Source organism: Juglans regia, chromosome 1 (assembly GCF_001411555.2).
Source record: "Juglans regia cultivar Chandler chromosome 1, Walnut 2.0, whole genome shotgun sequence".
Classification (NCBI taxonomy): Eukaryota; Viridiplantae; Streptophyta; class Magnoliopsida; order Fagales; family Juglandaceae; genus Juglans; species Juglans regia.
This window is the reverse complement of record NC_049901.1, coordinates 32,512,631-32,575,015: the sequence shown is the minus strand read 5'-3', so window position 1 is coordinate 32,575,015 and position 62,385 is coordinate 32,512,631. Positions and strand designations below refer to the sequence as shown.

Sequence of the window (62,385 nt, the reverse complement as noted above, 5' to 3'; positions counted from 1 at the left end):
AATTCTGTTTTGAACTTAGAAGAAAAACCAAAAAGTTTAAGTATGGTTTTAGTGATTTTGATGACTTTTGTTCATGATTCAAAACACGCTTATTCTTAGGAATATGTTATGAGTATAGTAGAAGAAAAATTTTGGTTTAATCATGAGTTTTGAAATTTGAAAGAATTACAACAAAATCAAGGGAAATATAGCCTTGTAAGTTTCGGACCTATAGAGTTTTAATGGTTGTGTTTAGTTTTAAATTTTTTTGAATTGATATTTGAGCTTAGGACAAATTTACATAAGGTATGTAAATTTTGGTGATTTTTAGAGTTAGGATGCAAAATCCTTAAGTTAGGGGTAAAATGGTCATTTTCCCACATGTAGAGGGTAAAATGGTAATTTTACTCTAAGTTGATATTTATCCATATTCTTAATTGTTAGTGATTAAGTTCTAATTTTTAAAAATCACTACTTTCAATTTCTCATGATCGCATTGAGTTTTGTCTCGAAGCGTGAAGATCGAGGTAAGTTAGTTTTTAACTTACTAACAGTTTAATGTGTATGAGTGTTAAGTAAGGGAACTAAAGTGTATGTATGCATGTTATCATATGTGTCATGTCAAGTCATTACATATTTATCTGTTACACAGAATTTATTCTGTCATGAATTATTCATCTGTTACACGAGATATTCCATCACGTATTGCTTATACATTGCAAGTATGTTATATTAAGTTAAGTATGTCATCTGTTACATGTATTTCATGTCACGTAATATTCATTGTCACATGTTATGCCATGTTAAGAAATGCTATCTGTTATATGGTATGCCATGTTATGAAATGTTCTCTGTTACATTTATGTCTCGAAGTATGTCATGTCTGTCATTTTACGTTCATGTCATGTTATGCTACGTTAGGACTTCTGTCTTTTATGTCACGTTCATGTTACGTCACGTTACGAAATGTCATGTATGACAGTTAAGTTGTTCATGTCAATCACGACCCTAAGCGCTAGGATGGGGTAATATTCTAGTGGAACTCCTTTGTTCACGCTGGAGTGTCTAAATAGGTGTGAAATTCCCTAGGTTGACGAAGTACAGTCAACAGGTTGCGAATGAGGCCTAATTAGCTGGTCATCAGAGCGCGCCAGGCACTAATGCCGATGGTGCTACACATTATGTTACGTGTGTCCACAGCAAGTATGGCACAAATAAATAAGTCATGAGGTCACAACAATTGTGGAGTATGAAGTATGGGGCCACAACAACTGTGGAGCATACACTACGTGAGACACAGCAATTGTGATACGTAGAATACGTGGGGCCACAATAACTATGGAGTACGTATTAACGCACTCACAGCTGGTATAGAAATATGTGATGTGATGCGGTAATCGGCAGGGACATACAGCTCAAGAGGACCTGTGTAGCACCCATATGGTCACGTTAATGATTAAGTCTATTGAATAAGATTCCAAGTTCAAGTCATGTTTCACGTTATTTTATGTTCAATAGGGGCTGAATATGGTTGTGAAATAGGGGCTGAATATGGTTGTATAATTGATGATGTGAGGAGAGTTATGTATGGGAGAATGAATTGGGATGTACGGTTTGTGTATAAAGAGGCAAACAACATTGCACACAAACTTGCAAGATTAGCCTTCAATGTTGGAGAGGAGAAGGTTTGGATGGAGGACTGTCCTGTGGTAATAGCTAGCGATATTATGATGGAAAAATTATGTAATGACTGACTCTTGTTGTTAATGAAAGTTGTATTATGTTCAAAAAAAAAAAAAAACGTTCAAGTCATGTTTCACGTTATGTTATGTTCAAATTTACGTTCACGCAATCATGGTAATCCCATGAGACAAGAATATGTTTCAAGTTCATGTTATGTTATGTTCACGTTCACGTTATGTTCCAAGTTCACATTTATGTTATGTCATGCTCAGGTTCAAGTTATGTTCAAGTTCATGTTCAAATTATATATGTTCACGTTCATGTTATGTTTCAAGTCCATATTATGTTTCAAGTTCACGCTCATGTTATGTTTCAAGTCCATGTTATGTTTCAAGTTCACGCTCATGCTATGTTTCAAGTCCATGTTATGTTTTAAATCACGTTCATGCTAAGCTTCAATTTCAACTTAATTTATGCCAATTATGTTATGTTGTATGTCAAGTTATGCTATGATTACTTATAATTTGATTATGCATTTATGCTTTTACTGCCATGCATGCATCATTAACCTGTGTGGAAGTTTCCTGTTAACTTGCTGAAATTTGTAATCAAATCTCACTGTGGTAGTCCCAACTACCATTTCCCCCGAATGGTAGATTTTGTTACAGGATCTGAAGGAGAATCGAGAATCGACCAATTGGAAATGATCGACTAAACAATGGTGTGACGTAGATGGTAGTACAGTAGTTACCTCATTACTACTTGTATTTGTGGTGTTCAATCTCCAACACTCTTTTGATCACAACCATTTTGGACTAGTGTTGTGATCTCAGTTGTTTAGTACATAATTATGTATGAAGTATGTTTTAAGTATTTGGGATATTTCGGTTTAGTGCATAGTATTGCTGAAGAAAAAAATTATCCGCTGCGAATATTGTATAATGCTAGATGCATGTTAGAAATATTGCATCTTATATGTCATGAACGGGGGCAGGTAACCTTGTGTTGCATGTCTCGACGCTTCAAATGTCCGTCCGATTCCAAGCGGAATTTAAGGGCGTCACATGTAACATCTATGTTATATATAGTTTTGCTTCTTTCTTAAGCAAGATCTAACAGGGTTAAATTTTTCATATGTCGTATATATGTTGAGATATTCTCTATCAACCGGCACTACAAGGGGAAATACCTTTACTGGCAATTCAATTTCGCTAACAAAACCAACAAAATAGCCGCCTATCACATTTCCCAGCTATTCATAAATCGCTGGACGGCGATTTTATCGTTGTCGTAATTGAGGTATTACCAGCGATGTTCTGATCGCTGCAAATGTGTTCCCCAAGCAATAACTCAATTGCAGCGATGTGAAAATCGCTGGCATTAAGCTACATCGGCGGAATTTTATCGTTGCAATTGTTATTTCAAAACCATTATTTCTATTGTGGCGATTTTTGCTCTTTTAGCGACAAAAATGAATCTCTGGAATTAATCTTTGCCAACAATTAACAGCTAAATCGTATCTTGAAATTGCAGCGATTAAAGGCACTATTTGCGGCGAATTTAATTCGTCGGGAAAAAAATCTTTGTCGGCGATTTTTGGCTTTCGTTGGAGTAGATCAAAAGTGGAGTTTTAATACCGGCGAATGTCCAGCGATTTATAAATTGCTGGGAAAGGTGATAGGCGGCGATTTTGTTGGTTTTGCCAGCGAAATTGAATTGCCGGTAAAGGTATTTCCCCTTGTAGTGTGTGGACTACATACACTGCATAATGTTGATGTTGCAACATTTAATTTGTAAGAAAAATTTAGAAATTTGAATCTCACAAATCAAATCATGCCTTTTTGGTTTCTATATTTTGTTTTCCTAGATTTTCGATATAGATCTTGTCGTTTGCAAAACGTTGTGTTACTTCAAAACTAATTAAAATCACGTGTTTGTTAAGAGTAGAGGTGTAACCGGTCCGGTCCGGTCCGGTTTTAGATAAAATCTAGGATCGAACCGATATGTACCGGTTTTGTATTTTTCAAAACCGATTACGCACCGGTTACCCTCCCAAACCGATACTTCCGGTTTTACTAGTTTCCAGTCCGGTCCGATCCGGTTTTCCAATTTTTTTTAAATGTAAGTTTCACAATTTGTCATTAAAAATTTGTTTATAAAAAAAAATGATTTAAAAAAAATTGTTTTATACTTTTATTAATATATTAGCCTATATAATAGTATTAATATTAGACTATTGGTATAGTTATAAGTTATATATTAATATTAATTATAAACTTTTAGTGATTTAGTATTAACATTTTATGTAATAATTTATAAATTATAATAAGAAATTATTTCATATATGAATATATATAATTATATATATTATATATAAAAATTTCACATAAAAATTTATAATTATACATTATATATAAAACTTATATATATTAATATTTAATATATATAAAATATTTTGTATAAAAATTATATATAAAAATATTATTATTATTTTTTTTAATCAACCGGTCCGGTCCAGTCCAAAAAATTCCAGACCGGAACCAGTCGGTTTTTACATTTTAAAAACCGGTTCCGAACCGGACCAATTCAAAACCGGTAAAACCAGTCCGGTTTGGTCCGGTCCGGACCGGTTTTCCAGTTTTCCGATTTGAGTTTACACCCCTAGTTAAGAGGCTTACATGTGACTACCTCAAATTGTCTCTCACTCCTACTAATTCATTCTTATCGTTTCGGACTCTGATATGTTTTGTTTTTAAATTGAGACTGTAATATTTTATTTTTATTAAGAAACAACCTTATACTATCTAAGAACAAGGCAGACCAGCTTCAAAACTAATTTGTAGAATACAACTAGGATAATTCTCAACCAAAATAATAACAGACAATAACTAAAGAGTAGATTTTGCTAATGAAAAAAATTATATTTATAAGTCAGTATGGAGTAAATACGCTGTATGTTGTTAATTGTAAAATATAAACCCTATCAGAATACAAAGGACGAAAGCATAGCACGGAAAAGGATGAAACCCTAGTAGAGTAAAAGTCGAGACAGAGAAGCTTATGGAGGAAAAAGAATAAAATGCTGAAAATGAATTGTTATATTAAATCTGTGTATTGTGACTGGTATTTATAGTAGTACATGAAGAAATAAAAATATATGTGACTAACATGTGATACAAAGATGAATAAAAGAATTAAAGAATAACTTTAATTCGTGATACCCACTCCAAGATGGAGAGTATATAGAATGAAATCCCATCTTGAAAACTAAGTGATGAAATTGTTGAAAACCAAGATGTTTGGTTAACACATCAGCAAGTTGATGACTAGAAGCTAAGTGAAAAGTCTTGATAACTCCAGTTTGAATTTTTTTCCCGAATAAAATGACAATCCAGCTCAATGTGTTTTGTTCTTTCATGGAAGACTGGATGGGTAGCGATGAGTATGAGAGATACCAAAATCAGATAAGAGAGTGAGAAACCAAATGATTTCACAAGTGGTAGAAGCCATGGATCTATACTCAGCCTCTGCAGAATATCTAGAAATAGTGGTTTGTTTCTTTGTCTTCCAGAAAACCAAAGAATCCCCAAGAAAAAACACAATAACCACTTGTAGATCTTCTACTATCAAGACAAGAGGCCCAATCAGAATCAGCAAAAGCTTTGAGAGATAATGTATTGGCAACTGGGAAGAAAAGACCATGACCAGGAATGCCTTTGATATATTGTGAAGTTCTGTAGGCTGCTTTTAAATGAGCCTGTCTAGGCTGAGCTATGTATTAGCTAAGCCTATTGACAGAATAACATAAGTTTGGCTAAGTTAATGTGAGGTAAAGAAGTTGACCTACAAGTCTTCTATAAATTGTAGGGTCAAGCAACAAGTCTCCCACATCCTTACTCAACTTAATATTTTGTTCCATAGGAAATGCAACAGGTTTAGAAGCAAGTAAACTAGCATCTTGAAGAATCTTCAAAGAATATTTTCTTTGACACAAAGAGATACCAGGAGGAGACCGAGCCACTTCTAAACCAAGGAAATATTTGAACTTACTAAGGTCCTTAAGCTTAAACTTCTCATCAAGCAAGGACTTTAAAAGCTTAGCAGATTTCATATCATTATTAGCAATGAAAATATCATCAACATAGATAAGAAGGGCAATAAAAGACGAACCATCAGTTTTAGTAAAAAGAGAATAATCATCTTTTGATTGCTGAAAACTCATACTAAGTATAGAAGTTGAAAACTTGGAGAACCACTGCTGTGAGGCCTGTTTCAAACCATAGAGTGATTTATTCAACTTGCAAACTTGTGACTCCCCTTTAACTTGAAAGGTAGGAGGTAAAACCATGTACACTTCTTCGGATAAGTCCCAATGCAAAAAAAATATTATTTACATCAAGTTGTGTAAGATGCCAACCTTTCACAGCAGCAATGACTAAAAGAGTTCTAACAGTAGTCATTTTAGCAACAGGTGAAACAGTTTTAGAATAATTCAATCCTTCAGTTTGGGTATAACCCTTGGCAATCAACCTTACCTTATATCTTTTAATTGAACCATCAGCATGGTACTTAATCTTATAAACTCACTTGCAGCTTACTAGGAGGTAAAATAGTAACAGTCCATGTATTATTAATTTCCAAGGCTGCAATCTCAACTGACATGGCATCTCTCCAATGAGAGTGCTTGACAGCTTGATGATAGAACTCAGTTTTAGTATTGACACAAATGGACATGACAAATGATTTATATGAATGAGAAATATTAGCACAAGATAGAAAATTGAAAATATTGTATTTAGGAGATGAAGACAAAAGGGAAGAAGAACCTGATTAATTATAAATTATTGAAGGATCTGATGTGGAGTGTGTAGAAGAGGAATTGCAATGAAAATTCTGCAAATAACCAGGTACCTTTTTTACTCAGAAGATCTTCTAGGGAGGTCAGAAGATAATGATACAATGACAGAAATTGGGGAAGAAGACTGAACAGAAGAATCATTTGAATGTGAAGGTGAAGAGGAGTTAAGAGATGAATCAGCAGAAGGTGTTGTTGAAGGCACAGTTAAAGAATCTAAAGTTGAACATTCAACTGGAAAAACAAAAGGTACAATAGAAGAAAAATTAGTAGTGTTTTGAGAAGTAAAAGGAAAATATTTTCTTGAGATAAAAGATTGATTAGTTTTTAAATCAAGAAGTTTGTAACCTTTTATCTCAAAAGGATAACCAAGAAAAATATAAGTTCAAGCTTTAGGATCAAATTTGGTTCGAGATCTTTGTAGAGTTGAAGCAAAACAAAGACGACCAAAGGTTCTTAAATGAGCATAAGAGGGAGAAGTTTTGAACAAAATCTCAAAAAGAGAATTTTTTTGAGATTTTGTTTTAAAAGAGGAGTAGGAAGCCTATTAATGAGATAAGTTGTTGTTAAAACAACATCACTCCAAAATTTAATCGGCAGATGTGACTGAATCATCATCGTTCTAGCTATATTAAGAATGTGTTGATATTTTCTCTCTAAAACAGAGTTTTGTTGAGGAGTCTCAATACAACTATGATGATGTATGATTCCTTTAGAATGCAAAAAAGGAGCAAATGAAAATTCAATGCCATGATCAGTGCGAAGTGATTTTATTTTTAAATGGGATTGTGTTTTAACCATTTTATAAAAAAATCTAAAAATATGTGAAATTTCATATTTGTGCTTAAGAAGATAAAGCCATGTAGCACGAGTTGAATCATCAACAATAGTAAAAAAACATTTGTAACCTTCAATATTAGGTACAAAATATAGTCCCCAAACATTATGATGAACAAGATCAAAAGAAGCATCAGACAAATGAACATTATTAGGAAAATGAAATTTCATTTGTTTAGCTAAAGGACAAATCATACAAAGATTGCATGGAACAGTCAATTTAGGAACAAAATTATTCACAAATAGCATCCTAGAATTAGAAAGATAATCAAATCTATTATGTCAAAGCTCATAATTAGAGCATTTGGAAGAAATGGAGCAAACATGTGAAGATATTATTACAGGTAAACAACCAGCATATATACTAGAAAAAAAAATAGGTTTAGAAATAGAAAGGACTGATTGTTGTAGTATATAAAGGCTTCCCTGCAATCTACCCACTCCAATCAATCTCCAATGAATCAAGTCCTGTATTAGACAAATGTCAAAGGAAAACAGAAAGTAGCAAGTTAGTGATAGTGTTAACTTGCTAATGGAAATCAATTTGAATTTAAAAGTTGGAACACATAGAACATTATGTAAAACAAGATGTTCAGAAATAGAAATAGAGCCAATGTGTGTAACAAACACAGATTGACCATTAGGAAGCTTCATAGAAGTATTAACAGAATTGGAATAAATGTAAAACAATCAATAGAATGAACTATATGATTAGTGGCTCTAGTATCAAGAATCCAAGAATTTGAATTAAATGTAGTAGACTGAGTAATAGAAAAAACAGAACGAGTATTATTTCGAGAAAAAATAATACCAGAAAAATTATTTGAAACAACTGCATTAACATCAGAAGGAACTTCATCAGCAGATTTAGAAGGATGAAGCAGATTTAGAAGCTGTTGATACTGAGCCTCAGTCAAGGAAAAAGGAGAAACAATCGAGGAATTGCTATCACTGAGGACAACATTATTAGCCATAGACTGTTGCCTCTATTTCGGTTTGAAGTCTGAGGAAAAGCCATGCAACTTGTAACATTTTTCAATCACATGACCAGTAATTCCATAGTGTTTACAAACGGGTTCATCATTCTTAGAAAAGGATTTAACAGATCTAGGTGCATCATTTTGAGAAACAAAAACATGTGAATCAACAGGGGAAATAGAAACATAAGAGATTTCTCGTTGTTGTTCCTCTTGTAAAACAAGAGAAAAAACTTTATTAAGAGGAGGCAGAGGCTCCATAAGTAGAATCTATGCACGAGCAGGTGCAAAGGATTCATTCAATCCCATCAAAAATTGTAAAACACGTTCATGTTGAACATAGAAGTTCAACGTTCATACAGCTCCACAAGAACAAGTGGGAACAAATTTGTAATTAGTAAGTTCATTCCAAATGCTCTTAAGACGAGTAAAATAATTACTTACAGAAAGAGAACCTTGAGAAAGAGAGAAAATCGATTTCTGCAACTGAAAAATGCGAGGCCCATTTTTTTGAGAAAATCGTTCCTTAAGATCTAACCAGATCTTACAAGTAGTTGTAATAGACAAGATACTAAAAGAAATTTCAGGAGAAACAGAGTTTAACATTTAAGATATCGCCATATTGTTACATTGGAGCCATGGAGAAAGGAGATAATTTGTTGGATCCGAAGGTTTAGGAATAATCCATCAACGAATCCAAGCTTATTCTTCACCAAGAGGGCCATAGACATCGAATGAGACCAATCATGGTAGTTCACACCGAGAAGAGGCTGCGTGACCAAAAGAACACCAGGACTATCACTAGGATGAAGAAAATAAGGAGAAGTGACATCCTTGGTGATAGATTTGTGCAACGACGCCATGGAAGCAATAAAAAAAGGACATATAATACCATGTAAAATGTAAACCCTATCAAAATACAAATGGACGAAGGCATAGCACGGCAAGAGATGAAACCCTAGTAGAGCAAAAGTTGAGACAGAGAAGCTTTTGGAGGAAAAAGAATAAAAGGCTGAAAATGAAGTGTTATATTACATTTTTGTATAATAACCGGTATTTATAGTAGTGCATGAAGAAAGAAAATATATGTGACTAAGAGCACTCTCAACTCTCATTGGATTAGCTAAAAGCTAAATCCAATGAAAATTTAACTATTGAACTATAAAATGTATCACATTGGAATAGCTATATTCTATTTGGAATATAGTTACAATAACTTCTAAAGTTATTTCCAAATTTGAAAGATACTATTTATTCATCAAATCCATTTTCTATCATATGTTTCTCTCTCCTGAGATCTCCATCAATTTCTTTCTATTTTCTATTTTTAATCCATAATTTAATTAGAATATGATTACTAATTAAAATATAATATTATGAATAGTAAAATATAACAAAATAAAAAAAATTTCATAATTAAAAAAATTAAAATATTTTTGAAATTGATATATTAATTTGAGTTAGTGATATATTAATTTAATAAGAATATGATTATTAATTAATATATAATAGGTAGAATAGTAAAATATGATAAAATTAAAAAAATTAATAATTAAAAAAATTAAATATTTTTAAAATTATTAGTTATTCATTACTATATAATAAATAAATGTATAATTTAATGTGGAGATTTGATGTGAATAATTAAAGTGAAATTCATCTTAAATTATTTTATTATTACATAATGAAAAAATAGCTATTCCAATGTGGAGATTTATTTGAATGGAATAATTAAAAGTCAAATTTCTCTTACATTCATAAAAAATGTCTTTTAACTTTAGCTCATCCAATCAAAATGCTCTAACATGTGATACAAAGATGAATAAAAGAATAAAAGAATAAAAGAATTAAAAGAATAACTTTAATTCGTGATGTTAATGATGAAGGATTTAATTTGTAAGCGAAATTTACATATTTGAATCTTATATCTCAAACCAAAACAGAGGTGTTTCTGCTACCCTTTCTCTCACTCAAAAAAAAAAAAAAAAAAAAGCCTTCATATCTGAGTTTTGCCGGATGAGGAGGCCTCAGCTTCCTCCTCCTTCCCCCTCTCATTCCCTTATTTCTCCTTTCTCTTCCTCCTTCTCCCTCTTCTTCCCTCCTTAGTTTATTTTTCGTCCATTCAAGGACGAAAAATTCATATCTACCATTTTTCGACAACCCTCGATAGACATGTGTAGCACAAGAAGACTCCCAGACTACAAATCGTTTGGAGGATAGTGACAGTTTTGCAAAAATCCTTGTGCATATTCCTCACGCACCGCTCACAACTGTGAGTGGTCCTCACGTGCCACCCATTCCGATAGCTCTTCTCACCACATGCGCAGGATCACCGAAATCGCCACCACCAGATCTTTTCAAATCTGATTTTTGTGGCTGAAAGAGACCAACTTGTTGCCTTCACACGCTGTCAAAGTTTACCGGAGTTGGTCCAAACTATAATCCATCATTTTTTCATTCTTATTTTTCTTATTGTATAGTAAAAATAAAAAAAGGAATTTGTCTCTTGGACAGTTTGTCCTTAGAGGTTGAGTTTTCCATTTATATGAAGGGTGAGGTTGAGTCTTTGTTTAGACAGAGTGCTATTTCTTAGACATTTGTATATAGAGAATATCAACAATAACAAAGTCACCAGTCCAATAGTTCATATTGACTTTAGTCTGAACTGAGCCTCATTTGTAGCACTAGGAAACATTAGCCTAAAACTACTCATTAATAATCAAGATGCTTGGAGACATTGCTTCTCGTGTGCCTAAAGATTGATGGTTCTATAACTTTGACCCAACTGGCAGTACCACAGTTTTGGGGGCAAGTGCAATGATAATATATATAAATATATATATAATATTTATCCATAATAAAATTTTAAAGTGTCATATGTCACTTTGAGGGCATGTTTAGATAATAAAATTAAATGAAAATTGAATAATAATTAAATTGTTTATAAATTGTAATGAAATGATTTGAGTTAAGATATTTGATTAGATTTTAAAAAATAATTTAAAAAAAACTTAAATAAAAATATTGTAGAGTTAAAGAAAATTATTTGAGTATAATTTTATTTTAAAATTTGAAAAAATTTATTGTTTGTGTTAGTTTGATAGTTTAAAATATTTGTAATAATTAAATAAAAAATTTAAAAACTTAAAAACTTAAAATTAAAAAATATTTTATATTTAAATATAATTTAAAAAGAAAATTATAAACAATCTCGAAATGAGATGACGTGTTCAACTCATCTCTCTCTTCAAACCTGACCCAACTCTAAACGTGAGATGCCACATCAATTGACTGTTGACCGATCGGACATGACACCGCCACGTCTGTCAATCCACAAACAACTGCGCCTAATGGAATTCTCATTAAAAAAGAAAAAATTTATTTATAATTTCTATTTAGAGATGGTATATAAAAATTTTTTATTAAGTAAAAAAAAATATAATTTTAATAAAAATATTATTATAATTTAAAAAAAAATTAAAAATAAAATTAACTAAACTTATAATAAGTTGTCATTTAGGGACTACGTAACATTGCTCTTAAAAAGAAAAAGGTATCATTGCTCTTAAAAAAAAGTAAGGTATCGAGATGTTTAGGCTACTTATTTCAACTAATTTCATCTATTTTATTTTAATATTTAAATACCATCTAAATATATTTTTAATTTTTAATTTTTAATTTTTTTATTTAATCATTACCTAATCATTACAACTTTATCAAACTTCTGAACAAAATATAAAACATAATTCAATTTTTTTAATTTCAAAATAAAAATAATATTAAAAAATTATATCCTAATAATATTTTAATTTTATAATATTTTTATTCAAATTTTTCTCTCATTTTTTTTAAAACCACATAAAATATTTTAACTCAAATAATTTAATTACTATTCACAATTATCTCACTATCATTCACATATTTTTTGTCTCGTCTGGTCTGTGTAATTAAATAATGCCTTAGTCCGAATCCTTTGATGAATCTGAACTACCCATTATATACAACCAACATTTCAGAGTGTCTAAACTCCAATTATGAACAGAAGAAAATAAAACCTCGAGGCTAGCAAAGTAAAAGGAACTGGAAATGCTTATATGTATTCGTACAATAAAATTAAGAGTACCTACACCTTCCAAACTAGAAACGAAAATCTGCTCAGAGCTATTAATATGTGGAGATCAATTCCCCAGTCTCAAATTCTAAGCTTCTTTCCAGGTTGTGAATCATCGTCATAACTGTGGCCACCATCACCATTCATATCCTTCTCCATTTTCTTTTTAGCAAGTATCTTGTTAATCTGGTGGAGCTCATTATTGAGCTTCTGGTCCCTGTTTTGCTTCCGTGTCTTCCGACCGTCTTGCATCTTCACACCAAACTGGAATGCAGCTTTCGGCATTGCTTCTTTCTGTTCATTGTATGTAGCCCATTCTTCTTCTGTCTCAAAGTCCCACCTATGAAGACGACCCTTTGCCTGTTGAACAGTGTTTCAACAATGTAATAAGCATCAATTGTTACATCCACATACATACCAGCCACATAATAGTAACCATTTCTTAAAAAGTTTAGTTGAAAATGAATAAGGCGAAGCAGCGTTGAAACATGTTAGGTCCTCAACAAAGTTCTAGATGCACATTTTTCAGGATAGAAGCATATAATTTTGTTAATAAATTCTTTCATTCACTTAATAGGAGCAACTAAAAGAGCTGTCATTCAATTTATTCTTTCATTCACTTAATAGGAAGCAACTAAAAGGGCTGTCATTCAATTTATGCTTAAATCATAACATATGCTCATATGCAAAACCAAACAATTTCTTTTTCTTAAGAAAAATTACTTACTCGTCCACCCATATCCATTTTTGACAAGTCATCTTCATCATCACTATCTACAATCTCACGGTTATATTCTTGATATCCAGGGTAACATTCAGAATAGCTCTCAGAAATGAAGTTGGGATCCTTTTCTCGAGCATCTTTCTCCCTCAATTGTTGAAGTCTCTGATCATCCCGTTTAAACACTGATCCTAAGCCCCGATCCTTCTCTTCTTGGGTCATAAAGCGTGGATCCTGTAGATTGTTTAAACCTGCTTCTACTTCATAAGTCTGCATGTTTGCTTGGAGGTATTGCTCAGGGTAAGCCAGTTGTTCAGCATATTGGTAGTCCTGCCACTCGCCCTGGTAGCCTCCAGCCAATGCTTGTGTTTGCATTGTATCATATCCATTCTGAAACCAAAAGGTCAATATGGAGAAGATTGACATAGACGATGGGACCAAGAATTTTAAAGAAAAAGTGTAAAAACTTAAAAGGGAACCCAAGTGCAAAATTGGAAGCTCAGTTTGGTATTTCCTGTTTTCTAGGATCAACTAACCATTCCATGCCATTCTTGAGGCAGCCCAGAGGGTGGAACAGGACCATAAGCAGGTTCAGTGAAGTAGGAAAGCTTTTCCTTATTTCGAGGTGACTCTTCCATGTCTTCTGAGAGAGGGCTTTGGCTCAAGTCTTTACCCGGAATAGCATAGTCAACACCATCACCAACAAATATGTCCTCCTCTACTGCTCTAGCAACCACGGGGTTTTGTTTCTCTCTTGAATCAATATGACTTTTCCTTGGAGGAGGTGGAGGTGGTGGAACAAACTCTCTTTCAGTTTGATTCTTTGGCATGCCACCATTAGGCTTTGAAGGTTTATCCCCTTCATCATACTCGTAACCAGAAGCTGAAATCTTTCCTGCAATAACAAATGAATTGGCCAAAAACAACCTTGATCATGTATACAAACAAGAAAAATGTCCAAGCAAAAAGTACGTTTACGATAAACAATAAGACTTTTTTTTTATTATTATTAAAAAACAAAGTTTAATAATAATAACAGGCAAAAGCCCGAGTACACGGGACTGATTAACAATGAGACTTGCACATGTGAAGTACAAAAAAACGCCTATAGCTTCTGATCTCTTTACTGATCATAGAAAATCTTGGAACGCATCATATCTCCAAGCATGCATTTAGGTAGAATACCAAACAGATGTTGCTTAAAAGTACAATAATTTTGATGGATAGAAAGCCTTATCTCATTGCCGCATGTAGCAATTACCTTTTGCGTCCCTCTCTTTCTTCTTCTTCTTGAGAACCTTCCCAGAAGAACCAAGACGAAGATATGACATAATTTTAGCTATTCGATCCAGCACAGAACCATCAACACTGACGGTAACCATTTCCTGCAAAAGTACAAGCCTAATACAGATAAGCTGATGTCATAAGAGGCCAAATTCAGAAATTGGCCAAGAAAATATAGACCTCAGGTACTGGACAATCAGCTTTACTACGATGTAAGGTGGTTGGAATGTCATGAGAATATCCACCCTCCTAGCATGCAGGAAAAGAGAAATTTCTGTCAGGAGATTGAGCTTACAAACTGGTAATTAAAACATGCATAAAAGCGGCAGCTAGATCTACCAGTCCTAGCATATAATATGTCTGCCAGACCATAGATATAACACTTATACAAGCTTCCTGACAATATTACCATGCAATTCTCCAGAAGTTTCACATAACTTACGATTCAATACTTTTTGGCCCCTTACCCTCTGTGTATTTTACTACACTGTTCATTATAATCACATATTGTTGCCTATCCTAATCCCAAGCCTCTATGATGCAGGACAGCAGCTAAATGCTGCAAATTCTACATCTAGTTTGGGGAATTTGGGTTAGGGTTTGATGTAGATAGGGGCATGGTCAGTGAGGGTATGATAGTGGAACGTATTAGGAGTAAGACTATGGTTTCACTCACCAAAGAAAAGATATAGGGTTTACTAGGCTTATAGGAGCATTTGTCGATCTGATGTTTATATCAATCACAGAGAAGTAGAGGGAGAATAGAGTAGATTATATGGGCAGATAGAAGGTGCAAATCTATATATAATATTTTTACTTATTAAAAAAAAAAGATAGAAGGTGCAAATGTGGCATCGCATTTCTTTGGTTTCTTACAAACTACGGACTCTAAGATCTGTTTATTAAACAGGACCGGGCAGCAAGCTTAAACTAATTTCAATAGATACCTATAATGAATACAGTAAGCTGCACAAGCACACATGGTGGTGTCAAAAAAAGGAGCTTATATCAGGAAGAACTAACATGGGGCTTCCTAACATCCCCCATGGTAATTAAGACTGCTACAAACTAGACTAGCATATAGAAGTAACAATATTCTTACCATGTTGAAAATAAATGCCATTCGACCAGGAAGAAACATCTCATTTGACTTGACAATAGTTTGGGGCTTGACTATCCATTTATACACTGACTGAAGCACATACACAAGACATCAATACAAATGGCTTAAGTGAAAACAGATACAAGAACCTTTTCATTAAATAAGCTAAAACTGCAATTCCATAGCTGCTTTATTTGCAAGAAGTCAACAGACCTTTGCAGTTGCAGTTCGAAATGATAATTGTTGGTCTTCCTTAGAAGCTCTGTCGGTAAATAACCAGTATGTGTTAGTGCAAACAATTATGAAAGGCCATAATCACATTGATGGAGAACATGTTTTTTTTTTTGATTGGCACCAGGTGTCCAGAACAGCGTCCCAACAAAATGTGTGCTTTTTCAACAGTTATCATCTCTAGATAATAACTCATGAACGTTATAAGACTCCTAAAGAAGCTATTACTTCACAGTATTTATCCATATAAACAGCCTTAATTTGTTAACATTTCAGTTCTTTAAATTAAAAGGGCATGAAGTTACATGTTTAAGAGTGATAATCAGAATTCAAATACCTAGACTTTCCATCAACATCATCTTCATCATCTGGCTTCTTGTCAATCTCGCTTCTTACTTTGTTGAGTAAAGCATAATCCAAACCTTTAACCAAATGTGTGTGTTCCACATCGCCTGAACAAACATAGATGCAACCAAAATATGAAGCTTACAAAATTGGTTATGTTACTCATGGGGAGCATTGTCATCGATATATATCGAGAACATAGATACAATCATCAAATCGAAGACCCAGATAGAGGAACTAGTAAAAACCATATAAAACGGAGAATCTCTTTCTGATGATAAGACGAACCTCCAAGGTACTTGCTCTTCTCTATAGATAACTTGTTTGCATCAGCTGAGCGGATATCAACAGTTCCAGGAGGAGCAACAGCATGAAAAGAACCCAATTCGGTAGATTCATAGTCAGGATTTTGGTCTTCCCTACGCTCCTTTGCACGATCTCTGTACTTTGGTAGTTCCGGTTCTTCTGCTTTCTCCTCCCTGCACGGTCCCTAGCCATTATATATAGATATATATATATATATAATTGTAATTATACTTATAAAAAAATATATATATATAATTGTAATTATATGGAAATGCCTTTACCTAAAACCAAAACCAATCACAAATTACCAATAAAGTGAGTCTACTAATCGCATAAGTAAAGTAGAACAAAGACTACATACAAGGTTTTTGAAACAGATGAAAGAAGATCGAATCATATGGACTTACCTGCGACGAACAGCTTTCTCCTTGTAATGTTTCTTTGACGAAGTCATTTTGATTGCGAATTGCAAATTATTTGCTTCCTAATCCTAGCGTAATTGAAGCTAGGGCTTTAAATTCAGCATTATGGGTCAGAAGATATAGGAGTCTCGAGCTTCTCTCTGGTTAGGGTTTGCAACATTGAGAACGCAAGGCCAGCGAGGAAGAACAATGCAGGATTGGGGCGGGCCCGAACATTCTGAATCAGTTAAAAATACCCCCCAACAAAGACACCGCCGAACATAAGACTGTTGATCGGGCTGGATTTTTTTCGGCCCGGTCCGAAAAATTTACACCGTTTTCGGCCCGATCCGAAAAATTTACACCCGTTTAGGAACAGGGAAGGATTTTACAGCAATAAAAGAATTTTAATACTCCTCATGACTATACATTACATTTATTTTATTTATTTATTTATTTTTTTAGAGATCGAACAATATGAAACTCTTGCGTCAAAGTTTGCCATTCGGCATGCGCTATAACAACGGCCGAAAAATTTACACCCGTTTAGGAACAGAGACGATGCTACAAGTAGGGATGGTAATATGTGACACGACCCGTTAACTCAATACGAACACGACACGATAAAAGCTAGTTAGGATTTAGCCTTAACGGGTTCGGGTCAAAACGGGTTGACCTGTTATGACACGATTGCTTAACGGGTCACTAACGGGTCAACCCGTTATAACCCGTTAAGAAAATTAAATTTACCTTTATACCCTTAAACCTAAAGAGCAAGGAGGATGCTCCACTTTCTTCTTCAAATTCTAAATTCGTTTAGATCTGTATTTTAAATTTTTTATTATATTTGAGATTGTAATATTAATATATTAACATTATATGTTTTGTTTATTATATTTGATAATGAATATTATTATAAATTGTGTGGATCATATTTATTTGGATTGTAAATTTAGACTTGTAGTTAGTTTTTTATTTTTTATAGATATTATTTATATTTAAATATTTATATAAAATCAATTAAATCAATTAAATCAAACGGGTCGTGTCGTGTCGTATCGTATCTGTTCAACCCATTAACGTAAACGGGTTGAAACGGAACGGATCGTGTCGTGTCAACCTGTTATCTTATCGTGTCGTGTTCGGGTTTGAAATTTTGACACGAAATCCTTAACGGGTCGTGTTCGTGTTGACCCGTTAAGTGTAATGTACATGTCTTGACACGACACGAACACGATCCGTTAACACGATTTGACACCCCTAGCTACAAGTTTTTTTTCTTTTTTACAACAAATTGGAAAAAAGAAACCTCCAATTACATTGAGTTACTAAAAAATAGTAGGCCTTGTTTGTTTTTATAGGTAAAATAAGTTGAGATAAAAATTTAAAGTTAAATAAAATATTATTAGAATATCTCTTTTTAATATTATTTTTATTTTAAGATTTAAAAAAATTGAATTATTTATTTTATTTTATGTGAAAATTTGAGAAAATTGTAATGATGAGATGATAATAATTGTGAAAATAAATGAGGCCCTACACAAATAATCTCATCTCATCATTATAACTTTTTCAAATTACCACACAAAATATAATAAACAATCCAACTTTTTTAAATTTCAGAATAAAAATGATATTTTAATAATATTTTATTTAACTTTCATCTCATCTCATATAATTTCATCTGTGTAACTAAACACCTAATTCTTCAATTAAAAAAATTAAAAACCGAAAAATAAAAAGAGCTGATTGAAGGAATTACAGAAACTCCAGTGTCACACGCACCAAGAAATAGAAGAGAGAGAATATGTAATAGAAACAATTAGACAGAGAATAAGAGGGAAATTGAGAATTGATATGAATTTTCTTGTATTACTCTACATGTTGTCCATCGTCTATTTATACACTTCTTGGGTCTACTTCGTAAGCCATTATGGGCTCGATTACAATTGTGGGCTTTGTAACCCAAAAGCAATTACAATTCATTTCCAAATTTAAAGGCCAATGCATTAACCCATCACTACTTTAGCCCATCAGACCCACGATAGTCGTATGTTGCCCTAATCTTATGTCTGAATCTTCTAGTCTTGGTTGATCTTGTGTTGCCCTAGCTGCCACCTCAATACGTGACAATCCCTCCTTCCTTCAAAACACCTTGCCCACAAGGTGTGGAAAGGCCGCCGTACTAATAATTTGACCAACACTCAGTTGTGGGGCTTACAAAGTTGCCTGTTAAGAACCTCAATTGTTTCGGGTTTAATGACACCGACTGCATCAATTGGAGGTAACTGTGGTAGAACCATCATGGCAGATTCCAACTTGCATTTCAATTGAGACACATGGAAGACTGGATGGATCTGAGATGATAATAGTAGTTGGAGTCAGTAAGCAACTTCTCCAATCCTCTGGGCTGCTAGCTTGAGAGATCGACGTTGTGATACTAACGTCTAACAGTACGGCTATGATCGAAGGTAAACCCAATCACCTTATTTAAAAGTTTGCTCATTCTTTTTCAGATCTTCAAATTTTTTCATACGATCTTGTGCACGGTGCAGGTTGTCTTTCAGTAGACATCACATTTGATCTCTAGTCAACAGTTGTTGTTCTACCTCCGAAACTTGGGTGGTACCAGGCATGTAGGACACAAGCTGAGGCAGAGTGTAACATGCAGGTTTAAAATTTGGACAATAAAGTAAATTTACTAATTATTATTATTATTATTATTATTTTCAAAGTATTTATCTGTTTATTTATTTTAGTTGTTTCATAAATGTTTTTAAATCAATTATTAATTACGAATTAAGAGTCTGTCAAATTTTTTACTTCTTTGTGTTTTTAAATGTGTTTAACTCAAACTGCACTTCCCCCACGACTCAAACTGCCAAGACCACTTCCTCCACGCTTATCCCTCTAATCTCATGACCATACCGAGTCCCCCTCCCACCGGGAATTCTTCGAACCACTACAGGTTAAACACGTCAAATCCTGATCTCCATCTATATATTTTTCCATCTGTTGACTCCTCAACACATTGACACAACAAACAACACAAACTCAATTGAGAAATGAGCCTCTATTTCACATAAAAAAATAGAGCTCAGCCAATACGTGCTTCTCCACCACCCCATTCGAAGGAGACCCCAGCCGTGACTGGAGTAGATCACCATCCAACTTCGTCGCTTCCCATCTCTTTCGTGGTAAGTTCTCGTCGATTTACACACTTCCTCTCTAATTCCTTCTCCGTAACCACTATCAAGACTAAATTTATTTTTGTTATTTTCTTCTCTCGATATTTTGCCACAAACAGAGGCCTCTCAAAGTGTTTTCCACCTTCGATCTTCACCAAACCCACCACCGCACGTTGTCCCTCGGTGATTTGAATTGTCGCACATACTCTCTTCCATTTTGACCCTCTCAGATCCCACTTATCGCTCAGAGTTTCCGTCGTCGTTGATCTCCAGCCATTAGCCACCATCGTTGCACTCTGGCATCCTCTCGGTAAGACCACACTGATATCTTTGTTTTCCTTTACCGTCATTCTCTTCGATCTAACAATATTTTTCTGCTTCTGAAGCTTTGTCGTAACTAATCTCTATCTAGCCACCCAGATCCGTTATCGCACGACTTTTGCTTTTTCTCATGGTAAGCTTGAGCACCTCACTGATTCACACGATGCCTTTCTTCTCCAGTATTTGTCTCTTTATGTTTTTGTGCAGTTGTGTCAAATCTCCTTCACTTTTATTTCAAAATTTTCCAATAAAGCCCTGCACCTCTTTGCATATCACCAAATCAGCATTCACACAATATATTTTAACTTCTGTAAAAAGTCTTTAGAATCTGAAGCCTCATTGTTTGAGTAATCTCATTTTTGTCTTTTTGGTTTTGTCATGTATCACCATTTCTATCTTAGTTAGTTTTTCCATTAAGCCTTTCATGCTTTTTAGTTAATTATAAAACTATTATTTGAACTTTTGTCATATATCAACTTTCCCATAAGCCCTGCAAGCTTTTTGATTATTTCAAAATAATGTCCTTCAACCTTTTTGAATCCACTTTTCAGTTTTTGTAAAATGTCTCTTGAAATCTTTGGAGTGGTACGTTTTTAACTTTTGTGTGGGCATGACAAAATGTGTTTAAAATGAGTCTCTTTACGTCGGCCTATTTTTGCTTATAGATATAATATGTTGACATAATTTTTACTTATGGGAAAGCATGCCATTTACTCGTGAAGCTAGGACATAGAGCTTATTGGGCGATGAATATACTTAATTTTGATTTAAAGGTTGCGGGTGAGAAGAGGATGTTGCAAATTAATGAGATGGATGAGTTTCGCAATGATGCTTATGAGAATACTCAAATTTACAAGGATAAGCTAAAAGATGGCATGATAAGCATATTTTGATAAGGGAGTTCGAAATGGGGCAGAAAGTTTTACTATTCAATTCAAGACTTCAACTTTTTCCAAGAAAGTTGCGATCTAGGTGTTCGGGACCATTTGTTGTGACTCGTGTTTTACTATTCAATTCAAGACTTCAACTTTTTCCAAGAAAGTTGCGATCTAGGTGTTCGGGACCATTTGTTGTGACTCGTGTTTTACCATATAGAGCGGTTGAAGTTCATCATGAGACAAAAGGGACATTCAAGGTTAATGGATAGAGTTTAAAGCCTTATGTGGATGGAGAATTTAGCACACAAAAGTTTTCCATCAATCTCGCCAATTCTAAATAATGATTTCGATAATGTCTAGCTATAAACTTTAGACAAACCGCCTTTTTGGGAGGCAACCCAAGTTTTTTTTTGTTTTTCTCTTTAATTTTTGTTTAATCTTTTTCTTTTTGTTTTCATCTTGTAGGTTTGCATAAGTTTGGGGGCTCTCCAATGTGTTACACGGTTGCACTTTCAAGGACAACATTCAATTAGAAATCGGGGGAGCACTTCTTACCTTTTCTCATTCTTTTTCATTTTTCTTTTTCTTTCTCATTGAGGACAATGTATTATTTAAGTTTGGGGAAGGGAGTTTATATTTTAAAATTTATTTTTCTTTGTGTTTGGATTGATGAATAAAAAGCATATGATAAGAATATGGTTAAAATTGATTATAATTTTTAGGGAAAATTCTTAATGCTTGAGTCTATTTGTTAATCCTTGACTTGATTTTGCCTGATTTGAGATTTTCTATATTCAATGAATGATTATCATGATCATTAATTGTGTTGCATACCTAGAGAAATTTTATGTGAATATTGCAAATTTGTATGGTCTCAACAAACTCTAGAACTTGTTTGATGACACTCGAGGTGAAATCCTAGACAAAATATTACTTGGAAAATGATTTAAGCATTCTTTGAATCGATTGAGCCTTTCAAGCTTACCTATTTATTATTTTCATCCTTAGTCACCCCTTTGAACTTTGTTGAATTATACTTTGGCCTTACATATTTTTTGTTCCTCTTTTAAAACATCATATTCCCTACCCTATTTGAGCTTAAGCACTGATTTCCTTAACTTTCAAGAGAACTAAGTTTACACAAAGTCAGAAGAGCATGAAAGGTGAGAGGTAGAAAGTTTACCACAACCCATGTTATCAAAGTCATAAGTTTGGGTGTGAAAAGTCAACAAGGTGTTAGGAAGTTATTCAAAAAGAAAAAAAAATTAAAGAAAAATAAATAAATAAATAAAAGAAAAATATATCTTTGAAAGTACAATAAAGAGAGGTGTTTTGAGAGATTCAAAGGATTGAGAAGAAGTGTATGTGTTAGAAGTAGGTATGCTCTATTTGTTTTGTTTGTGTTCAAAATTAAGTTCTCTTGCTTTGTTTGAATCCTATATTTTCTTTATAGCCCTCACCTTAACCTTACATTAGAAGCCTAATAAAGATATATTCTTGGTAATATTTTTGTTCCACATTAGTGGAGACTGATTTGAAAAGCAAGCCTATGGATTTTGAATTATCAATTTCATAACTAGAGATCCATTATATATTTACTTGTTTGCATAAAATCATCAGTGGAGCTAATAATGAAGCGAGAATGATAGGTATGCATGAATGAGATGACTGATAATGAGGTGGAATTGAGTTTTGAATTAACTTTTGGACTTGTGTGATATTGAATAATTCCTTTAGATTATAAACTTTAGGCAATTTTTGAGGCAACAAATTTTATGAATTAAATCCATTCTTGTTTTTAGTTGTTTTTATCTTTTTCTTTGCTTGAGGGCTAGCTTATTTTAAGTTTGGGGGAATCTGATAAGTGTAATTTTTACATGATTTTTATTACTCTTTTACTTATTAAAATTGTTAGTTTTCCTTTATTTCTTTTGATTTGATTTGATTTTTATTGATTTATCTTTATTTGTTTGTGTTTGAAGGAATTAGAAGGTTTAGTGCAAAAGAATGACATTTTGGTACATTTAAGAAAGGAAACAAAGGGGTTTAACGTAATCCCGAATTGGAAGCGTCTCTGTATAGCCTTGAATATTCTCACCATATCTCTCGTGTCAGAACCTACATTGAAACTAACTTAAGTATCGGAGGTATAACGGCCCCAGAGCTATCCCATTCTTCATCTCAGCATGAACTAGGTCTGAGCCCAACAGCGTGGAGTTGCCTAGGCTGTGAAACACGACATCAACAATGGCGCCGTCTGTGGGATAAAGTTTCCTACAGTAGCGTGTCCTTTGTATGTCGGCAACAATGCGCTCTTAAGCCTCACGACGTGAAGAATAACAACCCGAAGTGATGAAAGGAAGAACCAACGAACAAGCTGAAAAGATATGAAAACTAATGGACGAAGTGGCGACTCTCCGCCAGGAAAATGGGCCAGCGGGGAACTGGAGGGAGACGAGCAGAGCCACCACTCTGAGTCCCATCGAGCCCCTAAAGTAGCGGCAGCCGAAGAAGAGCGACGCCGAAAGTGTCTCGAGCTCCTGGAGCTCGGGGACAAGTACGTCGAAATGGTCAAGCGGGCTGGCACAACGTCCACAGTGGACCAGCTGCTCACTAGTGCGGAGCTGCCATACAACACTGAATTCATGGTGGTCCCTCTCCCCCCAAGATTTAAGGTCCTGCAAATTGATGCGTATGACAATTCAAAGGACCCCCTAGAGCATTTGGAGATGTTCAAGCCCAACATGACCCTACACATGTTCTAGGGAGAGGTCGCGTGGCGGGCATTCCCTTTCACTCTAAAGGGGACAACAAGAGCATGGTTTGGGTCCCTGCCACTCGGAACCATCGACAGCTTCACCGAACTGGCCCGGCTTTTCCTAACATAATTCATGGCAAGATAGAAGAGGAGGCAACCTGCAGCCTACCTCTTGACCATGAAAGAACGAGACAACGAAAGCCTGAAGTCGTACCTCTCTCGGTTCAATAGGGATCGCATGACAACAGACAACCAGGATGAAAAAGATCCAAGTTCGCAAGGCGAGCAGCGACAGGGCCCGACCTGCTCTCTAAGTACTGCACTTATCACAAAATCGACAACCACCGAATGGATCATTGCTTCACGAGAAAACTGAAGATGGAGGAGTTGGAAGCCCTACTAGACCAGCGGGGTGATGAGAGGCGTGGTCAAATATCCAACGACTGTGTACGACTATGGAGAAGTGAAAATCCAGTAAGGAGAAGGACCAGAGGGCAACCCAGAGCAAGCCCACACCACAGAAGCCCGACTAGAGGAGACGACCCGATGGGCGAAATTCGTACAATAGCAAGGGGATATGCCGGAGGAGGGACCACCTCCTCAGCAAGGAGAGCCCACGCAAAAAAGGCCAGATACGAGGAAGTGTTCACCGCTAACTAGGCAGTCCCGAGCGCCATGAGCCTCTCGAGGGAGACTGTCATAACCTTCAACGAGAGGGATGAGGAGGGCGTGTTGCGCCTCCATGATGACGCCTTAGTCGTGACCATCCAGATCGCCAACTACTTGACAAGGAGGGTCCTGATCGACAACGACAGTTATCCTAACATCTTATTCTGGGAAGCCTTCATCTGGATGGGGATCTCAATCTTTATGCCTGGCCACGATGCCTCTCAAGGGCTTCACCAGAGATGTAATCCAACCAATTGGAGCTATCACTTTATCCATCCTGGTGGGGACGACCCCAAGAACGGTGGGTACCATGGTGGATTTTCTCGTGGTAAAGGCCCCCTCCTCCTACAACACAATCATAGGACGACCAATCCTGAACCACCTGAGAGCAGTGACTTTCACATTTCACCTAAAGATGAAGTTCCAAACTCCAGTGGGGGTAGGCGAGATTCGCGGCAAGCAAAAACTAGCATGAGAGTGCTACGTTCGGGGGCTGAAGCCTGAGGCTATTAAGGTCCGAGATCTCGAAGGAGTGCAAGAGGAGCTAGACGAGGAAGTGAGGGATTAGTGATTGAGATGAATTATTACATATTTTATACATTTAGAACCAATATATTTTATTTATTTCATTACATTATTATTGATTTTAGACTGAAAAATAGTTAAGATGAATAAATCTGAGTTGTGATTTAAATTGGTTAATAGCATAATTTATACTTAATTTTATAACTTGTGATTTAATTGGACAGTATTCATTCACATGTACAATATATTTTTGATATTTTATTATTTTTTTTACTTTATTTTATTCTTAATTTCTATTGTTTTTATAGGTGAAGAAATGAAAAGGCATGAAAAAAACAAAAAAGTTAAAAAGCAACAAAAGAAAAGGCTGGGCGACAAACAAAAAAAAGTAATAACAAAAGAAGCAAGAAAAGTAAAAAAGGCAACCAAAGGTAAGTCAAAGAGGACCAACACTTTTACATATCTGGGTGTTTAGATTTTGGACGGAAGCAACATATAGAGGGCTTTTGGATTTATTGCTCACGTATGATGCAAGGACGTTTTTCGTTTTGAAGGCTAGAAACGGACGCAACACGCAAAAATAAAAAGAAAAGAACACGTAAAAGAGGAAAGAACATAGCGCCGCACGCAATTGAAGAGTTCCTCCGGGGTCTAACTGTCACAGTCCAGCCTTTTTCTCTATTGCCTACCACCTCTATCTCTATTTATTTGATTTATTCTTTTTACTCTTTATTATTTATTTAATTTTAGTTTAAAATTTATGATATATTTTTGAGATATTTAGCTTAGACCTTTGGACATTTTATTTTATGTTTATTTACTTAGTGTTATTTATTTTTCTACCTTCTTTAAGCTTTCATTTAACAGTGATTACAATTGCTATGGATTTATTTTAAAAATTTGTGATTTGAATACAAGGATGAACTCTAGAATCTTGATTTTGGGGCTTTTCAATTATCAGTTCGTATTTTGTTAATTACTTTATAATCTAGTTTAATTCTTAGATTAGTTTTATTAATCTCTCAGTTTCATTGCATATTATATCGATTAAACCTTAATTAGGACTTAAATAATATATGTTTTATTGTTTAATTTTCAGATTAATTAAGATTGTTTAGTTTAGTTGATTTTCTTTATTGTTAATTTCAATTTGTTAGTTTTTTTTCATTTCATTTCGACACTCAAAAATCCAAAAATATGAATCTAGTCCATGACTAGTGCCCTTTTCATTCTTGTTTCACTCTTCCATTCATTGCACATACCACTATTTTTATTTTCTCTTTGTGAATATTTTCACTATTTTAAATGAGTTTGATTTTAAATAACTTTTCCTGAGGAGATGATCTAGGAATTTATTCCTAATTATTAAGCGACATCCTCCTGCACTTGTGATAGCCTTTGTGCTGCTCATTTTTTAGTGAGTCAATTAGGAGGCAAGCAAAACCCAACAAACCTCTGGAATTAGTGTCGGTGGATCCGCAGAGAACTGAACGCACTGTCTAGGTAGGAACCAAGATGGCCCCTGTACTGAGCCAGTCCATGAAGCAGCTCCTCCCCGAACACCGAAAAGTGTTCGCCTGGAGTCACGAAGAAATGCCCAGGATCGACACGTCTGTCATCGAGCATTGCCTCGGTGTGAACTTTAAGGCAAAAAGGATCAAGCAAAAGCATTGCAGCTTCAGTGCAGAGAAGTACGCTGCCATCGCCGAAAAGGTGGACTGACTCCTGGCTACGGGGTTCATCAGAGAAGTCCACTATCCCGAGTGGCTTTCCAACATGGTCTTGGTAAAGAAGGCAAGTGAAAGTAGAGGATGTGCGTAGACTTCACAGACCTGAACAAGGCATGCCCAAAAGACAGTTCCCACTACCGCGGATAGATCTAATAGTAGATTCGATGGCCGGACACCCCCTGCTCAGCTTCATGGATGCATATTTCAGATACAATCAGATCTGGATGAACGCGGATGATGAGGAGAAGATCAGTTTTTCTACTACGACAAAGCCATGTCGTTCGGTCTTAAGAATGCGAATGCAACTTATCAATAGTTGGTCAACCAAATGTTCAAAGAATAGATCAAGCGAAACATGGAGGTCTACATGGATGACCTCTTGGTCAAAAGTAGGAAGCCCGAGCAGCACCTCGCTGACCTTCGAGAAGCTTTTGCGGTACTAAGGAAGTATAAGATGAAGAGTACTACTATATGGCTGCCTACACAGCACACCTTAGGTGGATATATATATATATATATATATATATATATATATATATATATTTCCTAATTACTAAAACGTGCGTTTGGGTGAGTTTGTAAAAAGCTTTCCAGCACCCCCCTTCATTCGTCTATTCGAAATCTTCTGCACATCCCCCGCCATTAGAAATCTTCTCCAGCCTCCCTCTCCTTTCCAGTGCTCCAACTCCCTTCGTGTGTGCTCCACCGCGCCAACATACTCCTCCGTGTTCTCTCTTAACCACCAACGAAAGCTTCGACTCTATCGAAAACCTGTTCAAAGCTTTCATTTTTTACAAATTGACCAAGATCGGCCTCAGATTGTGTTGCCCAGCTTTCTCTCTCTCAAGGTAAATTTCTTTTCATTAGCTTTTGCTTCAAATATTTATTATTTTCTGAAAACTACGCCCCCAAAGATAATGTCTTTACTTTAAGCTCTCTTTCAATGGCTTCCTCTGCGTTTGTAATGGTGCTCAGTGGGTAAAGCTGAGATCTTTCATGTCTTATTTAGGATTCCCAGCAAGTCATTGTGAAAACTAGGGCTTCGTTTCAATTTCTACAAATTATAATTTTAAGTTTGGTACATATTGAAGCTTAGGGTAGTTATGAGTGTTGATGTTGTTATTTTGAATATCGAAGCTTGAAATGTTTATCCACAATTGAAGCTTATGAGGTTTTTTTGTATCACGAGATGTTATTTTGGAACATTAGGATTGATAGTTGTTCTTTTAGAATGGGGGAGAAGTTATAGATTTTTAATAGGCAGAACCATTGTCGTGGCTTGTCATTGTAAAATTTCCAATACATGAGTATGTTATGTAGATGATCTCAATGTAAGAAAATAGTGAATTAAATGGAAAGGATTACAATGAACTGTGTTGAGTGTAATATGATTTTTGTAATGAATTGCAGTTGTTTGTGAAATTAAAATTGTATTGATAAGCTACAGAGTTTCTTTTTTGGCACCAATCTAGAAGTTTTTTTTTTTTTTTTTTCTATAACAAGTATACAATTTTCATCTACAATAACTAGCTGGAACCAATTGAAAGTGGACGTTAGTTTCCTCAAAAGTTTCTAGCTAGAGCTTGAGATGTTCCACCTCCAATTTCTATCATCTCTGTTGTTTGTGTCTCTGTTTTTTTTTTTGTCTCTCTTGCCCATCTATTACTTTCCTGAATTTTTGCGTAAATGAACTGAAAGTGTTAAATGAAAATATAGACTTTCTTGTTCCTACCCTTAATTTTTTTCCTACTACATTAAAATGATATCTTTAGACTTTAATGAATGAATATTCGATTTTTATTAAGTCGTGAAAGGATATCTATTTTTTAGCAAAAGGAGAGAAAATAAATTTGTAAAAATAGGATAATAAATTTTAAGGAATAAAGATTGAATAACAATTTTTTTTAACAAACCTGTGTTTTTGCACTTACTTACGTAAATAGTTTTACATTTGGATTTACTCATTCTACACAAATCAAAGCAATGATGATTAGAACTCCAAAAAATAGACAAATTTAATTTTTTTCATCTTTAATTTTTCATCTTTCGGGTAAGAAATCATCTTGGTCTTATTTTGTATCCATATATCTTACATACTCCTTACAATTAAGAGATCTTGAATTTGTGTATGTGTCCTTCTTAGTTGTAATAGCCTGATGGGCGAAGAGGAAGATGATAGGCCATCCAAGCCTTCTACATCGATTTCACCGTCCCAAGTATGATACACATTGTTCATTTTGATATCTTAGAATGCATGGTATTTCTATTTAATTAACGTATTTTTTATTCTTGTATTATAAGGCTATCATGGTCCTAGAAATCCATACTGCCCGGCATTTTTTATGACACCAAATACATATTCAAATTCATATATGTATCATTGGAGTAGCCAGGTAGATGTCTTCTTTTATTTTTTTTAAAAAAATTTCCTATGTAAATTTGATGCTTTCTAACACAAGGCCTAATTGCAGCATCCATTGATGCCACCTATTGGACCGACTATGCCATACCCTCTGTTGAGTAATCCGGAGGAGTTGAGAATATTTCAAGAGACTGGCCAGGTAGATGTCCTTTTTAATTTGTTTTTTCAATTTTTCGTATGTGCATTTGAGACTTTCTAACACAAGGTCTAATTGCAGCATCCCGCGATGCCATACCCTCCTTTGAGTAATCTAGATGAGTTAAAAAGATTTCAAGAGACTAGCCAAGTACATGTCCTTCTATTTATTTTTTTAATTTTTCGTATTTGCATTTGAGGCATTCTAACACTGTCAAAACTTGCAGCAACCATATATGCCAACTGTTGGACCGACTATGCCATACCCTTCGTTGAGTAATCCGAAGGTGTTGAGAAGATTTCAAGAGAGTAGCCAGGTACATGTCCTTTTTATTTATATTTTAAGATTTTTTAGGGTTTCTAACAATGTGCCTAATGCCAGCATCCCCCGATGCCACTTGTTCGACCAAGTATGCCATACCCTCTCTCAAATAATCCGGAGGAATTGAGAAGATTTCAAGAAACTGGCCAGGTTGATATATTTTATTTTTAAAAATATTCCATTTCAGTGTTTCTAACACCGTGCCTACTTACAGCCTTCGACTGAAAAGACCCCCCAACCCGCAAGTGAGTCATCAACTATGCCTAATAGTGTTGACTTTGAAATTACTAACGGTATGTCATTTTGATTAGCGTGTGTTAACATTAACATCTTGTTTATATTATATAAAAATCATACTTTTTTCATTTTCAGAACCTCCATCTGAGGTAATTAAAGAGACGGAGGCTAAGGGGAGTAAGAAAGTCTCGGATGATGATGAACGAGTTGAAGTACCGAGATGTGGTATGGAGTTTACCAATGAGAAAGAGCTTATGGCATATTACAAACGATATGCCAAGCAAGCGGGGTTTGGTGTGAAAACATTTAGGACAAAGAGAGATGTAGATGGGAGTGCAACATATGTGACAATTGGGTGTGCACGTGCCGGGAAGTACGTGCCTAGCCACAGTAATGTCTCCAGGCCACGACCCACAACTAAAACAGGCTGTAATGCTAAGGTAAATGCTAAATTTGCTAATGGGGTATGGGTTTTGACAACTATTGAAAATACTCACAATCATAGTACAGTCAGCCCGAAGAAGTCTAGATTTTTTAGATCTCACAAGTGTTTAGACGAATACAGCCAAAGGATGCTCGATTTGAATGACAGGGCAGGTATTCGAATGAACAAGAACTTTGGGGCACTGGTTCAAGACGCTGGGGGGTTTGAGAATCTTGACTTTCAAGAAAAAGATTGTCGCAATTTTATTGATAAAGCCAGACATTTACGGTTAGGTAAAGGGGGTGGCCAAGCACTTGGTGAATACTTCGAAAGAATGAGGGAAATGAATGATGGTTTCGTTTCTGTCATGGATGTCGATGATGAGGGAAGATTACGAAATGTGTTCTGGGTTGACGCACGAAGTCGAGCGTCATATGAGTATTTTGGGGATGTTATCACATTCGACACGACGTACCTAACAAATAGGTATGGTATGCCTTTTGCTCCATTTGTTGGTGTAAACCATCATGGGCAGTCAATCCTGTTAGGGGCTGGCTTGATTTCCAGCGAGGACACAAGTACATTTGAATGGTTGTTTCGAGCATGGCTAAAGTCCATGAATGGTCGATCGCCCAAAGCCATCATAACCGACCAAGATCGGGCAATGAAGAATGCTATAGCCACTGTATTTCCAGACAGTCGTCATAGATATTGTCTCTGGCATATCATGCGGAAATTGCCAGAGAAATTGGGATCTCACTCTTAATTCAACTCAGGGTTGAAGTCTAGCATTCAGAGTGCATTATATGATTCACAGACATGCGCTGAGTTTGAGGACAAGTGGGGACAACTACTTCATAAGTATGATCTTCAGAATAATGCATGGCTGCAAGGGTTATACGAGGAGAGGTCTTTCTGGGTACCGATTTATTTGAAAAGTGTATTTTGGGCTGGTATGAGCACGACACAGCGTTCTGAAAGTATGAATGCTTTTTTCGATGGGTTTGTGCATTCTGGTACGACTTTGAAGGAATTTGTCGATCAATTTGACAATGCTCTTAGAAAGAAGGTGGAGGTCGAGGCAATAGCTGATTTCAATTCTCTTAACCAAACGATCCCATGTGTATCCCCATCTGACATTGAGAAACAGTTTCAAACAGTGTATACAAATGCTAAGTTTAAAGAGGTCCAAAAAGAGGTGTTGGGGATGATTATGTGTAACTGCACCCATGTCAATACGCAGGGATGTATATCCACATTCGATGCTTTAGATCAAGTTTCCATCGATGACCATGTCAAAACATTTAAATACTCAGTTTACTATAATGAAGAGGAGTGCAACATTAAATGCACGTGTCAGTTGTTTGAGACAAGGGGCATTCTCTGTAGGCATGCATTTAGGGTATGTAATATGAAGAACATTACGTTGATACCCGAAAAATATGTATTGGATCGATGGAGGAAAGACATTAAGAGGAGATATACATTGATAAAAAGTAGTTATGATGACTTGCGGAGCAATGCAGACGCACGGAGGTATGAGGTTGTGGTGAAGAGATGTTTAAAATTAGCAACTCGTGTATCTCCAAGTGATTACCATGTCGATGCATTCTTGCGCGTTTTAGATGACTTTGAGAAAAAATTTGAAAGTTTAACACTTGAATCAAAATCCAGTTCAACCAAGGTCAAAGCAAATGTCGTCGCGGATAAGGGTAAAAAAATATTAAGCCCTCACGTTGTCCGGGGGAAAGGGAGACCCCCGACAAAAAGAAAGGTTTCGGCTGTGGAGAAAGGAGCAACGAAAAAGAAGAAGAAACAGGTACCTTTCATGCCTCTTGGATTTTATTGTATATATTCCTTTCTAATATATGTCTATTTTTCTGTGTGATTTTAGACTTGCAGAAAAATATTTGATGATGAATCACAATTGCATGACCTTCCGGAATCTCAAATTAACACTAGCACACAACCAATGCCATTGGGCAATGAGGAGGTGTGAGGTTTTGCTTATTTGTAATTGTTTCTACCATCATTTTCGAAAGTTATTATGCATGTGGTATTGAATATTATTTGTGTTGTTTCAGGTGTGTGACCATACTGATGCGTTGTAATTCCATGGAGTTGCCAAATTCAGATAATGTGTGAAAATTTTACTTATTAGTGTTCTGGTCAATTATTAGTGTGCACTATTATTGACTAGACTTGCCAATATTTCTCCGCTGCATCATCTGACTAGACAGAGGCTTGAGAAGATTTTTTTGCAGCATCTAGCATGTGACTGGACTTATTATTTTTTGGGAGCTTGTGTACATGCCGCTTTTCAAGCATGTGCAGAATTTTTTGTGGAGGTCACAAGTATTGGCAGCTTGTGTGGATAAACATGGCTAGATTGTGTATATGTTGTTTGTGGCCAGTTGTGTATAGCATGGCTAAATATTGGCAGCTTGTGTAGATAAACATGGCTAAATGTTGTGGATTGTGTCCAGGTGTATGCGTGTGGATGGTTTTGTGTCCAGTTGTGTATGAATTTTGTGTATTTTGGGGGTTGGAGACAAAAAACTCATTGGAGATGTATAGATTTTGATTCAAAATCAGGAACTGGAAGTACTTGTTATAATGCTTATCATGTAATTTGTATATGAAATCAATCATAGTTCAATGTAATTTCAGCTGATTACTTTCTGTGCATGCTTGTGCATATTTATGTTCACATATAATCCTGTGTGTATAATAGATTGGAAAAAAAATATATATATATATATATCGGGTATAGATTGCTGTGTATAGGTTTTTGTTCCAATTATCATCCTAGGTATATAATAGATTAATCCAAAGTGTTATGAAGAATGTCTTAGATAAGCTCAAATGGAGCTTTAAAAATAGAGTCAAAATGTATATCGCCCCATAGATTCAGAAAAGTGACAAAAAACAGCAGACTTTTCATTACCTCCATAGTGCCATTACAATTTATTCATCCAAGAAAAATAAAAAAAATATCCACCTATTTACATGTGCCTTATAGTTTATCTGAACCAGGCAGAAACTATTACAATTGATACAATCCAATACAAATACAATAATATTCACGCATTTCTATCCTCCATAGTCCTCCTCCTTCTTCGGAACTGCATTCTCTCTTCTTTGAATGTTCTCCTATATCAATTTAAGTATATTGGCCCAATCCAAAAAATTCACATCTCGCATCTCTCTGCACACAGTACGAACATTACACATGAGGAAGTAGCTTTACCATGTTATACAGAAATTAAAAAAGCACAGCCAAAAAAATATAGCAGTTGCCTTACCTTGTTATAATTCGGGCAGGAAAAAAATTTCTTTACGGGATTTCTGTTGGTGTGTGACATCTTTAGTGGTGCTTTCAAACCACACCAACAAGTAAGTAAGTTGATGATTGAGTTAATGCCATACGTGATTCTGTTATCCTGCTTTGTTCAGAAAATAGATTTAGGCGAACATGAATAATATCCCAATTCATAAATTCATATAAAAGAAACAACATGAAAATAACATTAAAGGAAGCAGGATAACGTTTTGAAAATAAATATATGTACTGGGAGCATAATGTTTCAGCATCCAAGCATGTTAATTATTAATGAATAGATACAAACAATGATGGGTCCTATGCAAAAGTAATGTTTATCTAGTATTTTAATTTCTTACCCATCCGCAGCATCTGCATCTTTGGCCTGTCAAATTCATGAAATGATGGGTCTAATGCCAACTTACTCATAAAACTCGGATGCTTCAAGTGATTAGTTGCCTGCTTGAAGTGATGGATAATAATCTAGGCATATATTATGGGCATTCTTACTAAGAGAATATTTTTTTTTATAAGAATTCTTACTAAGAGAACTTATCAAAAAAAAAAAAAATCTTACTAAGAGAATATACCACTCACAAACTTGAGTTGCCAAAATCACAAACTTGTTCAAGCATTATGCCCATCATCCCAAGTTCCTAATTATTACTAATTATGGGTTTCATAAGGTTGATGACAGGGAAGTACCATAAACAAGTATAATTGATATCTCAGCCTATTGGTACAAAGTAGCACTTGGGGGAGTTCCAGAATTGGTGATGGACGCAACTCCATTTACATCCCATCTACATATCATATTCCAAAACCCCACCAAAAAGGAAAAACACAAAATCAATCTCCCACTCATGTTAAAAAACCATGCAGTTTCAAAGGACATTTAATATCAAATAGCAATGGATTAATACAGAGATCATTCCAAAAACAACAAAAACAAATGGAAAAAAAAATATTGAAACTTCAAAATGAGGGCTACACACATACTGCAATTTTTGGACACACAATTTCCTTTTAGTTCAGGAATTTCATCAAACAGTTGATGGGCACAAAATACATACTCAAAATTCAAGCAAAAGTTAGCACAAAACAACCTCCATACAACAAATTTAACAAACCACTATCTACAGATAAACAACAGAGTTATCCCTACTTTGCTTCACATCTCTCTCTCTCGCTCGCTAGCTTCGACGATATTGATACAGACTTGAAGAAAATGATGATCACAGAGAAGAATGCAGAGAAGAAAGAGACTACCTCCGAGGTGAGGCAAGCGCCGAAGAGACTGGAGGCGGCTTTTTCAGCTCGGATTCCACAACTCCAACTGGGTATAATTCAGATGCGCCGAAGATTTTTTTTTTTTTTGCATTTCGGATGTGATTAGAAATAAGAGTGGAGGAAGGGGTTTGGGTTGAAAGGGCTCAGGATATGTATGAGAATATTGTGAAGGAGGTTGAAGATAAAATCTAAAAGCTAAGAGGGAAGAGAGACACAGAAATGAGAAGGAACTAACAGACGAGATTGTTATGAGGGAAGAGAGAGAGGAGAAAGACCAAAGCTAAGACGGCCATTCGGGAACTCGTTGAACCGAACCGTGACTTGGATTAAACCGGGTTGGTACACGTCAGGTGTGCCGTGTAAGTCTCACGAACCGGCAGCTGAGTAGCTTTTTTCTAAGATGAAACTCAACCCACTGAAGTGTGCCTTTGGCGTCGAGTCAAGGAAGTTCTTGGACTTCATGGTCTCGGAACGTGGAATTGAGGCCAACTCTGAGAAGGTCAAGGCAATAGTGGACATGCCGCCACCTTGAACAATCAATGAGGCCCAGAGGTTGGCGAGGAGAATGGTTGCTCTGAGCCGCTTCATCATGAGGTCGACCGACCGATGCCTTCCATTTTTCAAGGTCCTCAGAAAGGCACAAGAGTGGGATGACGAGTGCAGCCGGGCCTTCGATGAACTGAAAGAGTATTTGGCCCACCCACCACCTCTCAACTAGAACGAGCCGGGGGAGGACTTGACTGTATACCTAGTGATTACCTCGAACACCGTGTCCGCTGTCCTGGTCCTATGTATTACATGAGTCATGCTTCTCGAGTAGCTGAAGCCAAGTACCCCCTAACGGAGATGCTGGCATTCACATTAGTCATCGCAACAAGACGGTTGAGGCCATATTTCCAAGCCCACTCGATAAAAGTGCTCACGGATGTCCCCCTCAGGAAAATACTGTAGAAGCCCTATGTGTCCGATCGAATGACAAATTGGGCAATTGATCTGAGCTAATTCAAGACCTAATACCTCCCCCGCACAACAATCAAAGCACAAGTGCTGGCAGACTTTGTGGCCGTGTTCTCAGACTTCCCTGAAGAAATACCCGTCGCACCCCTAGGCAAGCCCTTGAAGGTCTACATAGACGGCTCGTCCTGTCGAGCTGGAGGGTGTAGGGGTGCACATAGTCACGGAGTTTGGTGAAGAACATAACTACGCGATCAAGCTCAATTTCAAAACCACCAACAACGAGGCTGAGTAAGAGACGTTACTAGCAGGAATGACAGTATCCAGATCATTAGGAGCTATCGAGGTCGAAGTAAGGGCCGACTCGCAGGTAGTGGTCGGCCAGGTAATCAAGCAGTTTGCCACTAAAGGAGAGAAACTTAAGAAGTACCTTCAGCAGGTAGGAGTGGTGTGCAACCTCTTCAAGTACTTTCATATCCAACAAATCTTGAGGGGAGAGAACCACAAGGCAGATCGTTTGGCAAAGGCTGCCTCGAGTCAGGAAGAGGCCCCCCCTCCCAGATCATGCCATAGCTCGAACGGTCGACACACCAATCATCGGGATCGAAGTGTCATGGTCCAGCCTTCGCAGCCAGAATGGGACATCGACATCATAAAGTTCATTAACGGGGGCCTGGTCTCCAATGATAGGGAGGAAGCACGGAAGGTTAGGAACAAAGCGACACGTTTCACACTGGTGGAAGGAATCCTGTATAAGAGAGGTTTCGCCGAGCCCCTCCTGAGATGCATCTTGCCAGAAGAAGCCTAGTATGTGCTAACCAAAATACATGAAGGAGTCTGCGAAAACCACTCTGGCAGGAGAGCACTAGCCGCTTGGGTCATGCACGCGAGGTACTATTGGCCCAACTCCCTTCAAGATGCAGAAAAGTTCGGGAAGAAATGCTTCAAATGCCAAGAACATGCTGACTCGCTCAAACATAAGCAGCACAAAGGTTATCCCAAGTGCAGGAGGATTTTACATAATAATTAGGAATAAATTCCTAGATCGTCTCCTCAATGAAAGTTACTTAAAATCAAACTCGTTTAAAATGGTGAAAATATTCACAAAGAGAAAATAAAAATAATGGTATGTATAATGAATGGAACAGTGCAACAAGAATGAAAAGGGCACTAGTCATGGACTAGATTCATATTTTTGGATTTTTGAGTGTCGAAATGAAATGTAAAAAAAACTAACAAATTGAAATTAACAATAAAGAAAATCAACTAAACTAAACAATCTTAATTAATCTGAAAATTAAACAATAAAACATAAATTATTTAAGTCCTAATTAAGGTTTAATCGATATAATATGCAATGAAACTGAGAGATTAATAAAACTAATCTAAGAATTAAACTAGATTAGAAAGTAATTGAAAAAATACAAACTGAAAATTGAAAAGCCCAAAAATAAAGATTCTAGGGTTCATCCTTGTATTCAAATCACAAATTCTCAAAATTAATCCATAGCAATTGTAATCATTGTTAAATGAAAGTTTAAATAAACGAGAAAAATAAATAACACGAAGTAAATAAACAGCAAATAAAATGCCCAAAAGTCTAAGCCAAATATCTCAAAAATATTCCATAAACTTTAAGCTGAAGTTAAATAAAAAGTAGGGAATGAAAAGAGCAAGCCAAATAAATGGAGATAGAGGTGGTAGGCAATGGAGGAGGCGACTGGAGCGGCAATTGGACCCTGAAAGAGTTTTTCAAATGCGCGGCCTTGCTCTGCAAAAGTCTCCAATTTCATGCTAATGATATGCTCAAATAGGATAGGAAAGAAACTCTGATCTCTTCATATTTCCGCACACAAAATGGCTTAAATTTTAGGACTCAAATTGGCAAATACGTACACGCTTCAGGAGTTTGAATTTGGAAATCTTTATTAGAGACAAATTTTCAACGCATAAAGTATCGTATCAATCCCATGTTTGAGCGGAAAGTTATGATTAAAATATTAAAGTATGTCAATTCTGTCTCTTAACGCATTTTGGACTCTGATCCGAATTATTCTCAAACCCCATCATTATCCTTATTTGAAGAGTCCTACACTCGTTGAAAGTTCTTAAGTTGTTCAAACGTCTTGCCCACTTGAAAGTCTTTTGAATTTGAAATTTGAAATAAAATAATAGAAATTAGAAATAAAATAAAATAAGAATAATAGAATATCAAAAATTTGTTGAACATGTGAATGAACATTGTCCATTTAAATCACAAGTTATAAAATTAAATATAAATCATGCTATTAACCAATTTAAATTACAACTCGAATTTATTCATCTAAAACCAATAATAATGTAATGAAATAAATAAAATATATTGGTTCTAAATGTATAAAATATGCAATAATTCAGCTTAATCACATGCCCTGATCCCCCACTATCCGCCAGAAGAATTGACCTCCATTGTCTCCCCTGACCATTCACACAATGGGGACTCAACCTCATCGGCCCATTTCCTGGGGGCAAATGAGGAGTAAAGATTGTAGTAGTAGCAGTCAACTACTTCACAAAATGGGTGGAAGCATAGGCACTAGCAACAATCATGGTCGGAGCCATCACGAGATTCCTCTGGAAATCCATAATCTGTAGGTTCGGTGTCTCTCGGAGCTTCATATCAGATAACGGCATGCAATTTGACTGCTCGCATTATTGGGAATGGTGTTCGAAACTCAAGATCAAGGCCAAGTACTCGTCTGTGGGGCACCCACAAGCAAATGGACAAGTAGAGGCCACCGACAAGACGTTGTTAAATATTCTGAAGAAGAAGCTAGGAGATCAGAAAGGGAGATGGGCCGAAGAGCTTCCTAGTGTGCTATGGGCCTACCGATCGTCCAACAAGACCCCCATGAGAGAAACACCATTCGCACTCATCTACGGATTCAACACTTCAACCCAGACCACAACGACGAAGGATTAAAAGATAACCTGGACCTCTAGGAAGAAAGACGAGAAAAGGCAACAAGTTGGACAACAAGCAACAAGCGGAAGGTCGAACGATACTTCAACAAACAAGTCCGACCTCTGGCATTCAAGATAGGAGACAAGGTCTTGAAGCAAATAGGCATCACGACCCAGGAAGAAGGAAAGCTCGGACACCGATAGGAAGGGCCCTTTGGGGTGACGGCTAGCGGAAGACCCGGCTCGTATCGATTAAAGGACTGGGAAGGTTGTGAACTGCCCTATCCATGGAACACCGAGCACTTGAAAAAGTATTTTGCTTAAAGACCACAGGTCAACCCGATTACATAATCAACAACTTATGAATAAAAATTGTGTGATTTCGCCTCCATTTACCTCTATCTAAAAGCACTAGTGCTACAAGCCCAATCTCTAGACTGGCCACGATATATTGGCTAAGGGTCAGAGCCTCTTGAGTTTTGTCCCGTCCACAGCTAGTCGGGCACAAGTCCCTTAACTTGCCAACCTTCATGCTACAAGCCCAGTCTCTAGACTGGCCGCGATGCATTAGCTAAAGGCAGAGCCTCCTGAACTCTGCCCACAGCCAGTCGGGCATAAGTCACTTGACTTGCTGACCTTCGTGCTACAAGCCCAGTCTCTAGACTAGCCGCGATGCATTGGCTAAGGGCCAAAGCCTCCCGAGCTCTGCCCCGTCCACAGCCAATCGGACACAAGTCCCTTGATTTGCTGACCTTCGTGCTACAAGCCCAGTCTCTGGACTGGGTGCAATGCATTGGATAAGGGTCAGAGCCTCCCTAACTCTACCCCACCCACAGCTAGTCGGGCATAAGTCGCTTAACTTGCCGACCTTCGTGTGCTACAAGCACAATCTCTGGACTGGCCACGATGCATTGGCTAAGGGTCAGGGCCTCCCGAGCTCTACCCTGTCGACTGCCCGTTGGGCACATGTCCATTAACTTGCCGGCCTTCGCACTACAAGCGCCACAAAGCCAAAGCCTTGAGAAGAAGGAAGGGCTCGCCGCGCGAAAAGTGAGGTTCCAGGCAAAAAAGAAAGCAAAAGAAAGCGACAAGCACAAGTACGCGAAAGGCAACAAGGAAAGTCCGCTAAAGTATATACATATGAGTCAAGTTACAAGAAAGTCTAAATTACAAAAAGAAAAACAATACATATGAAAAGGGGCTCGGAGCCCGTACAAAGATGCTTCCCAAGTTCCTTGACAAACGCATAAGCCCGAGGATCTGGCTCCAAGGACTCCAGTCTCAAGGTGTTGAGAGCAGCCTCGGAGTTTTCCCATAGCCGCTCAAGGCCCTCCTTGTAGCCGTACCCCTATGCAACATTTTGAATGGCCCGAGTACGCTGAATCTGAGACCTGATCTCTCCTATGTACTCGGCGCTGCTCTGTACGCAACAAATCGTGTTGTTCGCATGCAGTAGCTCTGCTTCAAGACCGTGGGGTTGGGCCTCCTTCTGCTGCACCTCAACCTTGTGACGTTGGACTTCCCGGACCAAGGAATAATGTCTGAAAAAAAGTTGGGAGCGTTGCCTGACGGTCCAGGCCAGCTCCCGAGCCAGCTGGTTCTTCTCCCCCCGAAGCTCCACGACCCCATTCCAAAGATCCTCCTCTCTTCCCCGAATCTTCTGTGCGTCCAGGAGGTGTCGAATCTCCAAAGAGGCTCAGGTGAAGTTCAACTTGACATTGGCCAACTCCACCTTCAGCCAGGAGTTCTTCCTCTTCAACTCCTGGACCTTGTCCAACAGGTTCGCATGATGCTTCTTCAATGAGTCCAGATCCTCTATTAGCACGTCGTGCTCTACTGAGAGGGCCTCAACTTCCTGTTGAGCCTTGCGAACCTCCAACCGGGCAAGGACAGCTAGGGATTGGAGCGCCCGGATCTCCTCCTCAATCTCCCCGCAGTCTTCAACGATGATGCCCGCCAACTGGTCCGCGACCTGCAATGGAGGAAGGTGTTAGAAATAAAAATGGGAATTCCCCTCGAGGCAAGCTAAGAAAGAGGAGAGAGATTTGATTGCACAAAGAGAGGCCTCAACTTTTGAGCCTCCTGCTCGATCGCCTTGGCCAAGGCCAGCACGAAACCTGGACCAGTGGACTAGCTAGACCACAGACCGGCAGGCCCCAACTGCTAGTAGCAACATAGACCGTGGCACATCCTCGACAAGCTCTTGCGAAGGGCCCATGTCGGAAGCTTCTAGAATCTCAGCCTCAAATGTCCCAGGGACCCCGGCCTTTGGGGGACTTGGCAAAGGCGCCTTCTCAGGAGAAGCAAAGTAGAAGTCTACCTTCGGCTCCAATCAAGATCAAAAGAGGCAGGGGGGGCAAAGGGATTAACACAAAGTCATCACTCAGCTCCACGACAAAGGGAGAGCTAGGACCCGCTTCCTAGAGCAAGAGGGGGCCCCAACGCCTGGGAAGACTGAAAGGGCAGCACCTTCTTGAACAGTAACCTTCGGGAGAGAAGGGGAAATCGGGGACTCGGTTGCAGTCGCGGGCGGGACTGGTGGAGCTGTCTCTCGAGCAAGGCACTCCTAGAAAGAAAGTGAAGACTCTATATTCAAGGCCCTACAAGGGGCCAACTGAGTGAAGGCGTCCAGAAAGACGTCTCGAAAGGTTTCACCGTCTCCCTCCGTTTCAACAAGGAACGCCGAAACTGCGGGCGCCAGCGGGACAAACATCGAGGCAGACGTAGAATGTTTCGGTGGCAGAAAGGAAATGATTCCCCATGTGGAAGTGGTGGGGGGGCCCTGGGTGCTCATGGGGCTCACCCCGAGATCCCCCAGCCTAACCCCTAGAAGCCCCTCGAGTAGAAGGAGCCGGGACCTTGAGGCATACGGGGAAAGAAGTAGTTCCCCAAGTGGAAGGAACAGGCGCATCTAGACGACGTGCGCGTTGGGTCCCCTCGACCTCGCCCCTGGGGGACCCCCCGGAGGAAGAAACCAGGACCTCAGAGTGTTCAGGGTGAGTGCACTGGGATCCCCCCCAGCTTCGCCCCTTAAAGTCTTGTGGGGGGAGGGGGGCCTATTCCTTTGGGCCCAGCTCTAAGATGAAGCATCTTTGCTTCGGGATCCCCCGGCAGCATCTCGGGATCCCCCGACAGCATCTCAAGGGCCATGTCTTCTTCATCGCCTGCCACCTTCGAATGCTTTCCTTTGTCGTGGGCAACAAGAGAACTTGAAGGGCACTTCTAAGCCTGGGGCGATGCGGGGTCTATTAGGAAGTCCTGCCCGAGCACAAACGAGCGATCGGGAGAAGTCAGGTAGCTCCTGATGTTGACGTCAGATAGCACCGCGTCATAGGGATGGCCGATACCCAGGACATAACGGCCGCTAACCTGGCCTCCTCCCTCCGGGACAGGTTAATAATCAAGCTCTTGGACAAAGGGACGTAGGACCAGATAGCTTGAACAGTGAACTCCTAGTGATTTCTGGGACCAGTCCTTGATGTGCGAATGACGCGACTCAAGGCTGGCGATGCTCCTCCCAAGTGAACATGCCTGGAAACTGCACAAGCTCCCATCCAGGCATAGCACACGATACACCGACAGAAATTCCCGAGCTGTTAAGTTACTCCTCCTTACTGACGCTAAGCACCCTTCGGTAGATGATGTAGCTGGCCACCAGGAGATGCCAGGCATTTGGATGAAGCTGTGCGGGGGCCAACCCCAAGAAGTGGAGGATGTCATGGATTGGGCAACAGAAGGGAAGCCGGAGCCCATTTGCTAACATGAGGGGGATAGAGTGCCATGCGGCTTGCCATCCCGCCAGCGTCAACTATAAGCACCTAGCGACCAAGGACCACCAAAATGACTGACGAATGAATGTTGCACTTCACCGTAAATGCCCGGAGGTTGTCGGCTATAACCAATGACTCCCAATTTTTCCTAGCAAAATACAAAGGCTTGGAGGACAAAGAGCTCTTCGGGGCCATCGAAATAGAAGAAACAGAAATGAAGTACTGAACTAAGGACGACGAAGGGACTAAAAACAAGGACTGAGGATTCGAAGGAATTGAGAGCAAGGGAGGAGAAAGCAAGATAGCCAAGACAGCGAAGAATGAGAGAAGCAAAATGACAGAAAAGGAAAGAGAAGAGGCCTTATCTGCCGTACACAAACCGAGGTGTCGTTTGACATTACGGGTAGGTGGCCTTAGGAAGACCAAACGGTGCAGGGCTATGTAGACATGGGGCATCAAGTCTAGCGCATAGAAGGCACGAGCCAATGAATAGCCCAGGGCGTGGGCAGACGTGCTCTGCCCAGTTCAACCGTCGAAAGACATTAAGGCCCTGGAAATTGAGGCGACGCCAGCATTGAATGACTTGGGCAGGTGGCCTCGGGAAGCCCAAACGACAAGGGACAACATAGAAGAAGGGGAATATGTCATGCACATGACGGGAAAGGGCCAATGCATGGCCCGGGACAAAAGAGACTCCTTCTGAAGCCAATGCTCGGGAGCTAGAAAGACAATAGAAGCCGAAGTGCCAGTGCGAACTAATTACGAGTGGAATAAGGGATGTTTTAAATTCCCACTACACATGTTGTAGGAATTCGTAGAGTACTGTGAGGGGAGTAATTCCTAGGGTCGGGCTGGGTAGGCCCAGGAGGCCCAAGATGAGAAGTACTGGACATGGTATACTAACAAAAGGACGAGAGGTAAGGCAGGACAGCCTGACACCATGACTGGCCGACAGTTAGCGACATCCCCTATCACTAACCTTGTTGCGGCATAGGAGGACGAACGTGCCTGACTAGGACCACGCCGCATGTAATGGAACAGGAATGGGCACACCATGACAGGAGCCACAACGCATTTAATGCGCCCCAGGGCTTGGCACGCAACAACATGCTCCTGGGTGTTAGCAACAACCGTGGTAAGGCCTGGCAGGCTTGCAGGGAAGCAAGAAGATGGTAGGGACACCCGATCCTAGTACGGAGCCGCACACCAGCTACCTCCACCTCGGGGCTCACCCCGGCTAGGTATAAATACCCTATCCCTCAGCTGAGAAGGGGGTTACTCACTCTCTTGAATACTTCTACTCTCATCTCCCTTAACTGATTATTTTTCTCTTCCTCACCTACACTGAAACTAACTTAAGCATCGAAAGTATAATCGCACCCGAGCACCCCATTTTTCATCTCAGCAGGAAACAGGTCCGAACCCAACAACGTCGAGTTGCCCAAGCCGTGAAACACGACATCAAAAGTGGCGCCGTTGGTGGGATAATTCTTCCAATAGTAACGAGTCTTTCGTATGTCGGCAACAACGAGCTCCCAAGCCTCACGACGTGAAGAAGAACAAACGCACACTACACACACACCCATGCTCATGCACACACAAACGCACCCCTACTTATGCACTCACGCACTCAATCACACACACACACACAAACACACATGCAGTGCATACACACACAAACATGCAAACAATACACACACATGGGCACACACATACACAACGTATGTCGTAGGATTGATTGGATTAGGGAGAGAGAGATACCTCGATTAGGGAGGCTGAGGTCAACAGAGAGAGGAAGAGAAACAGAATATGAAGGACGGTGGAAGCTTGAAACATTGAAGTCGATGGAGGAATAGAGATTGAGACAAGAAAGGATAGAGGGGAAAAAGAGAGACAGTTGATGTGGGGAGGAAGGGTTCAGGTTTTCAACATTACCAAATAAGATATAATATTGTTTTGGAGAGACTCGGGACTGGGAGTTTGCACAAAATGACATCGTTTCATTTTAAAATAAATGCTAAGATAAAACGACGTCGTTTTTTTAGAGTAATCGGTTTGTTGTCCTCAAAACCACATGGTTTTATTAAAGAAATTTAATTTTTCTAAATATATACGTATATAGTAAAGGCCTAGCGAACATGGTCAATCTTGGGCGTGCTAGGGCCCACCTACAGCCCAGCACCCGGCTCCAAGTTAAGCATGATTCTCTTCCATCCGTATGTGCACTCACAGATGCACTCACAGATGCACTCAACAATACAAACTCCTACATGTGCATTCACACACCCACACGCGCTGTCTCTCTCTCTCTCTCTCACACACACATACATCCACATGTACACACACACGGACTCACACTCGCGCACTCACACATACACGCCCACATGCACGCATGGACACAAACACACACGTCGACACACAATGACACACCCAAATGGACACACAGGAACATAGGGCGCGCACACACGTGCACTGCTGCACACACACCCACACGAACACACACCCAAAAAACAAACACAAACACACACCCACATACACACTCATACATATACACGCACACGCGCAGACACCCACATACACCCAAAACACAAACACACACACCAACACCACACGCACACGCACACGCACATGAACACACACACACCACACAGACACCCATGCTCACGCACACACAAATGCGCCACCACTTACGTACTCACACACTTAGTCACACAAACACACATGCACGCACATACACACACAAACATGCAAGCAATACACACACATACACACATTGGCACACACATACACACTATATGCCGCAGGATTGATTGGCCCCCGCGGATGTGCTTCCCAACTACCAAAGCTTCAACACAATAGCTCAGCCTCTACAACAACCCTAACCATCACCATAAATACCCCCCAAAATACTGTCAAAACAATATTGTTTCATTTTAAAACAAATGCTAAGATAAAATGACGTCGTTTGTGGGGAGTAACTTGTTTGTTGTCCTCAAAACCACGAGATTTTATTAAAGAAATTTAATTTCTCTAAATATATATGTATATAGTTAAGGTCGAGAGAACGGGGTAAATACTGGGCGTGCTATGGCCCACCTAGAGCCCAGCCCCTGGCTCCAAGTTGAGCATGATTCTCTTCCATCCTTATGTGCACTCACACATGCATTCACAAATGTACTCACCCCTACACATGCCTACATATGCATTCACACACCCACACGCGCTCTCTCTCTCAAACACACACAAATACATCTACACGTACACACACACGGACTCACACAGCCAAATGGACACACAGGAGCACAGGGCGCGCACACACGCGCACTGCCCCACACACACCCACACGAACACACACGCAAAAAACAAACACAAACACACACTCCAACACACAATGACATGCCTAAATGGACACACAGGAGCACAGGGCGTGCACACGCGCGCACTGCCCCACACACACCCAAAAAACAAACACAAAAACACACCCACACGCACACTCATACATATACACGCACACGCACACACGCACACACGCAGACACCCACACACACACCAACACAACACACACACAAACACAAACACGCACACGCACACGCACATACACACACACACCACACACACACCCATGCTCATGCACACACAAACGCACCCCCACTTACGCACTCACACATTCACACACTCAGTCACACACACACACAAACACACATGCATGCACGTACACACACAAACATGCACGCAATACACACACATACACACATTGGCACACACACGCACACTGTATGCCGCAGGATTGATTGGCCCCTGCAGCCGTCCTCCCTAGCCGCCCAAGCTTCGACACAATAGCTCAGCCTCTACGACATTCCTAACCATCACCATAAATACCCCCCAAAATATTGTCAAAAGAACAGCTTAAATCCAATTGATAAACTAAAGAAGTATCCAAAATTATAATCATCCAAAACCAAACTCTGGCACAGAGAGAGAGAGAGAGAGAGAGAGAGAGAGAGAGAGAGAGAGAGAGAGAGAGAGAGAGAGAGAGACATACTAGGATTAGGGAGGTTGAGGTTGACAGAGAGAGGAAGAGAGACAGAATACGAAGGATGGCGGGAGCCTGAAACATTAAAGTCGATGGAGGAATAGACATTGGGATAGGAAAGAGAGAGAAGGGGAAAAGAGAGACATTTGATATGGGGAGGATGGGTTCTAGTTTTAAACAATACCTAATTAGAAACGATCTTGTTTTGGAGAGACTCAGGATTGGGAGTCTGCACAAAACAATATCGTTTCATTTTAAAATAAATGCTAAGATAAAATGACTTCGTTTCTGGGGAGTAATATGTTTGTTGTCCTAAAAACCACGTGGTTTTATTAAAGAAATTTAATTTTTCTAAATATATATGTATGTAGTTAAGATTGAGCGAACGGGGTAAATACTGGGTGTGCTAGGGCCCACCTAGAGCCCAGCCCCCGGTTCCAAGTTTAGCATGATTCTCTTTCACTCGTATGTGCACTCACACATGCACTCACAGATGTACTCACCCATACACACGCCAACATGTGCATTCACACACTCACACGCGCTCTCTCTCTCTCTCTCTCTCACACACACACACACACATACATCCACACGTATACAGCCACGGATTCATACGCGCGCACTCACACATACACGCCCCCATGCACACATGGGCACAAACACACACTCCAACACACAATGACACGCCTAAATGGACACACAGGAGCATAGGGCGTGCACACACGCGCACTGCCCCACACACACCCAAAAAACAAACACAAACACACACACCAACACAACACAAACACAAGACAAACACACACACGCACGCACATACACACACACACCACACACACACCCACTTACGCACACACAAACGCACCCCCACTTACGCACTCACACATTCACACACTTAGTCACACATACACACAAACACACATGCACGTACATACACACACAAACATGCACGCAATACATACACATACACACATTGGCACACAGGATTGATTGGCCCCCGCAGCCGTCCTTCCTAGCCGCCCAAGCTTCGACACAATAGCTCAGCCTCTACGACATCCTTAACCATCACCATAAATACCCCCAAAAAAACTGTCAAAACAACCGCTTAAATCCAACTGATAAACTAAAGAAGTATCCAAAATCATAATCATCCAAAACCAAACTCTGGCACATATAGAGAGATATATATATATATATATATATATATATATACTAGGATTAGGGAGGTTGAGGTCGACAAAGAGAGGAAGAGAGACAGAATATGAAGGACGGTCGAAGATTGAAACATTGAAGTCAATGGAGGAGTAAAGATTGAGACAGGAAAGACAGAGGGGGGAAAAGAGAGACAGTTGATGCGGGGAGGAAGGGTTCTGGTTTTAAACAATAACTAATAAGAAACGATCTTATTTTGGAGAGACTAGTGATTGTGAGTCTGCACAAAAAGACATCGTTTCATTTAAAAATAAATGCTAAGATAAAACGACGTCGTTTTTGGGGAGTAACTTGTTTGTTGTCAACAAAACCACGTGGTTTTATTAAAGAAATTTAATTTTTCAAAATATATAGGTATATATAGTTAAGGCCGAGCAAACGGGGTAAATCTTGGGCGTGCTAGGGCCCACCTAGAGCCCAGCCCCTGACTCCCAGTTAAGCATGTTTCTCTTCCATCCATATGCGCACTCACACACACAATCACTCATACACACGCCTACATGTTCATTCACACACCCACAAGCGGTCTCTCTCTCTCTCTCTCTCACACACACACATACATCCACACGTACACACACACACACTCACACTCGTGCACTCACACATACACGCCCACATGCACACATGGAAGCAAACATACACACTGACATACAATGACACACCCAAATGGACACACACGAACAAAGAGCGAGCACACACGCGCATTGCCCCACACACACCCACACGAACACACACCCAAAATACAAACACAAACACACACACCCACACCACATACACACATACACACCATATGCCGCAAGATTGATTGGCCCCGGCGACCGTCCTTCCCAATCGCCCAAGCTTCGACACAATAACTCTTGTCTCTATGACAGCCCAAACCACCACAGAAAATACCGCCAAAAATACTGCCAAAAGAAACGTTTAAATCCAACTAATAAACTAAAGAAGTATCCAAAATCATAATCATCCAAAACCAAACTCTACTAAAGAAGTATCCAAAATTAAAATCATTCAAAACCAAACTCTGGCAAAGAGAGAGAGAGATAGACCTGGATTAGGGAGGCTGAGGTCGACAGAGAGAGGAAGAGAGACAAAATAAGAAGGATGGTCAGAACCTGAAGCATTGAAGTCGATGAAGGAATATAGATTGAGACAAGAAAGAGAAAGGGGAGAAGAGAGAGACAGTTGATGCGGGGAGGAAGGGTTCAGGCTTTCAACAATACCAAATAAGAAACGATCTTGTTTTGGAGAGACTCGGGATTGGGAGTCATCACAACGACATCGTTTCATTTTAAAATAAATGCTAAAATAAAACAACGTCGTTTTTGGGGAGTAACATGTTTGTTGTCCTCAAAATCACGTGTTTTTATTAAAGAAATTTAATTTTTCTAAATATATATGTATATGTAGTTAAGGTTGAGCGAACAGGATAAATCCTGGGTGTGCTAGCGCCCACCAAGAGCCCAGCCCCCGGATCCCAGTTAAGTATGTTTCTCTTCCATCTGTATACGCACTCACAAGTGCACTCACACACGCACTCACCCATACACACGCCTACATATGCATTCACACACCCACACACGCTCTCTCACACACACACACATACATACATCCATACTTACACACACACGCACTCACACATACACGCCCACATGCACACATGGACACAAACACACATGCCGACACACAATGACACACACAAATGCACAAACACGAACACAGGGCTTGCACATAGGTGCATTTCCCCACACACACCCACACAAACACACAAACGCACATCGCAAAAAATACCACCAAAATAAATGCTTAAATCTAACTGATATACAAAAGAAGTATAAAAAATTGTAATCATCCAAAATCAAACTCTGGCAGAGAGAGAGAGAGAGACATACCTAGATTAGGAAGGTTGAGGTCGACAGAGAAAGGAAGAGAGACAAAATACGAAGGACGGTGGGAGCATGAAACATTGAAATCGATGGAGGAATAGAGATTGAGACAGGAAAGAGAGAGAGGGGGAAAAGAGAGACAGTTGATGTGGGGAGGAAGAGTTCAGTTGTCAACAATACCTAATAAGAAACGATCTTGTTTTGGAGAGACTCGACACTGGGAGTCTGCACAAAACAACATTGTTTCATTTTAAAATAATTGCTAAGATAAAACGACGTCGTTTTAGGGGAGTAACCTATTTGTTGTCCTCAAAACCACGTGGTTTTATTAAAGAAATTTAATTTTTCTAAATATATATGTATATAGTTAAGGCCGAGCGAACGGAGTAAATCTTACTCCTGGGCATGCTAGGGCCCACCTAGAGCCCAGCCCCCGGCTCCTAGTTAAGCATGTTTCTCCTTCATCCGTATGCACACTCACACGCACACTCACACGTGCACTCACACATACTCACGCGTAGATGCGCTTTCACGCAACCATACGCGCTCTCTCTGTCTCTCACACACACACATACACACACACGCACTCACACATACAAACGAACACTCATACATATACATGCACACGCGAACAAATCCACACACCCACACACACACACCCAAAACACAAACATAAGCACACACCCACACCACACACACACACCACACATACACATACACACACATGGACACGCACACACACACGCACATGCACACGCACGCATACTCACACACACGGACATGCGCATGCACCCACACGCGCGCGCACGCACATACACACACGTACACGCACACAACACACACACACCCATTCTCACGCACACGCAAACGCAAACGCACCCCCACTTACGTGCTCGCACACTCAGTCACACACACACACAAACATACACGCAATAAACACACATACACACAGTATGCTGCCGGATTGATTGGCCCTAGCAGCTGTCCTTCCCACCTGCCCAAGCTTCGACACAATAGCTCAGCCTCTACGACAGCCCAAACCATCACCATAAATACCGTCCAAAATACTGTTAAAATAACCACTTAAATCCAACTGATAAACTAACAAAGTATCCAAAATCATAATTATCCAAAACCAAACTGAGAGACTGAGAGAGAGAGAGAGAGAGAGAGAGAGAGAGAGAGAGAGAGAGAGAGAGAGGTACCTGGATTAGGGAGGTTAAGGTTGACAGAGAGAGGGAAAGAGATAGAATACAAAGGACAGTGGGAGCTTGAAACCTTGAAGTCGATGGAGGAATAGAGATTGAGACAGGAAAGAGAGAGATGTGGAAAAGAGAGACAGTTGATGTGGCGAGGAAGGGTTCAAGTTTTCAACAATACCTCATAAGAAACGATCTTTTTTTGTAAAGACTCGGGACTGGAATTCTGCACAAAACAACATCGTTTCATTTTAAAATAATTGCTAAGATAAAACGAAGTCATTTTAGGGGAGTAACATGTTTGTTGTCCTCAAAACCACGGGGTTTTATCAAAGAAAATTTATATTTCTAAATATATATGTATATATAGTTAAGGCCGAACAAACGAGGTAAATCCTGGGCGTGCTAGAGCCCACCTAGACCCCAGCCCTGGGTTCCTTGTTAAGTATGTTTTTCTTCCATCCGTATGCGCACTCACACGTGCACTCACACTCGCACTCACCCATACACACACCTACATGTGCATTCACACACCCACACACGCTCTCTCTCTCTTTGTCTCACACACACGCATACATCCACGCGTACACACATGCACTCACACGCTCGCACTCACACATACACACCCACAGTAATACATGGACACAAACACACACACCGACACACAATGACACACCCAAATGGACATACACGAACACAGGGCACGCAGACACGCGCACTGCCCCACACACACCCAAAATAAACACACACCGACACACACACACCCAAAACACAAACACATACACGCATTCGCATGCAAATGCACATACACCCACACCCGCGAGCGCACACACACACACACATACACCCACACACCCATGCTCTTGCACACACAAACGCACCCCCACTTACGCACTCACACACTCAGTCACACACACACACAAACAAACATGCACGCACATACACACACATAAACATCGTATGTCGCAAGATTGATTGGCCCCTGCTGTCGTCCTTCCTAGCTACCCAAGTTTCAACACAATAGCTCAGCTTCTACGACAGCCCTAACCACCACCAAAAATACCGCCCAAAATACTGTCAAAAGAACCGCTTAAATCCAACTGATATACAAAAGAAGTATCCAAAATCATAATTATCCAAAACCAGACTCTAGTAGAGAGAGAGAGAGAGACATACCAGGATTAGGGTGGTTGAGGTCGACAGAGAGAGGAAGAGAGACAGAATACGAAGCACTGTCGGAGATTGAAACATTGAAATCGATGGAGGAATAGAGATTGAGCCAAGAAAGAGAGACAGGGGTAAAAGAGAGACAATTGATGCGGCGAGGAAGGGTTCTGGTTTTCAACAATACCTAATTAGAAACGATCTTATTTTGGAGTGACTCGGGACTAGGAGTCTTCACAAAATAATATCATTTCATTTTAAAATAAATGTTAAGATAAAACGACGTCGTTTTTCGGAAGTAACCTATTTGTTGAACTCAAAACCACGTAGTTTTATTCAAGAAATTTAATTTTTCTAAATATATATGTATATATAGTTAAGGCCGAGCGAACGGGGTAAATCCTGGGCGTGCTAGCGCCCACCTAGAGCCCAGCCCTCGTCTCCAAGTTAAGCATGTTTCTCTTTCATCCGTATGCACACTCACAAGTGCACTCACACACGTAGTCACCTATACACACGCCTACATGTGCATTCACACACCCACACCCACACCCACACGCTCTCTCTCTCTCTCTCTCTCACACACACACACATACATCCACACGTACACACACACGCACTCACACTCACGCATTCACACATACACGCCCACATGCACACATGGACACAAACACACACGCCACACACAATAACACACCAAAATGGACACACATGAACACAGGGCGCACACACACGCGGATTTATACACACACACACACCCAAAACACAAACACAAACACAAACATACACACACACACACACACACACCCACACCACACACGTACACATACACATACACGCACACGCACACATATACACACATGTGCATGCACACGCACATACACCCGTGCACGCGCGCACACACACGTACACACACACACACACCCATGCTCATGCATACACAAACGCACCCCCACTTAGGCACTCACACACTCAGTCACACACACACACAAATACACATCCTCGCACATACACACACAAACATGAACGTAATACACATACACACATTGGCACACACATACACATCGTATGCCGCATGATTGATTGGCCCCCGCGGCTGTCCTTTCTAGCAGCCCAAGCTCCGACACAATAGCTCAGTCTCTACGACAACCCAAACCACCACAAAAAATACAGCCCAAAATACTGCCAAAAGAAACATTTAGATCTAACTGATAAACTAAATAAGTATCCAAAATCACAATCATCCAAAACCAAACTCTACTAAAGAAGTATCCAAAATTAAAATCATCCAAAACTAAACTCTGGCAAAGAGAAAGAGTGATAGACGTACTTGAATTACGGAGGCTGAGGTCAACAGAGAGAGGAAGAGGGACAGAATAAGAAGGACGGTGAGAGCCAGAAACATTGAAGTCGATGGAGGAATAGAGATTGAGACAAGAAAGAGAGAAAAGGGGAAAAGAGAGACAGTTGATGCGGGGAAGAAGGGTTCAGGTTTTCAACAATACCTAATAAGAAAAGATCTTATTTTGGAGAGACTCGGGACTAGGAGTCTACACAAAACGACCTTGTTTCATTTTAAAATAAATGCTAAGATAAAACGATGTCGTTTTTGGGTTGTAACATGTTTGTTGTCCTCAAAATCACATGGTTTTATTAAAGAAATTTAATTTTTCTAAATATATATGTATATATAGTTCAGGCCGAGAGAACGGGATAAATCCTGGGTGTGCTAGCGCCCACCTAGAGCCTAGCCCCCGGCTCCCAGTTAAGCATATTTCTCTTCCATCTGTATGCGCACTCAGATGTGCACTCACACACGCACTCACCCATACACGCCTACATATGCATTCACACACCCACACGCGCTCTCTCTCTCGCGCACACGTACATACATCCACACTTACACACACGCACTCACATGCGCACTCACACATACAGGCCCACATGCACACGAGGACACAAACACACACGTCGACACACAATGACACACACAAATGCACAAACACGAACACGAACACAAGGAGTGAACACACGCGCATTACCCCACACACACCCACACGCACGCACAAACGCACACTCATTCATACACACACACACACCAAAAACACAAACATACACACACCCTCACCACACACACACACGCAAACAACACAAGCACACATACACACATGCGCATGCACACGCACACACACACAGATTCACCCATACATAGAGAGTGAGACAGGAAAGGAAGAGAGGGAGAAAAGAGAGACAATTGATGCGGGGAGGAATGGCTCAGGTTTTCAACAATAGCTAATAAGAAACGATCTTATTTTGGAGAGATTCAGGACTGAGAGTCTGCACAAAACGACATCATTTCATTTTAAAATAAATGCTAAGATAAAAAGAACGTCCTTTTTGGGGAGTAACCTGTTTGTTGTTCCCAAAACCACGTGGTTTTATTAAACAAATTTAATAGTTAAGGCCAAGCAAATGGGGTAAATCTGGAGCATGATAGGGTCCACCTAAAGCCTCGCCCCCGGCTCCCTGTTAAGCATGTTTCTCTTCCATCCATATGCGCACTCACACGTGCACTCACACACGCACTCACCCATACACACGTCCAGATGTGCATTCACACACCCACACGTGAACACACACACGCACTCTCACCCACATTCACACATACACGCCCACATGCACACAAGGACACAAACACACACGCCGACACACACAAATGCACACACACGAACACAGGGCGCGCACAAATGCGCAATAGCCCACACACACATCCACACGAACAAACACACCTAAAATACAAACGCACACACACGCACACACAAACGCACACTCATACATATACACGCACACACCCACACACACACCCAAAACACAAACACAAACACAAACACAAACACACACACACACACACACACACACACACACACACACAAACACACCACACATGCACCCACATGCGCACACACACCACACACACACCCATGCGCATGCACACACAAACGCACCCCCACTTACACACTCACACACACAAACACACATGCACACAGATACACACACAAACATGCACGCAATACACACACATACACACCGTTTGCCGCAAGACTGATTGGCCCCCGCGGCTGTCCTTCTTAACCGCTCAAGCTTCTACCCAATAGCTTAGCCACTACGACTGCCAAAAGAACCACTTAAATCCAACAGATAAACTAAAGAAGTATCCAAAATCATAATCATCCAAAACCAAACTCTGGTACAGAGAGATGGAGAGAGAGAGAGAGAGAGAGAGAGAGAGAGAGAGAGAGAGATACATACCTAGAACATGGAGGCTGAGGTTGACGGATAGGGAAAGAGAGACAGAGCGAGGGACGACGTGGGTCTGAGACATGGAGGCCGAGAGAGGAAGAGAGACTAACACACACACACACACACACACACACACACACGCACTCACACACACACCCGCACACGCAAGCACCCCACACACACACCCATGCACGCGCACACAAAAACACACTCACTTTCGCATTCACACATGCTCTCACACACCCACACCGTATGCCATGATGTTGATTGGTCCCTGTAGTCATCCTTCCCACCTACGTAAGCTTCAACACCGATAGTAAGCCTTTACCCAGCCAAACAACCATAAAAATAACAACCAAAACACCGCAAAAAATACCACCAAAACAAATGCTTAAATCTAACTTATATACAAAAGAAGTATAAAAAATCATAATCATCCAAATCCAAATTCAGGCACAGAGAGCACAGAGAGAGAGAGAGAGAGAGAGAGAGAGAGAGAGAGAGAGAGAGAGAGAGAGAGAGAGAGAGATACTTGGATTAAGGAGGTTAAGGTCGACAAAGAGAGGAAGAGAGACAGAATACGAAGGATGGTGAGAGCCTGAAACATTGAAGTCGATAGAGGAATAGAGATTGAGACAAGAAAGAGAGAAAGGGGGAAAAGAGAGACAATTGATGCGGGGAGGAAGGGTTCAGGTTTTCAATAATAGCTAATAAGAAACGATCTTATTTTCGAGAGACTTAGGACTAGGAGTCTGCACAAAACGACATCATTTCATTTTAAAATAAATGCTAAGATAAAAAGCACATCGTTTTTGGGGAGTAACCTGTTTGTTGTTCCCAAAACCACGTAGTTTTATTAAAGAAGTTTAATAGTTTAGGCCAATCAAATGGGGTAAATCATGGGCATGATAGGACCCACGTAAAGCCTCGCCCCCGGCTCCCAGTTAAGCATGTTTCTCTTCCCTCCGTATGCGCACTCACACATGCACTCACCCATACACACGCCCAGATGTGCATTCACACACCCACACGTGCTCTCTCTCTCGACACACACACATAAACATCCACACGTACACACACACGCACTCTCAACCACATTCACACATACTCGCCCACATGCACACATGGACACAAACACACATGTCAACACACAATGACAAATGCACAACACGAACACAGGGCACACACACACCCACATGAAAACGCACCTAAAATACAAACACACACACCCACACGCACCAACAAACGTATACTCATACATATACACGTACACGCGCACACACCCACACACACACCCAAAACACAAACGCAAACACACACACACACACCCACACCACACATTCACACATACACGCACAGGCACATACAACCACATGCGCATGCGCGCGCGCATACACAAACACATGCACACCACACACACCCATGCGCCACTCAAACGCACCCCCACTTACACACTCACACACTCTGTCACACACACACACACATGCACGCACTTACACACACAAACATGCACGCAATACAAACACAAACACACCGTTTGCCATAGGATTGATTGACCCCCACGGCTGTCCTTCTCAGCTGTCCAAGCTTCTACACAATAGCTTAACCTCTACAATAGCCCAAACCACCACAAAAAATGCCACCCAAAATACTGCCAAAAGAACCACTTAAATCCAACTAATAAACTAAAAAAGTATCCAAAATCAAAATAATCCAAAACCAAACTCTGGCATAGAGAGTGAGAGAGAGAGAGAGAGAGAGAGAGAGAGAGATACTTAGAACATAGAGGCCGAGGTTGATGGAGAGAGAAAGAGAGAGATAGTGAGGGACGACGTGGGTCTGAGACATGGAAGCCGAGAGAGGAAAAGAGACTAACACACACACACACAAACACACATACACGCACTCACACACACCCGCACAAGCAAGCACCCCACACACACACCCATGCACGTGCACGCAGAAACACTCACTTGCACACTCACACATGCTTTCACACACCCACATCGTATGCCACGATATTGATTGGTCCCCGTGGTAGTCCTTCCCACCTACGCATGCTTCAACACCAATAGTAAGCCTCTACGCAGCCAACCCACCATTAAAACAACAACCAGAACACCGCAAAAAATACCTCCAAAATAAATGAAACTGATATACAAAAGAACTATAAAAAATCATTATCATTCAAAACAAAACTCTGGCAGAGAGAGAGAGAGAGAGAGAGACATACCTGGATTAAGGAGGTTGAGGTCGACAGAGAGAGGAAGAGAGACAGAATACGAATGATGGTGAGAGTCTGAAACATTGAAGTCGATAGAGGAATAAAGATTGAGACAGGAAAGAGAGAAATGAGGAAAAGAGAGACAGTTGATGCGGGGTGGAAGGGTTCAGGTTTTCGACAATAGCAAGTAAGAAACAATCTTATTTTCGAGAGACTCAGGACTGGGAGTCTGCACAAAACAACATCATTTCATTTTAAAATAAATGCTAAGATAAAAAGTATGTCGTTTTTGGAGAGTAACCTGTTTGTTGTTCCCAAAACCACGTAGTTTTATTAAAGAAGTTTAATAGTTTAGGCCGAGCAAATGGGGTAAATCATGGGCATGATAGGGTCCACCTAGAGCCTCGCCCCCGGCTCCCAGTTAAGCTTGTTTCTCTTCCATCCGTATGCGCACTCACATGTGCACTCACCCATACACACACCCAGATGCATTCACACACCCACACGTGCTCTCTCTCTCAACACACACACATACATCCACATGTACGCACGCACGCACTCTCACCCACATTCACACATACACACCTACATGCACACATGGACACAAACACACACATTGACACACAATGACACACCCAAATGCACACACACGAACACAGGGCGCTCACACATGCGCAGTAGCCCACACACACACCCACACGAACACACACCTAAAATACAAACACACACACACACACACCCACATGCACACACAAATACACACTCATACATATACACGCACAAGCGCATACACCAACACACACACCCAAAGCACAAACGCAAACACACACACACACCCACACCCACACCCACACCTGCACACATACACGCACAGGCACATACACCCACATGCGCACGCGCGCGCACACTCATGAGCATGCACACACAAATGCACCCCCACTTACGCACTCACAAACTCAGTCACACCCACACACCCAAACACACATGCACGCAATACACACACATACACACATGGACGCACACTTACACACCTTATGCCACAGGATTGATTGGCTCCAGCAGCCGACCTTTCCAGCCACCCAAGCTTTTACACAATAGCTCAGCCTCTACAATAGCCCAAACCACCACAAAAAATAAAGCCCAAAGTACTGCCAAAAGAATTGCTTAAATCCAACTGATAAACTAAAGAAGTATCCAAAATCATAATCATCTAAAACTAAACTTTGGCACAGAGAGAAAGAGAGAGAGAGAGATACCTAGAGCAGGGAGACCGAGGTTGCCGAAGAGAGAAAGAGAGAGATAACGACGGATGGCGGGGGTCTGAGGCATGGAGGCCGACAAAGGAAGAGAGACTAACACACATACAAACACACATACACGCACTCACACACACTCCCACAACGCAAGCACCCACACACACCCATGCACCCACACACACCCATGCGCACACACACACAAAGACACCCACTTGCGCACTCACACATGCACTCACACACCAACATTGTATGCCACAGTGTTGATTGGAGCCTGTGGTCGTCCTTTCCACCTATGAATGCTTCAACACCTAAGCTTCTACGTAGCCTAACCACCACAAAAATAACAACCAGAACACCGCAAAAAATACCACCAAAATAAATGCTTAAATCTAACTAATACACAAAAGAAGTATAAAAAATTATAATCATTTAAAACCAATCTCTCGGAGAGAGAGAGAGAGAGAGAGAGAGAGAGAGAGAGAGAGAGAGAGAGAGACATACCTGGATTAAGAAGGTTGAGGTCGACAGAGAGAGGAAGAGAGACATAATACGAAGGACGATGAGAGCCTGAAACATTGAAGTCGAAAGAGGAATAGAGATTGAGACAGGAAAGAGAGGGGGGGAAAGAGAGACAGTTGATGCGGGGAGGAAGGGTTCAGGTTTTCGACAATAGCTAATAAGAAACGATCTTATTTTGGAGAGACTCAGGACTGGGAGTCTGTACAAAACGACATCATTTCATTTTAAAATAAATGCTAAGATAAAAAGTATGTCATTTTTGGGGAGTAACCTATTTGTGGTTCCCAAAATCACGTAGTTTTATTAAAGAAGTTTAATAGTTAAGGATGAGCAAATGGGGTAAATCATGGGCATGATAGGGTCCACCTAGAGGCTCGCCCCCGGCTCCCAGTTAAGCATATTTCTCTTCCATCCGTATGCGCACTCACATGTGCACTCACACCACGCACTCACCCATACACATGCCCAGATGTGCAGTCACACACCCACATGTGCTCTCTCTCTCTCGACACACACACATATACATCCACACGTACACACACACGCACTCTCACCCACATTCACACATACACGTCCATATGGACACAAACACACAATGACACACAGAAATGCACATTAAAACACAGGGCGCGCACACATGCGCAGTAGCCCACATACACACACACACACACACACACACACACACACGAACACACACACCTAAAATACAAATACGCACACCCACACGCACACGCACACACAAATGCACACTCATACATATACACGCACAAGCGCACACACCCACACACACACACACACACCCACACCACACATGCACACATAAACGCACAAGCACATACACACACATGCGCGTGCGCGCGGACACACACATACACACACGCACACCACACATACACTCATGTGCATGCACACACAAACGCACGACTTACGCACTCACACACTCAGTCAAACACACACTCAAACTCACATGCACGAACATACACACACAAAGATGCACACAATACACACACATACATACACACATGGACGCACACATACACACCGTTTGCCACAAGATTGATTAAGCCCCCGCGGCCGTCCTTTCCAGCCATCCAAGCTTTTACACAATAGCTCAGCTTCTACGACAGCCCAAACCACTACAAAAAATACGGCTCAAAATACTGCAGAAAGAACTGCTTAAATCGAACTGATAAACTAAAGAAGTATCCAAAATCATAATCATCCAAAACCAAACTCTGGTAGAGAGTGAGAGAGAGAAAGAGAGAGAGAGAGACAGAGATACCTAGAGCAACGAGACTGAGGTTGACAAAGAGAGAGAGAGAGAGACAACGACGGATGGCAGGGTCTGAGGCATGGAGGCCAACAAAGGAAGAGAGACTAACACATACACACACACACACAAACACACATACACGCACTCACACACACTCCCGCAACACAAGCATCCACACACACACCCATGCACGCGCACACACAAACACACCCACTTGCGCACTCACACATGCACTCACACGCCCACACTGTATGCCACTGTGTTGATTGGACCCCATGGTCGTCCTTCCCACCGACGCATGCTTCAAACACCAATAGTAAGCCTCTAAGCAACCTAACCACCATAAAAACAACAACCAGAACACTGTAAAAAATACAGTAAAATAAATGCTTAAATCTAACTAATAAACAAAAGAAGTATAAAAAATCAAAACCTTCCAAGACCAAACTCTGGCAAAGAGAGAGAGAGAGACATAACTGGATTAAGGAGTTTGTGGTCGACAGAGAGAGGAAGAGAGACAGAATAGGAAGGACGATGGGAGCCTGAAACATTAAAGTCGATAGAGGAATAAGGATTGAGACAGGAAAGAGAGAGAGGGGGGAAAAGAAAGACAGTTGATGTGGGGAGGAAGGGTTCAGGTTTTCGACAATAGCCAATAAGAAACGTTCTTATTTTGGAGAGACTCAGGACTGGGAGTCTTCACAAAACAACATCATTTCATTTTAAAATAAATGCTACGGTAAAAAGTACGTCTTTTTTGGGGAGTAAGCTGTTTGATGTTCCCAAAACTACGTAGTTTTATTAAAGAAGTTTAATAGTTAAGGTTGAACAAATGGGGTAAATCCTGGTCATGATAGGGTCCACCTAGAGTCTCGCCCTCGGCTCCCAGTTAAGCATGTTTCCCAGTTAAGCATGTTTCTCTTCCATCTGTATGCGCACTCACATGTGCACTCATACACGCACTCACCCATACACATGCCCAGATGTGCAGTCACAGACCCACACGTGCTCTCTCTCTTAACACACACATATACATCCACACGTAAACACACACGCACTCTCATCGACATTCACACATACACGCCCACATGCACACATGGACACAAACACACACGCCGACACACAATGACACACCCACTCGAACACACACCTAAAATACAAACACACACACCCAAAACACAAACACAAACACAAACACACACACACACACACACCCACACCACACACCACACATGCGCATACCCACACCACACATGCACACATACATGCATAGGCACATACACCCACATGCGCACGCACACCACACACACACCCATGCGCATGCACACACAAACGCACTCACACACTCAGTCACACACACACACACACACACGCACATGCACGCAATACGCACACATACACGCATGGACTCACACTTACACACCGTTTGCCACAGGATTTCTTGGCCCCCGCGGCCGTCCTTTCCAGCCACCCAAGCTTTTACACAATAACTCAGCCTTTACGACAACCCAAACTACATCAAAAAATACGGCCCAAAATATTGTCAAAAGAACTGCTTAAATCCAACTGATAAACTAAAGGAGTATCCAAAATCATAATCAT

General features: G+C 40.0%; 3 protein-coding genes and 1 long non-coding RNA gene across 5 annotated transcripts; 2 read left to right on the top strand and 2 right to left on the bottom strand.

Moving 5' to 3' along the window:
• Positions 1–12,278: 12,278 nt before the first annotated feature.
• Positions 12,279–17,087, bottom strand: LOC108990946 (suppressor of mec-8 and unc-52 protein homolog 2). Its single transcript, XM_018965073.2, has 10 exons — positions 16,839–17,087; positions 16,414–16,604; positions 16,118–16,232; positions 15,763–15,811; positions 15,550–15,639; positions 14,628–14,696; positions 14,425–14,548; positions 13,700–14,058; positions 13,170–13,553; positions 12,279–12,802 (listed from the first exon to the last, which is right to left on the bottom strand). Exons 1-10 carry the CDS (start codon positions 16,883–16,885, stop codon positions 12,524–12,526), a joined length of 1,707 nt encoding a protein of 568 aa, XP_018820618.1. The 5' UTR covers positions 16,886–17,087; the 3' UTR covers positions 12,279–12,523.
• Positions 17,088–27,523: 10,436 nt separating this feature from the next.
• On the top strand, positions 27,524–33,073 carry LOC108990936 (protein FAR1-RELATED SEQUENCE 5-like). 2 transcript variants are annotated; one of them, XR_004801044.1, is made up of 10 exons: positions 27,524–27,749; positions 29,045–29,117; positions 29,203–29,294; positions 29,373–29,462; positions 29,541–29,609; positions 29,686–29,775; positions 29,841–29,930; positions 29,995–30,073; positions 30,153–32,434; positions 32,526–33,073. XR_004801044.1 is itself a non-coding variant. In XM_018965063.2 (9 exons), the coding sequence occupies exons 3-9, from the start codon at positions 29,244–29,246 to the stop codon at positions 31,205–31,207; spliced, it is 1,524 nt and encodes a 507-aa protein (XP_018820608.1). In that variant the 5' UTR covers positions 27,524–27,749; positions 29,045–29,117; positions 29,203–29,243; the 3' UTR covers positions 31,208–33,073. The 2 variants fall into 2 exon arrangements, 1 of the variants encoding a protein (XP_018820608.1); XM_018965063.2 differs by having other exon boundaries at positions 30,153–33,073.
• Positions 31,424–32,552, top strand: LOC108990937 (protein FAR-RED ELONGATED HYPOCOTYL 3-like). The gene is made up of 3 exons (XM_018965064.2): positions 31,424–32,260; positions 32,336–32,434; positions 32,526–32,552. Exons 1-3 carry the CDS (start codon positions 31,424–31,426, stop codon positions 32,550–32,552), a joined length of 963 nt encoding a protein of 320 aa, XP_018820609.2.
• Positions 33,074–33,361: 288 nt separating the features above from the next.
• On the bottom strand, positions 33,362–35,300 carry LOC108990938. The gene is made up of 3 exons (XR_001996082.2): positions 35,033–35,300; positions 33,747–33,884; positions 33,362–33,649 (listed from the first exon to the last, which is right to left on the bottom strand). It is a non-coding gene; the product is annotated as an uncharacterized LOC108990938 (long non-coding RNA).
• Positions 35,301–62,385: the final 27,085 nt, after the last annotated feature.

Coding starts and splice junctions, on each gene's coding strand:
- LOC108990946 (XM_018965073.2), bottom strand. CDS start 16,885: ATGACTTCGTCAAAGAAACATTACAAGGAGAAAGCTGTTCGTCGCAG. Junction 15,640..15,762: donor TTCGAACTGCAACTGCAAAG/GTCTGTTGACTT, acceptor TATGTGCTTCAG/TCAGTGTATAAATGGATAGT. Junction 14,697..15,549: donor TGGCATTTATTTTCAACATG/GTAAGAATATTG, acceptor CCTGCATGCTAG/GAGGGTGGATATTCTCATGA.
- LOC108990936 (XM_018965063.2), top strand. CDS start 29,244: ATGACACCAAATACATATTCAAATTCATATATGTATCATTGGAGTAGC. Junction 29,776..29,840: donor GATTTCAAGAGAGTAGCCAG/GTACATGTCCTT, acceptor GCCTAATGCCAG/CATCCCCCGATGCCACTTGT. Junction 30,074..30,152: donor TGACTTTGAAATTACTAACG/GTATGTCATTTT, acceptor TTTCATTTTCAG/AACCTCCATCTGAGGTAATT.
- LOC108990937 (XM_018965064.2), top strand. CDS start 31,424: ATGAATGCTTTTTTCGATGGGTTTGTGCATTCTGGTACGACTTTGAAG. Junction 32,261..32,335: donor CGAAAAAGAAGAAGAAACAG/GTACCTTTCATG, acceptor GTGTGATTTTAG/ACTTGCAGAAAAATATTTGA. Junction 32,435..32,525: donor TGCCATTGGGCAATGAGGAG/GTGTGAGGTTTT, acceptor GTGTTGTTTCAG/GTGTGTGACCATACTGATGC.